The sequence below is a fragment of the Ochotona princeps genome, chromosome 1 (genome assembly GCF_030435755.1).
Source record: "Ochotona princeps isolate mOchPri1 chromosome 1, mOchPri1.hap1, whole genome shotgun sequence".
NCBI lineage: Eukaryota > Metazoa > Chordata > Mammalia > Lagomorpha > Ochotonidae > Ochotona > Ochotona princeps.
This window is the reverse complement of record NC_080832.1, coordinates 170,126,467-170,197,676: the sequence shown is the minus strand read 5'-3', so window position 1 is coordinate 170,197,676 and position 71,210 is coordinate 170,126,467. Positions and strand designations below refer to the sequence as shown.

General features: G+C 47.0%; 1 protein-coding gene, 1 long non-coding RNA gene and 1 pseudogene across 2 annotated transcripts in view; 1 reads left to right on the top strand and 2 right to left on the bottom strand.

Moving 5' to 3' along the window:
* Window positions 1-34,521: 34,521 nt before the first annotated feature.
* Window positions 34,522-44,655, top strand: LOC131481159 (uncharacterized). Its single transcript, XR_009246104.1, has 5 exons — window positions 34,522-34,724; window positions 36,992-37,091; window positions 37,182-37,240; window positions 39,473-39,533; window positions 44,465-44,655. It is a non-coding gene; the product is annotated as an uncharacterized LOC131481159 (long non-coding RNA).
* Window positions 44,656-51,177: 6,522 nt separating this feature from the next.
* Window positions 51,178-52,379, bottom strand: LOC101519100 (small ribosomal subunit protein uS2-like; annotated as a pseudogene).
* Window positions 52,380-59,369: 6,990 nt separating this feature from the next.
* ELOVL2 (ELOVL fatty acid elongase 2) overlaps window positions 59,370-71,210 on the bottom strand; it is a 19,448-nt gene continuing 7,607 nt past the window's right edge. The window contains exons 2-7 of the mRNA XM_058668795.1: window positions 70,741-70,928; window positions 65,568-65,645; window positions 64,464-64,635; window positions 61,245-61,369; window positions 60,778-60,912; window positions 59,370-59,519 (exon numbers count right to left, since the gene is read on the bottom strand). Coding sequence (XP_058524778.1) covers window positions 59,388-59,519; window positions 60,778-60,912; window positions 61,245-61,369; window positions 64,464-64,635; window positions 65,568-65,645; window positions 70,741-70,928 — 830 coding nt within the window. The 3' untranslated portion in view covers window positions 59,370-59,387. The remainder of the gene's footprint in view (window positions 59,520-60,777; window positions 60,913-61,244; window positions 61,370-64,463; window positions 64,636-65,567; window positions 65,646-70,740; window positions 70,929-71,210) is intronic.

Below are 71,210 nucleotides of genomic sequence, written 5' to 3'. Positions count from 1 at the left end.
CTCCAGGAGCACGGAGCTGTATCCCAAGCTATGCATTTTCCTGGATGCTTTTTCAAAGGATGCTACTCTAAAACTTGTAACTTATTTGTATTTATTTGAAGGAGAGCAAAAGAGACCTTCACTCACTGGTTTGTTTCTCCATGATGCCTGCAATACCCAAAGTTGGGCTGTCCGGAAGCCTGTTGCCTGGAAGTCAATTCAGGTCCCATGCATGGTGGCAAGGGCCTACATAGTTGAGCTGTGTGACTGTTTTCCTAGAGAGTGCATTGGCAGGATGCTGGATTGGAAATGGAGCACCAGGGCAGGCTACTGCTTTTAAAGTCGCATGGCTTCTGGCTTATGTTTCAGGTGTTGCCTGATCAGATGCAAACTTCCTGGGAACTTTCTACGAACTTTGAGAAGGAAGACACCATGGCTATGATTCCTAATAGCCGTGACAGAGAGACAGGTATTTTGGAAAATGGCAAAATTCTGGCTCTGAAAAGTGATGACAAAAATCAAACTTGGAAGAAGTCCCTGAAAACCTAGCACCATGTGAGATTGTTTGAGTATGAGTGTATCACTGGAGAAGGAAGAGTTGGTCAGAGTCTGGAATTACTATTCAGTTCAGAGTTGCTTGTCCCTCGGAAATGGCAAAGCAGAGCGGATGCTGGGGTGGCAGGGAGCAGGAGATGGGAGCATTGGTCAGTCTTGTCTTCCCTTGAGGCCAGTGCAGCAATAGACTAGACCAGATACATTTTTTAAAAGCTTATTTATTTTTAAATTCAATGGCAGATTTTATGCAGATAGAGAAATATCTTCCATCTGCTGGTCCATTCTCCAGATGGCCATGATGGCTGTAGCTGAGCCCTTCAGCAGCCAGGAGCTTCTTCTGGGTCTCTCATGTGGTTGCAGGCTCCCAAAGACTTGGGCCATCCTCTGCTGCTTTTCCAGGCCACAAGCAGGGAACTGGATGGGAAATGGAGCAGCCAGGACACGAACTGGCATCATTTGGGATGCTGGGCCTGCAAAATGGATGATTAGCCAATTGAGCCGTCGTGTTGGCCGCTATGTGACTTTTAAAACATATGTTTATTTCTTTTGGAAGACAGAATTATGGAAAGGGAGAGACAGAGATCTTCCATCTGCTGGTTTGCTTCGCCATTGGCCACAAGGGAATGATGGACCAGACTAAAGCCAGGACCTTCATGTGGGTCTCCCTTGTGGGTATCCAGGACTCAAGCATTGAGGCTATCTCCCACTGCTTTCCCCAGGCCATTAGCAGGGAACTGATTCAGCAGTGGAGCAGTCATGACAGGAACCAGCACCCACGTGGGATGCCAGTAGTGTAGGCTGAGGCTTACTCACTGTGCCACAAAGCTGGCCCTATTTTTTTCTTAATGTGTACAGAGCAGACGGAAGAATCCACCAACCTGGTGCAGGTCATGAGCCCGGAAGATGACCAGTGCCTAACAGTTCTCATCAGTGATCATTCCCAGCTTCCTGTGAGTATGGGGGCCCTGGGAGCCAGGCTGGGACCCGGGTCTACCGGGACTTTGGCAGGAGGAAGTTCTGCAAGCAGTATTTTTCTGTCCGAACTAGAAATGCTTTGAGCCTGCCTTTCTTTAGATAACTTCACCAGCTTTGTTGACACCCCTCCCCCTTTCCTTCAGTGCAGTTTCCCATGGCGTGACTGTCCTCTGCCTCGGTGTCCAGTTTGGGATCAGGATACTGATGTTTGGGAACTCATGTAGGGAAAGAAGGGATACGATGACAGGCTTTTCTTTTGAACACGTACGATCTCACATAAATGGGCATCTTCGAAGTCCTCCGGAATCTGTACACTTCAGCAGCAATGATCCGGTGGGAGACTCTCCCTTGGTCTTTGTGACACTCCATGATTGCCGTGGATGGCAGAAAATTCTTTCCTGAGAGTGGTTAGGAATGTTTTGAAGTATCCTACAGACATTTGGAGCCACTGGTTTCATTTTGTGTAAATGATTTGTTTGTTTGCAAGGCAGAGTTGCAGAGAGGTGGGAAGAAGATCTTTCAGCTGTTGGTTCACTCTCTGGATGGCTGTGATGGCTCTGGGCCAGGCCGAAGCCAGGAGCCCCGAATGCCACCTGTGAGCGGCAGGGACCCAGGCTCTCTGGCCATCTTTTGCTATTTCCCCAGGAGCATCAGTATGGAGCTGAATCAGAAATGGAGCAGCTAGGACTGAACTGGTGCTCATCTGGGGTTCTGGCATTGCAGGTGGTAGCTTAACATGCTATGCCACTGAGCTGCCTGAAGTAAATCCATTTATTAGTAAATGCAGAGTCTAGTGTTTAATAGGTGTGTGTTTTTAAAGAGATGTATTTGTTTTTCTTGGAAACTCAAATTTTATAGAGAGACAGGGAAAGATCTTCCACTGCTGGTTCATTCCCCAAGTGCCAGAGCTGGGCCAATCCAGAAGCTCCTTTTGTGTGTCCCATGTGAAAGCAGGGTCCCAAGGCTTTGGGCTGTCCGCTCCTGGTTTTCCCAGACCACAAGCAGGGAGCTGGAGGGGAAGTGAAATAACTGGGCTACAATCTGGTGCTCATGTGGGATCCTGGTATATGCAAAGTGAGGGCTTTAGCCACTAGGCCACCACGCCAGGCCCATAAGTGTGGTTTGCTGATAAGCTAGACAGCAGCTGCAAAAGAGTTTAAAACACAGAGGTTTCAAAGGTATCATCAGAATTTTGTTTTTTTGACAGCAAACCGAAACAGCTAAACATTTACCTGAAAAGCTGAAGCCAGATGTGATAAAGAAAGGTGAGACTGTTTCTTTTATGTATAAATTTATCATATATTAAAAATACATACCATAAATATACATGATATATAGACATAGATATATCATAGATAAGACTTGAGTCTCTTTGGTTGTAAGTACTACTTAAAGGTTTAGCATTATTTTTCATTTTGGTCACTAGAAGTCACGTTGGCGCATGCGTATTCTTCAGACTTACCGGAATCACCTGTGAAAATTGAGAGTCCTGAGCTGAGTGGCCAGGCCAGGTGAGTGACTCTCCCAGCTCCTGTCCTACGCTGCGCACTGGGAGTGTGGGAGTGCAGGTTCTCGGCCGAAGCTGTCTCCCACTGCTACCTTTGGCGACCCCCTGCTCAGGAGACAGTGCTGTGCGGAATTAAAAGAATTATTTTGTTGTTGTTGCTTTTAAATTTTAAGATTATTTCTTTGCAAGGCAGAGTGACAGGAGAGAGGGGTGAGGAGAGAGGGGTGAGGAGAGAGATCTTCCCGCCCCCCCCACCATCTTTTTTTTAAAGGTTTGTTTTTATTGGAAGGCAGACTTACAGGGAGAAAGAGACACAGAGGAAGATGTTCCACTCACTGGCTCACTCTCCAAGTGGCTGCAACAGCTGGAGCTGAGCCCATTTGAAGCCAGGAGCTTCTGCTGACTCTCCCACATGGGTACAGGGTCCCAAGGCTTTGGGCCATCCTCTACTGCTTTCTCAGGCCACAAGCAGGGAGCCTAATAGGAAGGGAGGCTGCTTCCGGGATAAGAACTGACACCCACATAGGATTTAGCCACTGAACCATAACTCTGGGCCTAAGACAGAGATTTCTCATGCACTGGTTTACTGCGTGAACAGACACAAGTGTTAGGTCTGGGCCAGGCTGGCAGGAGGAGCTGGGAAAACCATCCAGGTCTCCCACAGGAGCTCAAGCACTTGGGCCATCTTCCGCTGCTTTCCCAGGCGCGTTAGCAGGGAGCTGGATCAGATTAAAAGTAGGGCAATTAGGACTTGAAGCAGTACTACAGTGTGGGATTCTGGCATCACAAATCATGGCTTAGCCCTCTGCCACAGCGTCCCTGGAGAACACCTGGGGGCAGTGTGGGCTGTTACCCTGCTCCTTGGGTCCCTTCCCCATGCCTCCAGGGTTATCTCAGGCAGTGTACTTTCTGTTTTTTTGGGTTTTTTTTTGTCAGCAAAACACTGGATTTAAGACCAAAGGACACAGATCAATATACAAACATCAGTTTCCTTTCTGAATGCTACTAACAATTAGAATAATTTACAACCAATACCATTTGCAGTCAAGTTAATGACAGATTAATTTCAGAGCTCCATAAGATCACACGCATACATTGGGATCTCTGATGTTGCTGAGGGCCCTTAAGTATAAACAGAGATAGATGGAAGACTCAGGAGGAAGATTCCAGGACCTCCGAAATTGACCAATGGGTTCAATATAACCCCTGATTCAAATCATTGAAGGTGGGCTCAATGCAATAGCGTAGTGGTTAAAGTCCTCACCTTGCACGTTCCGGGATCCCATATGGGCGCCGGTTCTAATCCCGGCAGCCCAGCTTCCCATGCAGCTCCCTGCTTGTGGCCTGGGAAAGCAGTGGAGGACAGCCCAGATAAGTATATTGCAACTTTACTGATATCATTAGTTACTGAGGAAATCTAGGTTAAAACTGTAATGAGAGGCACTACACACCCACTAGACTGGCTAAAATTAGATTGTACCAAGCTCTGATAAAAATGTAGAGCAGTTTAGATACTTCTAGCAGTTTCTTAAAATGTTAGATTTGTAGCAACCCTTTGACTCCTTGAGCAGTTCTCATCCTAGGTGTTTTCCCAAGAGAAATATCAGTGTGTCCATACAAAGGCATGAATGTTTATGGCAACTTTATTTGTAATAGGTCCGAACTGGAACAAACCTAAATGTCCACCAATAGATGACATACTGACGCACTCTGACATATCCACACATTGGAATGCCACATAGCAATGGAAAGGAATGGGCCCACCATTGAGGCATAGCTGGGCATGGTGCCACCTGTGATGACGCCAGCATCCAACATGGCACATGTTAGTCCTGGCTGCTCCACTACCGATCCAGATCCCTGCTGGTGGCCTTGGGAGAGTAGGTACAAGATGGCCCATGTGTTTGGGTCCCTGCTTCATATGGGAGACCCTGATGAAGCTCCTGACTTCTGCCTGTGGTCGGGTCTAGTCTGCCTGTTGCAGCTAGCTGGGCTGTGAAGTAGTGGATGAACTTCAGTTCATATTCTCTCTCTTTCTCTCTCTCTCTCTCTCCCTCTCTCTCTCTCCCCCTCTCCCTCCCTCTCCCTCCCTCTCCCTCCCTCTTCCTCCCTCTCCCTCTCTTTCTTTCTCCCTCTTCCCTTCTCTGCCCAGCTTTCCTTGTCTCCCCCCATTCCCCGTCCCCCTCTCCCCCTCTCTCTCTACTTCCTCTCTCTTCTGTCTTCACTCTCTCTCTCTAATTCTACCTTTCAAATAAATAAATTTTTTGAGGCAAAAAGTAATGAATTTGGATATATGTAACTTTAATTCATCTCAGAGTAGTTATGCTTAGTAAAAGAAGCTGGGCCACAACAATACATATAATGATTCTATTGTATGAAACGCTAGAAAAGGCAGACATAAATTAGGTCAGTGTCTGCCTAGAAATGGTGGTGTATTTGCCACAGCTGCCTGGTTTCCCATTGCTCCACCCACCCTTCTCTTCCCTCTGAACCTGACAGACAAGGGACTCACAGGATGTGTGGTTTCTATTCTCTGTTCTTACCTGCCAGAGAATCTGCAGCCATAGACTGCATGATAGCAAGTTTGCAGAATGGGGCACTACCGGGCACCAGGTTTGTGACTGGGCAAAGGACACAGGAGGGAAACAGAAGTTGGGGGCAGTGAGAGAGGGGAAGGTAGAGGGTGCTGGTTGTACCTGTCCCATTCACCAGGCACGTTTTACTTCAGGCGCGATTCTGCTTTCAACAGTGACAGAAAACAAACAAGGAGAAGGATGCTGGTAATGTAGTAACTTTTATCCTTTTAAGGCAATGTGCCCTACACTTCAGTTGCTTGCCCATCACTGTCAGTGTGCTGTGGCTCTCTTTGTTATCTATGCCTTTTTCTTAATGAAAATTATCTTAAATTTATTCAAGCATTTTAAAAATAAATATTTTATTTCATTTTTAACTGGAAATGAACGTTACTCATTACAAGTAGCAGTAAGCCTCCAAATAAAGTGAAAATAATCCCTGCATGCTATTACTTGATTTATTCATTGCATGAAATGGGCTTAATGATTGGCAAACTATTAAAGGGTCAGTCTACCATACTCAGGTCTGTCCAGTTAGATGGACAGGTGGGTCAGCCCCATTGATAGTCTTAGAAGGAATTATCATTTCATGTTCTCATTTGATAGCAGATAGGTCGTGGAAAATGGAAAAAGTCCTTTATTCAGTCTTATGTGACTAGAGCAAGTTCTTACGCCGTCAAGAATTCGCTCACCTTGGATGACAGCTGATGGGCAGGCATAGTGGTCCCTTCTTTCTCATGAGAAACAGAAGCCTGAATCCAGAGATACTACGAAACCCCTAAATGCTGTTTTCTCCTGATCATGATAGCCACATTCAAGTGGAACTTACACAGTAGACATGATGAGAGGCGAACAGTAATAGCTGGCAGTAACATCAAGCGATGAAAGTTTTGTGAATGTGGTATCTTTCTCTCGGAATACCTTACTATTCTGATGTTGTTCTCATGATGGGACACGACACAGTGTGACGTCTCTGTCATTCTGCTTTTCAAATACATCTTTCAGAAAAGAAAAAAAAATCATGCAGTAAGACTTTCCCAGTTTCTTTATTCCTCTATCAAAAAATGCTGAGTTGTTTGCAGAAGCATGCGTATTTAGAACAACAGTTCATAAATGTGGCTACACACCAGGATCACAAGAGGGGGCTTGAAGAGAAATTCATTACTCAAACACTGCTGCAGAAAGGAAGTTGGGCAGCTTCAATCTGCTGTTCCAGCCCATCAAATGACCATGAAAAGCTGGGCTTAAAGTCAGGAGCCAAGAATTCAATCCCAGGCTGTGTCTTGGGGACAGAGACACACTACTTCAGTCCTCACCACTGCCTGCCAGGCTAGAGCTGGAATCTGATGGGGCATGTGGGCATGTCAACTGTTGTCTTAACCACTAGCTCAAATCTCTACTCTTCAATTATTTTTTTAAAAACTTATTTGATTTTATTTTAATTGGAAAGGCAGGTATACAAAAAGGAGAAACAGAGAGAAAGATCGGCTGTCCACTGGTTCACTCCCCAAGTAGGCACAACAGCTGGAGCTGAGCCTATCTGAAGATAGGAGCCAGGAGTCTCTGCCAGGTCTCCCATATGGGTACCGGGTCCCAAGGCTTTGGGTCATCCTCTGCTGCTTTCCCAGACAACAGGCAGGAGCTGGATGGGAAGTGGAGCAGCTGGGACATGAACCGGCACCTATATGTGATCATGGTAGATGCAGGGCAAGGATTGAGCCACTAGGCTATCACACTGGGCCTTTCTTTTCAATTCTTTAAGCAGATCCTTCTGCTCAGGAGACGCCTAGGGGTTAGTGTTGAGGCATAAAAATGTAGGCTGCTGCCTGCAGCACCAGCATCCCACATTGGACCCTGAATGCTCCACTTCCAGTCCTGCTGCCTGCTGGGCTGTGTGGGAAAGCAACAGAGAACACTCAAGTGCTTAGACTCAGTTCCCAGCTTCTGCCTGGTCCAGCTCTGACTATTGCAGCCACTGGAAAGTGAACTAGCCCATGGAAGATTCCTGTCTCTCCCTCTGTCTCTCTATAACTCTGCCATTCAAATAAATAAATAAATAAAATTATAGTATTTTAAAGTTGGCAACTCTTGCATCTTAGTTGCAGATACCTAATTAGAATTTGGTCATCCTTGAGACCTCATCTTGGTTGATAACTGACTCATGAGAAATTATTTTTCTTCTCGCCATTACTTCCGAATCACTTTTGTATAAGAGCCCAGTCTTCAATAGTCACTTCTCTTCTGTGTAACTTTGTAGTAATAGATTGCTCATACATAAATGGTGCCGACACCCCTTCGATGGGTTCATTGATCACTTCATTTGTGTTTGTAATAGGTTAATTACAGGAAACATCTCTTTTCTGAGAGCAATGAGGATTCCAGTAGCAGTGCCAGTGAGCAGTCTTGGATTGGTGACCAAAAGAAGAAAATGCTAATACCATATCGTAGTAGAAGGAAGACAAAAGTCCGAAAACGTGGCAGCGGTAAGTTTGGCGCTTGGCTTCTGAGGCATCTCTGAAATCAACCAGCAGGGATTAACTTCTCAGTGTGCTAAATGAAAGGATGCCCGAGAACTGTGCGACCAGCGCACCCTCCTTCCCCGTCTCTGTGTCTCACGGACACTGAGCAGAGGTGGAATGAACAGTTCTCAGACAGAGAGCTGAGAATGGACCAAGCACTGTTCACAATGAGTTACAGCTCTTTGCAGTAGGTTCAGGGCGGGACATGTGGCGAGGCTCCGAGGATGGGGGAATGGGGCTGAAGCAAAGTGGGATTTGAAGGGCAAAGAGGATGGGGCAGCAAGCCCGTGACACCAGGAGGACACAGTGCGGGCGTGCTGGTGGTGCTCGGAGACAAAGCCTGGGTGCTGAGGAAAGAGGTGAACAGTGAAGGGGTCTGTAGGTGGCAGGTGGGAGGTTGCCGTCATTCCTGGCATGGCCCAGCACATCTGGGAGCTGAGTTTCTGTCTCTTCAGGAAATATAGCCATGGTATAATCGGCTTCTTTTTCTTCCAGTTCTGCCACTTTTTTTTCTCAGCAGTGCTAGCGACAATGAGAAAGATCAGGTAAATAAATCCACTTTGTACCACTTTGTACTGCTTCTGCGTCCTATGGCTATGATGAACCCATTTCTTTCTAAGGCTTTCAGGAATATGAGAAAAACAAACCAGTGGTCTAATGGTTTGGAAATCACTCCAGCAGCAATGACAAGGACAACTTAGCATTTCCTATGAATTGATGATTTTCCATAAAGACTGCTGGTCAAAGTATGATTGACTTGGAGCAAAGATTAGGGGAAATGTTTCTGTCCTGCTACATAGGATAAGTCTTAATACGCTTCCATTGAACTCCAGAGGAAGAGCTGGCAGGGGTGGTGATGGGTGTACAGGGAAAGAGGGAGAAAGAGGCACTTCTACTTCATGTCCCACATGCCTGCAGCCAGGGCTGGGCCAGGCTGAGGCCAGAGCCTGGAACTCTATCCAGGACCTCTGTCTGGGTGGCAGGGAACCAAGCACTTGAGCCAGCATCCTCTGCCTGCTGTGCTGCCACAGCGGGAAGGGGAAGTGGAGGGCCTGGGGGGCTTGCCAGCTCTGTGATGCGGGGTGCAGGCCAAAGGGCAACTTCACCTGCTGACACCCGTTTGTTTCACTTGAAAGCAAAGCAGCAGAAAGAGAAGAGACAGAGAAAACGGTAAAAAAACAAAACCAATTTAGGCTCTGCAAACTTTGCAGCTTCTTTGGTAACACATCATCTCTGCCTTTGTAACCCCAAAGCAATCATAATGTGAAAATGTGCTCTGTGTTACAATAAAACTTTACTTACAAGAGTCAGCAGTGGGTTGGACCGAGAATGAGCAGGATGGTTTGTTAAACAGGGATTGCTGGGGCCAGTGGAGTGGCATATCAGGCTACGCCATTTGGCACTGGCATCTCAAATGGGCACTGATTCACATCCCAGCTGCTCCACTTCAAATCCAGCTCTCTGCTGTTGTGCCTGGGAAAACAACAGAGCAGGACCCAGGTCCTTGGTTCCCTGCACCCATGTGGGAGATACGGAAGATGCTCTTGACTCCCAGATTGAGACAGGTGCAGCTCCAGCCATGGCAGCCAGCTGGGGGATAAATCAGAAAACATAAGAGTTCTCTGTCTTCGCCTCTCTCACTCTGTAACTCTGAATTTCAAATAAATAAATTAAAAATAAATCATAGTTTTTAAAAGGTTGTGAATTTGCATTTCTATCAAGCTGTAAGGTGTTGCATCGTCATGCTTTGAGAACTGCTGGTTAACAGTGATCAACTGAAACTTAAACACCAATTTTTAAATGCTTAAGCATCCAATAACTCCACTTCTTCAGTGTCTTAGAGGATTTATTTTTTTTTATGATGTTTTGAATGTGTCTGGATTGGCTGAACTTCTCACACCACTACAGGACACGTCCAGGCAGAGGAAGGCCACGCGCCCAGAGATCGCTGAACCAGAGTTGCCGCGGAGTCCTGCCACCTTAATTCCTGAAGATTTCTCCCAGAAACCAGGTTTGTGACTTCCTGTTGACATATTTTCCAGTGGTAAATAAAGCAATTTTCTTTTGCTATCTATTGAGGAACGTGTGAAGATGTGATTATCTCCACAAAAACGATGTGGAGGTTTTGTGTTTTAATATACCTTCTGAAATTCTGGAACATCCCTCCCCCACCGTGTTAATGCGGTGTTGATACAGTGTAGATTCGTGTTTAACAATCTACTAATGCTTCCCTTCTCTTTCTCCCTTGCTCCCTTCCTTTCTTCATTCTCCAGATAACATCTTTTCAGTTTACATTGTGAGCAAAGGCTCAATGGTCCACTAAACAAGGAACTCAAGTGGAAACATGAGTTCAGTGGGAATTCAGGCAAGGGTTAGGAACAACAATCAAAAAAAGTTACCCGTTTCACTTATATATATAATAAAATCTTAAAATAGCCACAGATTATTCAAGTAGTAGTAACATGTCATCCTTGACCATTGATTTGATAGACATATAAAATGGAATTTGATGCGCCTTGCATGATGGCTTAGCTGGATAGATCCTCGCCTTGTAAGCCCCAGAATCCCATAATGGGCTGGTTCATGTCCCAGCTGTCCCTGCTTTCCTTCTAGCTCCCTGCCTGTGGTCTGGGAGAGCAGTAGAGGATGGCCAAAGGCCTTGGGACCCTGCACCCATGTGGGAGACCTGGAAGGAGCTCCTGGCTCCTGGCTTTAGATTGGCTCGGCTCCAACCATTGCAGCCACTTGGGAAGTAAGCCAGCAGGTGGAAGATCTTTCTCTGTGTCTCCTTCTCTCTATAGATTTAATCTGCCTTTACAAAGAAAAATAAATATATAAAAAAGTATTTGACAAGATTCAAAATAACTTTGTGATGTAAACCCTCACCAAGTTAGGTATTTATGGATTGTACTTCAACACAATGAAAACTAATAGCATCGGGTCCACAGCTAACAACATAGTCAGAGGTGAGAAGTTGAAAACTGTTCTTCTAAGATCAGGAGCAAGACAGTGTTGTCCTCTCCCCTTTGTAACAGTAGTAGAAGTCCCAGACAGAGCAAGCAGGCAGGGAAGGAAAGCTTCCAAATCAAAAAGAAAGAAGTGAAGTTTCCACTGTTTGGGTGAGATGATCAATATATGGGAAACAGACTCCCCTGACTCTGTGAGAACTAATCACATCAACTCAGTAAAGTTTCAGGGTGGAAAATCAAAATGTAAAAATCTGTGCTTCTACATGATTTAAAAATGAACCATTTGAAAAATCAAGGAAACCATCTCATTAAAATAAAAGCGAGGGTCCGGCACAATAGCCTAGCGGCTGAATTCTCGCCCTGCGTGCACTGAGATCTCATATGGGCACCGGTTTGTATACCAGCTGCTCCACTTCCCATCCAGCTCCCTGCTTGTGGCCTGGGAAAGCAGTTGAGGACGGCCCAAAGCCTTGGGACCTTGCACCCGTGTGGGAGACCCAGAGAAAGAGGTTCCGGGCTCCTGGCTTCAGATCAGCTCAGCTCTAGCCATCGTGACCACTTGTGGAGTGAACCAGCAAACTTTCTGGAAGATCTCTCTGTCTCACCATCTCTATAAATCTGCCTTTCCAATGAATATAAATATATCTTTTAAAAATCGATCCAAAAGAATTACAAGTAGCAATAAATCCAAAGAGAGGAGAGAGCTGTATACCAAAACCATGGGATAGTAATGAAATAAGTTGAATAAGGAGTTAGTGTTGTTACTGTTGTTAAGATGGCCACGCCTCCCACAAATTAAAAATAGAACAATATGACAGTCTCCCTTGTGAGATTCCATCCAAGGGAAATGGTATATCAGAAAGAAATCTGCATTCTCATTTGTCAAAATATCTGTCAGTTTTCACAGAGTTAAAAAAAATCAATCCTTCAATGTGTGCAGGACCTCAAATCCCCCAGTAACCAAAGCAGTCTTGACAGAGAAGGGCAAAGCTGCTTGGCTTCCGGCTGTATTTGAAAGCTATGGTGATGCAACAGAGGCGCATCAGACCCCTGGAACAGACTGACACCTCAGAAAGCAAAGTATAGCGGCCACCAGGGTGGTGTTGCAAGCTAAGCTTCCGCCTGTGGCACCCGCAGACCCTGTGGGTGCCGGTTCTAGTCCTGCCTGCTCCGTTTCTGATCCAGCTCCCTGCTAATGACCTGAGAAGGTGAGGAGGATGGCTCAAGTGCTTGAGTTTCTGTACCCACGCGGGAGATTGAGAAGAAGCTCCTGGCCCCCAACTTTAGACCAGCCCAGCTGTGGCTGTTGCGGTCATTTGGGAAGTAAACTAGTGGATGAATGATTTCAGTCTCTTCTGTGTAATTTTGACTTCAAGTAAAAGAGAGAAATCTTTAAAAAAAAAAAAACTGCACACAGTATGATCCAACTGATTGTTGAAAAGTGTTAAGAATATACAATGAGGGGTCCTGCACAATAGCCTAGCGACTGAGGTCCTTACCTTGGACGTGTCGGGATCCCATGTATGTGCCGGCTTTGGTTGCAGTGGTCCCACTTCCCATCTAGCTCCCTGCTTGTGGCCTGGGGGGACAGCCAAGGACGGCCCAAAGCCTTGGGACCCTGCTCTCATGTGGGAGACCCAGAGGAGCTCCTGGCTCCTGGCTGCAGACTAGCTCAGCTCTGGCCATTGCAGCCACTTGGGAACTGAATCATCGGACAGAGAATCTTCCTCTCTTTCTCTCCTCCTCTCTGTATATCTGACTTTCCAGTAAAAATGAATAAATCTTAAAAAGATATATACAATGGGGGAAAAAGTTTCTTTATGAGATGGTGCTGAGAGAACATGATATTCACATGTATGTTAAAAAATGAAATTGGGGACATGTTATGCTATATGTGGAAACAGACTCAAAAATGGACTAAAAATATAAATGTAAGATTAGGACCGGTAGGGCCTGGTACGGTGGCCTAGTGGCTAAAGTCCTCGCCTTAAATGCGCCGGTATCCCATATGGGTGCTGGTTCTAGTCCCAGCAGCTCCACTTCTCATCCAGCTCCCTGCTTGTGGCCTGGGAAAGCAGTTGAGGACAGCCCAAAGCCTTGAGACCTTGCACTGTGTGGGAGACCTAGAGTAAGTTCCTGGTTCCTGGCTTCAGATCAGCGCAGCACCGGCCATTGCGGTCACGTGTTGAGTGAATCAATGGATGGAAGATCTTCTCTGTGTCTCCTCCTACGTGTATATCTGACTTTGTAATAAAAATAAATAAACCTTAAAAAAAAGATTAGGACCCATAAAGATTCCAATAAAAAACATGGAAATAGGTCCTTGATATTTTCTGGTTTCTTTTTTTCCCACTGTTCTGGTACTTAGTATTCTTGGTAGTGTTTTAGTTGTTTTTTTTTAAGATTTTATTATTATTGAAAAGCTGGATATACAGAGAGGAGGAGATACAGAGAGGAAGATTCTCCATCCTATGTTTCACTCTCCAAGTGAGCCGCAACGGGCTGGTGCGCGCCAATCCGATGCCGGGAACCAGGAACCTCCTCCAGGTCTCCCACGCGGGTGCAGGGTCCCAAAGCCTTGGGCCGTCCTCAACTGCTTTCCCAGGCCACAAGCAGGGAGCTGGATGGGAAGTGGAGCTACCAGGACCAGAACCGGCGCCCATATGGGATCCCGGGGCCCCCAAGGCGAGGACCCTAGGCGCTAGGCCACGCCACCGGGCCCTCTTGATAGTGTTTTGTTTTGCTTTGTTTTGAATATCACACCAAAACCACAGGCAACAGAATAAAAATGAACAGGTACTGCAAGCTGAACAGTCTCCACATAGCAAAGGAAACCATCAACAAAATGAAAAGGCAGCCTATAGAACAGGAAACTATTTTCTTCTTTCTGAAGGTGAATTTATTTATTGGAAAGGCAGTATTAGAAAGGAGATTGAGGGCAAGACCTTCCATTTGCTGGTTTATTCCCTACATGGCCACAACAGCTGGGGCTGTCCCGTGCTGATGCGGGAGCCTGGGACTTCCTCCAGGTCTCCTGTATGGACACAGAGGCCAAGCACTCAAGCCATCTGCTGCTGCTTTCCCAGGCATGTTAGCAGGAAACTGTATGGGAAATGGAGCAGTAAGGACTTGAACTGGTGCCCATATGGGATGCTGGCACTGTAAGTGGTTGCTTAGCCCTCCCACAGTGGTGATCCTAGGGCAAATATTTTTACGTCATATATCTGAGGCATATGATAAGTGTATAAGGATAGTATATAAGATACAGTGTTAAAAATACACAACTCATACAACTCAACAGCAAAACAGACACAAAGCCCAAGTAACCTAATTTATACAAACTGGTCAAAGGATTTGAATAGACGGTTGACTAAGGAAAGCATATAGACGGCTTACAGGAATGTGGAAAGGCGCTCAACACCAGGGAATGAGATTAGAAGCACAATGAGCCGTAACTCCACGTCTGCTTGGTGATTAGTGCGGAAGGACGAGCAGAAGTGTTGGATGGGATGGTGTCTGTCGGTGGGATACACATCAGTGTAGCCAACAGAGGGCAAAGTTACAGGAGTTTCTCAAACAATTAAAAATGGGACAATATGACAGTCTCCCTTGTGAGATTCCATCCAAGGGAAATGGTATATCAGAAAGATGTCTACGTTCCTATGGGCATTGTCGCATTCTTAACAGGATGTGAAAAGCAGCTACATACCCCTCGCCGAGTGAGCAGCTGGAGAGGGAGGTGTTGGACAAATGCGCACAGATTCTAAGGTGAACAAGTGATAGGGATCTGAGACACAGCGTGGATGTTGACCTCGGCGTTAATATGACAACTCTCACACAGCACACGTGTGTCAAATCATGTCACACACACACACACAAGTCAGAGGAAATACGGAGGGGGTCCTTGGGGAGAAAAGAGAAGATTCATGGAGTGACCTTACCTGGATGGATAGCTACCAACATTGTTGAGTTAGTGCATCAAGGTGATTGGCTGTTTTGTCTACAGAACTACGAATCTAAGAAACAAACATCTTGAAAATGCAACATTGGGATTTTATTTAGCACTATGTCCAGTTTTAAGGAATCGGGTTTACTATGGAGAGCGGTAGTGTGATGTGTGACTGCCTCATTGTTGGCATGTTTGTTCACTGGAACCTCCTCTTCCTCACATGCAGAAAATGCAAGTCCCCGGCTGCTGAGTGGGTTCTCTTCCAGGGAGTGCTCAGAGGCTGAAGAAAATGCATCCAAGGTACCTTTACAAAAATGTCATGTGTTTGAAAAGTGGAGAGTGAGCGAGCTCACAGTGAGAGTGATTCACTCTCCCAAATCTCACAATGGCCAGGGCAAAGCCAGGAGCCTAGACCTCCATCCTGGCTTCCCAGGTGGGTAGCAGGAACGGAAGTACTTAACCCATCATCTGCCGCCTCCCAAAATGAGTATTACTGGAAACTGGATCAGAAGTGGAGTGGCAAGAACCCCAACCAGGCACTGTAATATAGCAAGTGGGCGTCTCAGGTGGCAGCCTCACCCAAGACCCCACAATCACACTTCTAAGATGCTACTTTGTGGTTGGCTATTCATCTGTTCTTTTTCCAGAATTAATGTATTCACATAACATGAGCTTGTTATGTTTAAGGGACTACTACATTTGTTACACACATATGTATACATACACACATGCATAACTACATATATATGTATATGTGTGTAATTATATAACATTTATATATCAGTTACAAAAGTATGTACATGTATTTCTCAGTCAACTGTGGTTTATTTGTCTTTAAGGTTGGGAAGCGAGAGTCGCTAGTGGACAATACAAGTGTCAAACATAAGCTGCAAAACCTGGAAGACAGAGGTGAGAGAATACACTGTTTCTCCCAGAATGAAGTGAAATTCATCCAGACTGGTACTCAGATCACAGCAGACACAAACGCTTTGCAGGGGCACTGCTGCCAGGCCTTGAGGTGAGCAGGGCGAGTTACCTTGCCAGCTCCAAAGGGTCCATGAAGTCAAAGGGAGAAACTGGGGCTCTGGCCCGCAGCCAGCCCCACAGGGGCCATGGAAGGGACAGCCTGGGACCTGGCTCCCATCCAGTCCTCTCCTGCCCAGCCACTCCTGGTGACCTGCTGCCAGAGGGGGTTCTCATCCCCACACCTGCAGGTCACTTGCAGTTTGTAAGAAATATCCTAGGCAGTTTTTCTCATTTTCTCATAGTTACAGTGGTAGGCAAGTTTCCAGGTGACATCATACAACCACATTTATATGACGACAACTAGCTATGATGTTAACATATTAATGTAATGAATGAAAGTAACACCTAGGCATTTCTTTGTGTGTGTGTGTCTGTATGTTTAAGATTTGTCTATTTGAAAGGCTTAGTTAGAGGGAGCCACCTTCCATCTGTTATCTTAAATGTCTAGAAGTTTTTTAAACTTTTAACTAATAAATAAAATTATATGTGTATATATATAATAACAAAAATTACACATATGTGTGAAATACTGTGTGATGTCTCATTCCCCGCAGATAGTTCGAGTTCTAATCTGGGGAGTATCTGGCCTGGTTTCCGCCGATGGCTGTGCTGACTCACACTCCCAACCATAAACCAGAGGTTTCCTTTTCTCCGCCTTCTCACCTGTCCTCGCTGCCTTTTCTCTGTTCGATGCTGGCCATGCTAACTGGATGCAGTGACATGCCGTGGTGTCTGCATTTCCCTGGTTATTAACAGTGTTGAGAGTATTGTCGGTATATCCGTTGGCATTTGAATGTCTTTCTTTGAAAAATGTCTTTTTAGATTTGTTTCCTTTTTAAAAAGATTAACTTACTTAGTTATTTGCTGTGTTGAAAGAGTTACAGGGAGATGGGGGAGAGTCAGAGAAAAAGCATCTTTTTATTTTCTGGGTCACTCGTCAAATGACCACACCGGCCAGGACCAGGCCATGCTGAAGCCAGGAACCTCATCCAGGACTCCCGCTTGGGAACAGGGGCCCAAGCATTGGAGCCACTCTTCTGCCTTCCCATGCACAGTAACAGGAAATATTTATCTTACTTTTCTCTTCTTTTGAAAAAAGACTTATTTATTTTTATTAGAAAGTCAGATTTACAGAGAGAAGGAAAGACAGAAGAATCTTTCATCTGGCGGTATACTCCCCAAGTGGCTGTAATGGCTGGAGCTGAGCTGATCTGCAGCCAGGAGCCAGGAGCCAGGAGCTTCTTCCAGGTCTCCCATGTGGGTGTAGGATTCCAAAGTTTGGGGCTGTCCTTGACTGCTTTCCCAGGCCACAAGCAGGGAGCTGGATGAGAAGTGGAGCAGCTGGGACATGAACTGGTGCCCATATAGGATCCTGATGCTTACAAGGAGAGGAGTTAGCCACTAGGCTGCCATGCCAACTAGGCTGCTGTGCCAAGCCCCCATTTTTTTTTAAGAGTGTAATGGTTCAGTAGCTTCCAACTGTTTTTTAATCCAATTTGCATTGATTTTTTTTTTCCGTGAAAGAGGCTCATTTAAATTTTTGCACACTAATATCTAGTTTTATGAGTTTCATTTGCCCACAGTCTCTTAGTAACCTTGCCAATAAAAAAGACTCTGGTGAGTTTTCTTTTTTTTTTAATTTTAAATTTCCTTTTTACTATTGTTTATACAGTTGAAAGGGATGCCCAAGTGGGCCTCTGATTAGGGTGGGAGGGTTCAGGTGTGGAGGAGGGTGAGTGGGACATATCTTTTAATGTTTTTTTTTTCTTCCTGTGTCAGCAGGGGAGGAGGGGGGAAGTACCATTCCTTGCTGTCAAACTCCATCAGCACCCAGGAATTGCAGATGGTCCTTTGATGATCCAGGGTCAGACGTGGCCTGTCTCGTGCACAAGCCAACACACATGCTAGTGAATGCATCTACCTGGTCAGTGCTACACAGCCCCATCTCTCATGCAAACTGACACGTGCTACAGCCTAACCCAGCCCAGCCAAGCCTGCCACAGGCCCAGTCTCCTGTACACCAGCAGGTGCCATGGCCTAGTTGGGGCAACCTCCAAAAACCTCACCAGGCCTGTATCCAATCCCAGTTCTTGTGTGTTGCTGGCTTGTGCTGCAGCCTAGCCTGGTCTGTCCTGCATCCCGTCTGGCTCTTGAGCACACCCATAGGTGCTACATGTTAGCTCAGCCCGATTCACCCCAGACCTAGCCCACACACATGCCAGTGGGTGCTACCACCTTGCCCAGATTGGTCTTCCAACAGCCCTGCCATTGTCCTCACCAGTGAGAGCTGCAGCCTAGCAGAGGAGTGCCCACAGTTTCCCTGCCAGATCCACTCCCAGACACAGATCTTGTACTCGTCAGCGGTTACTACAATCGAGCCTGTTATGCCTTGCACCCAGTCCGTACTTGTCAGTGGTGTGGAAGCCTAGTCCGGCCTGGCCTGGCCCACTTCCAACCCGCATAGGAACTGGGGGGTGTTATGCTTCAACCCGGCTGGGCCTGAGGCCCATCTTGGCTCTCGTTTGTGCCAGTATATGTCGTGGACTGGCCCAGTCTGGCCTGCCCCTAGCTCTGGCTTTCACACTAACTACTAGGAGCTACACCGTAGCAGAGGAGTTCTCCAATCCCCATCAGACCTATTTTGTATCCCCAGATCTTAATCTCACATGTGTGGGGGCTGCTGCGGCCCCACTTGATAGAGCTGGCTCCTGGTCCCGGCACTGAATGGTGGGTATTGTAGCCTAGCATGGCCCATCCCACAGCCATTCAGGTTCTTGCAAGTGCCAGTGGATGTTGGAGCATAGCCCAGTCTGCTCTGCCTCCAAACTTAGCCCACATGCATGCCAAAGCATGCTGCAGGCTTGCTCAGCCCAATCCAACCCCCAGCTCTGGCTCTTGTCACTCCCCAGTGGTAGCTACAGCCCAACAAAGGAGTCCCCAAAGTTCTCCTACCAGATCCTTTCTTAGCCCTGGATCTTGTGCATGCTGGCAGGTGCTTGAACCCATCCTGGCGTGGCCTACCTGCAGTCTCAGCTCTTGTTGGTGGGTGTTGCAGTCTAGCCCAGCTGGGTACAGCCCACATCCTACCCTGGCTCTTGTGCTAGCCAGCAGGTGCTGTGGCCTGACCCAGCTCAGCCTGCCCCCAGATCTGGCTCATGCAAATGCTATGTCATTTCCTGGCCTGTATCCCGCCCCACCCCCCAGCTCTTGTGCTCTCTAATTGGAGCTGAAGCCTACTAGGGGACTTCCCCCTCCCCAGGCCAGGATCCCACATGTGCTGTGAATGCTGCGGCCCTATTTGCCACGCTTTGCCTTCAGTCCCGGCCCTTGCATGTGCTGGCAGGTTCCTGCCCCTACCTGGCCTTCTCTCAGCCCCAGCTCCTGTGAGTGGCAGGTGGGTTACCTTGTCAGGTTAAGTCTGTGGTCCAGTCCGTCTCAACCTATCACCACCCCCCAGCTCTCAACAGAAACTAGCGAGTGCTAGTTTCCCACAGCGGTAAGCCCGGAAGTCCCCTACAGAATCTGGCCCCAGATTCAATTCTCTTGCTTTCTGGTGGGTGCTGCGGCCCAGCCTATCTTGGCCCACCCCCTACTCCAACAGTTGCAGGCAGATATTATAGCCAGACATGCTCCCCATCCCCAGCTTTTGTGTGTACCAGTGGGTGCCAGGTGATATTTAGCCTACCTTAGGTCTCCTCCATGGGCAGATGCCTTGACCCAGACATGCCCTTTGGTTTCTCCTGCTGAACTGCTCCATCTCAGCTCCCTTTCCTACCTGTGAGTGCAGTGGTCTGGTCTCTGGAAGATACCAAAGTCACTCCTCCCCTGTGAAACATGACCTCGGCTGCTGTTACTCCAGTACATCTCAGACCCCTGTCTCTGGACAGTTGGTAGCCTCCCCTTGCCTGCAGGCCAGGGTGGCATGTCCCAGCCCAGCATTCCCCACTTTACCCACCTATCTTAAAAAAATAGAATATGCAACTATTCTGGCACAGCAGGTATAGTTAACACAAATTTGGCATTACCCAGGCCCAGAATGCCCAATCTTGGCTGCTTTTCTTCTAGCAGTGTAACGCCTAGGTACAAGACAACCTACACAGTTGCCTGGAGTTGGGCCTATAGGATATCTCAAAGCTGTCCTTTCGTTCGTCGTTGCTGGTTTCATTGCAGTGTGGTTAGGGAAATACAGCTCAAGATCGCTTCTTTAGAATTCGCTGGGCGAGTACCCTGAGCTGTGTCCTGACTTGGTGCGTCCTGCTCCTCTGCGCTATTTTTAATTTGGCAGACGTAGAGGCTGGAGTGCCGACATGCGTTACAAAGTGATTCTCTTCATTTCTCCTAATGCTTTTTATTGGCCTGCTATTGATACACACCAGCTCGGCCCAGGCTGGTGTTCACCTGGGACTTCCCTCTTCCCCATTCTTTTCCTTTTAGCCTTTTTTCCTCCTTGTGGGATTGCTGAATGTCTCAGAATCCACTTCTGTCCAGATCCACAGGAAATCTAATTAGACCCTCTTCGTCTCGCAGCAGGCACACTTAACCCTAGTGGTTATCACTAACAGACTTGGATTTGGTTCTTTATTTTTCATTCTTTCAGTCCTTGCTTTCCTTCAAATTGATTCTCCATCATTCCCGCTCCCCTCTCCTGATTTGATTGTTGCGTGTCCCCTACTTTTTACTGTTGGTTCTAGAAATGTTAATGCTGTCCTTTAGAAAATATCTGAAAAACTTGGTCCCTACTACCTGTTGATGTTTTTATATAATAATTCATATGCTAACTCACATATGTAGTCTGAGATGGTTGGATCAGATTGATTGGGATGGTCATCTCCTCAAATATTTATTATTTCTTTGATCTTCTGTATGAACCATTTTGAAATATATTTCATTGTTGTCAAATAGAATTGTCCTACTGTGCTCTAAAATATTGGAAATTGTTTCTTCTGTGACATCATATTGAGTGTCATTAATCACTGGCAACAAACAAACCGAACCCATAGTGAGAGAGTGTTAAACATCAGGCAGCAGGCAGTGGAGATCCCGGCATTAGCTCTCTGCTGATTACCAATCCAGGGAGGCAACACTGATGGCTTAAATCCTTGGGTTCCTGCTTCCCATCTGGGACCCTAGGTTGTGTTCTAGGCCACGGCCCCAGCCTTTGTAGGGCATTGGAAGAATGAACTGGTGTATCAGAGATCCTTCCCTCCCTCCCTCCATCCCAAAACGTGATAATAAAGAAAATGAAAGACAAATGATGGCAAGTATGGTGACAAATGGAAATACTAGGACTACAGAGTTACACAGCCATTGTGGAGAATAGTGTGGAAATGTCTCAAGAAAACTCAAAATAGTGTGTATGATCTAGCTATCCCACCTCTGGCTATATATCCAAAAGAAATAAAATCCTATCAGAGATATCTGCGCTCTGAGGTTTATTGCAGCACTATTCACATTAGCCAAGGTATAAAATCAGTTTAGGTGCCCATCAAGGGAAAAGTGGGCCATGGAAATGGGGTGTGTAGACACCGTGGAATGTTGTTCATAGAAAGTACACTCAGCCATAAAGAATGACTCCCTTTTATGGTAGCCAAGTGGATGGAGATGGAGGACATTGTGTTGAGTGAAGCAGAAAGCTATTGCGTGTTTCCTGTCGTGTGGAAACTGAAGAAGTCGGTTAGAAAGAGGTCAGTGGTGGTTAGAGCTTGGGAGGGGTGAGGAGGAGAGGGGATGGAGGGAGGTTGGGAGGGGTGAGGAGGAGAGGGGATGGAGGGAGGTTGGGAGATGGCAAAGCACAGGGAACGTGTTCTGTAGTTTCACAACACAGTAGTGCCATTGTGTGAGAACTGGGAGAGAGGAACGCATCGGCTCCAAACACAAAGGATTAATAAAGAACTGAAAATGCTGAGTCCTGCGATTTGAAGTACATGCTGCACAAATATCTTCAAATATCACACTGTATGCCCATAAACGCATGTTATGTATCCATGGGAAGTTTACAAACCCTTGGGGAATGCGAAAAGAACCATGAGATAATAGGCATGTGATCTGTTGCTCCTTGCCAACCCCACCCCGTCCCTGTTCAGTGTCCCCTCCATCCTTCCTCCCCACATATGCATTTTCTTTCCTTTCTTCTGTTTTTTTTTTTTAAACTAACCTGTAATACTTGTAAATTTGTATGGGTAATACTTGTGTGCAGAGTAAATGGATCAAATCTGGCAGTTAGAATTTCCATTTTCTTCTGTTTTCCTTGTTTGGAAACATTCCTTTCTTCTAGTTCTTCACATTGTCTATGATGGGGGTTTTCTGAGCTGCCGTAGTCGTCTGCTGGGCTGTGGAACACAAGAACTACTTTGATCTAGCTGTGTTTTGGAATCCATTCTCCAAACTCCCTCTACCCATCCTTACTGTCTAGTAATCATTGTCTAGGGCCCGGTGCAATGGCTCAATTGGCTAATCCTTTCCCGTCAAGTGCCAGCATCCCATGTGGGCACTGATTTGTGTCCCGGTGGTCCTGCTTCCCATCCAGCCCCCTGCTGTGATCTGGGAAAGCAATGGAGGATGGGGCAAAGCCTTGGGACTCTGCACCCACATGGGAGACCCAGAGGAGTCTCCTGGCTTTGGATCTTAGCTCTGGCCCTTGCAGTCACTTGGGGAGTGAATGAGCAGGCTGAAGATAGTTCTGTCTCTCCTTTTCTCTATAAATTTGCCTTCTCTCGATGTTGAGAGACCAGGAGAATGGCTCTTTCCTGCCCTGCTTAGGACACTGACAACTTCATCTGCAGAGTTTTCCGATGAAAGCAGAATAGGGAACTGAACATCTGTAAGATGGTAGGCTGCAGGCTTAGACAGAATCCAGTTCCTTCTTTTTTAAAGACTTACTTATTTTCATTGGAAAGGCTGATTTACTGGTCTTTATCCATCCATTTGATGGTGGGCCACCTTGGTTGATGTCCTATCTTGTCTTTGGTGAACAGTGCTATAAACATGGTGGGGTGACTGTCTCTTTGTTTCAAGTTCATGCATTTTGGATTTGTATACAGCAGTGAGGTTGCTGGATCACATGACAGTTCTGCTTCTAGTTTTTAAAGAATTCTCTGTGTCGTTTCCCTGTTGTGGCTGTACTGATTTGCAGTCTGACCAACACTTTCTGGAAGTTTCCATTTCTCCACATCTTTCGCAGCAGCGTTTGCTCATCTCTTTTTGGTAGTAGCCTTTCTCACAGGAGTGAGGCGCTACCAGAGGGTGCTTGTGGTTTGCATTTTCCTAAAGGCTAATGATGTTGAGAGCGTTTTATCTATGTTTGCTGGCCATTTGTATTTTCTTTGAGAATGGTCTATTCATGTCTGCTGTTGTTCTGGGTTGAGTTATGGAACTGGATTATTTGTGTTTTTGTTTGCTTTTACTTTCCTTTTTTTTTTCCTGCTCAGTTTCTAGAGTTGGCTGTACATCCTGGATTCTTTTTTTTTTTTTTTAAGATTTGTTTATTTTTATTGGAAAGACAGATATACAGAGAGGAGGAGAGACAGAGAGGAAGATCTTCTGTCCGATGATTCAATCCCTAAGTGGCCGTAATGGCCAGAGCTGAGCTAGTCTGAAGTGTCTTCCAGGTCTCCCACACGGGTGCAGGGTCCCAAGGCTTTGGGCCGACCTTGACTGCTTTCCCAGGCCACAAACAGGGAGCTGGATGGGAAGCGGGGTTGCTGGGACATGAACCAGAGAGCCCACATGGAATCCCACCACGTGCAAGGCAAGGACTTTAGCCGCTAGGATACCGTGCAGGCCCTAGTTTTGCTCTTGTTGCCCATGCTTTAAAGGGGTCTTATCCAAGGAATCATTGTCTAGCCAAATATTTGTGTATTTCACCTACATTATTTTTCCTAATGCTTTCATAGTTCAGGGCTTAGATTTAGGACTTTGGTTTTAGTACATGAAGAGAGGCAGGACTCTCATTCTGCGTTCCTTGTGTTAGCACCATTTATTGGAAAGACCACCATTTCTGTAATGTATGTTCTTGGCACTTTGTCAGCAGTCAGTGGACTACATATATGTGAGTTTATTTCTGAGTTCCCTCTTTAGTTGATTTATGTGCTTGTATGTCAGTGCCATACTGATTTAATTACTGTAGCTTTGTAGTGCTGTTTGAAATAGGGTATTATGATACACCTGCTTGATTTGTGGAGGAGGAAAAAGAGGGGGATGCTTTGTATTTGGTTATTCTGGGATATTTCAATTTCATATGAATTCTAGAATTGTGTTTTTCTAATTCTGTATAGAATGTCCTTGGTATATTGATAGGGACTTGCTGGATCTAGATTTCTTTGAGTTGTATGGATACTCTAATGACATTGATTCTTCCAATACACATTTGTGTGTGTGTGTGTGTGTGTGTGTGTCTTGGTTATTTCTTCCATCATTGTTTTATAATTTCCATTGTAGAGATCTTTCACATTTTGGGGTGAAGTTACTCCTGGGACTGGCATTGTGGCATAGCTGATTAAGTCACTGCCTGTGACTCCAGGATTCTATGTGGGCACCAGTTCAAGTTGCAGCTGCTTTACTTCTGACCCAGCTCCCTGGGAATAGCCTGGGAAGGCAACAGAAGATGGCCCAAGTCCTTGGGACCCTGCACCCATGTGATGTAGAAGAAGTACTTGGCTTCAGCTTGGCCCAGCCTTGGCCTCTGTAGCCATGTGAGAAGTGAGCCTGTGGATGGAAGATGAATCTCTCTGTCTGTCTGTCTCTCTGTCTCTCTTTGTAACTCTACCTTTCAGGTAAATACATAAATTTTTTAAGATTTATTTATTTTTTATTGGAAAGTCAGATATACATAGAGGAGGAGAGACAGGAAGATCCTCCATCCATTGGTTCGCTCTCCAAGTGACTGCAACGGCCAGTGCTGCACCAATCCGAAGCCAGGAGCCTAGAACTTCCTCCAGGTCTCCCACACAGTGCAGGGTCCCAATGCATTGGGCAGTCCTCGACTGCTTTCCCATGCCATGAACAGGGAGCTAGATGGGAAGCGGAGCTGCCGGAATTAGAACCGGCGCCCATATGGGATCCTGGCGTGGTCAGGGTGAGGACTTTAGCCGCTAGGCCATGCCGCCAGACCCAATAAATAAATCTTTAAAAACATGTACTCCTAGGTATTTAAAGTTTTTAGTTATTGTGAATGGGATTGTTTCTTGATTTTTCCTAAAATCACTGTTGGTATATTAAAACACTATTGTTTTTGCATGTTGATTTTCTAACTTATGAATCAACTGAATGGATTGATCAACTAACTTGTCATGGAGTGTTTAGGCTCTTCTGTATGAAAGTCATGTCATCTATAAACACTGATTACTTCCTTTCCAATTTCAATGTCTTTTTCTGTTTTTCTTCCCTAGTTGCTTTAACTCTTGCAGCATTATTAGAGTGTGGAAAATGGACATCCTGTTTTTCTAAATTTGAAGGGAAATGTTTTTGAGTTTTGTCCCATTCAATGTAATTTTGGCTGTGTGTGTGTCATACAGCATCTTTGTTATAGTTTTGAAGGTTGTTTCTTTACCTAATTTTTTTGGTGAGTTTTTATCACAAAGAGACACTGAATTGCAAGAGCTTTTCTGCTCTGTTGAGGTCTCACGGCTTTTGTTGATTTGATTGATGTGATTATTAACTGATGTGTAAATATTGAGCCACACTGGGATAAATTCCACTCGGTTATGACATATGATCTTTTTTTTTTTTAAAGATTTATTTTATTTTATTACAAAGCCAGATATACAGAGAGGAGGAGAGACAGAGAGGAAGATCTTCCATCTGATGATTCACTCCCCAAGTGAGCCGCAATGGCCGGTGCTGCGCCGATCCGATGCCGGGAACCAGGAACCTCTTCTGGGTCTCCCACGAGGGTGCAGGGTCCCAAAGCTTTGGGCCGTCCTCGACTGCTTTCCCAGGCCACAAGCAGGGAGCTGGATGGGAACTGGGGCTGCCAGGATTAGAACCAGCACCCATATGGGATCCCGGGGCTTTCAAGGCGAGGACTTTAGCTGCTAGGCCACGCCGCCAGGCCCACGATGTATGATCTTAATACGGTGTTGGGTCTGGTGTCACTGTTGGCTTGAGCAGGCTCATCAAGGATACTGGTGTGCAGTCTCCTGTCGGTGTTGGGGCTTGGTTTGAGTTTGGCATCAGAGTAACTTGGCCCTCGTGAAAGGAGTTTGAGAGTTCTGAATTTCTCAGCATTTTGGAATAGTTGGAGAAGTGTTAGAGATAGTGCTGTTTTAACTAGTTCGCAGAATTCTGTTATGAAACCTTCAGGCCCTGGAACTCTGAAATTTCTCACTGTCACTTGTGATGGGTCTTTCTGGATACTCTACATACTGGTTTGTCTTGCGTAGGTTGTGTTTATCCAGGAATTCTTCCATTCCCTCCAGGTTTTCCAACTGATGAGCATGCTGTTCACAGCCGTTTCTTAGGGTCCTTTGTGGATATGTGTGGTATCCGTGGTAACGGTGCCTTTCTCAACTCCAGTTGCTTTTCTCCCACAGCTTGTCTTTGCTTTTCTCACCCCTGCATCATTAGTTTAAGCTCTTTCCAGTTATTTGGTGCATTTACCGTGATAAACTTCCTGCTTCCAAGGAATTTTTGTTTACTTCTCAATTTATTGGATGGCCCACTGGTCGCGCAGGTGCATGCTGTCCCATTTCTCAGTTTTCCGTGTTTCTTGATGTTGATTTCTAGTGTTATTTCTCTGTCACCTGAGAAGATACATGGTATGATTTCAGTTTCTCAGAATGTGCTGAGACTCTGTGGCCTGTCCCGGCCTAGAGAACATTCGTCCCCCTACGTGTGCTGAAGGAAAACGGTGTCTTCCACCTGCCAGATGAAAAGCTCTCTGAGTGGCTAGAAGGTCAGTTTGCTTTAAACCTTGTATCAATGCCTAGGGATCTGTGCAGGGCATTGAGTCTTTTTTTATTTTTCATTTTATTTGCTTTTTAAAATGATTTGGTCTACCTGTATGTTTCAACTGGGAAACTGAACCCATTACATTCAAGGTTAAAGCTGATAGACAAAAACAAATCCCTGCTGTTTTGGTGGCTGCTTTAAGTGTTCTTTTCTGCTTCTCCTGTCCTTCACCCTCGCGCTCTGGGAGCTTTCTGTGTGCGAAGCCTGGGCTCTCTCCCACTTTTGTTCAGTGCATCTGTTCTGTTAGGGAATTTGGTACCAGCCTGTGTTTTCATGGTGGCTCTATTTTTATTTTTAAAGATTTATTTTTTATTGGAAAGGCAGATTTACAGGGAGGATGAGAGACAGAGAGAACAATCTTCCACCCTCTGGTCATTCCCAAAGTAGCTGCAATGGGTACAGCTGAGCCAATCTGAAGCCAGGAGCCAGGGGCTTTTCTGGGTCTTCCATGTGAGTGCAGGGTCCCAAGGGGTTGGGCCATCTTCCACTGCTTTCCCAGGCCACTAAACAGGGAGCTGGATGGGAAGTGGAGCTACCAGGATTAGAACCAGCGCCCCTGTGGGATCATGGTGTATGCAAAGTGAGCATTTAGCCTCTGAGCCTTTCAGCGTAGACCTCCCTGTAGAGTTTGGTAGTAGGACTGGTTCCAGGGTTGATGAGGCCTCTTGGTTTGTCTTTGGAAAATATTTGTGTTTTTTTTTTCTCTTTCACTTCTGAGACAAATTAGAGCCCCTTTCTCAAAGATCTCATTTCTTGGGCTGTACATTTTATGTGAGAAAAGTAGGTAAGCTCATGGTCTCTTTCAGAAAAGTATTAGCAATGACTGTGTCTCCCCTGGGTGTGTTTTGGGGATGGCTGTGCAGGTGCAATGGAACACTGCAGAGCCAAGCCAGCTCCTGCCTTGGCTCTGTCTCGGGGAATAAGGAAGCTACACTTTTCCCCAAAGGATAAACTTAGGGAATTTTCTTCAGAAAAACAAAACCGCAGCCTTTGAGGCATTTCAAGTGTTTTACAGATTCCTAACATTGCCCTCAGTCCAAATTCATCGTGTGCTTAAGTGTTTAATGTTTTCATGCTGTACTCTGAGGACTGCAAGAAAATAGGGTAATTTTAGAATTTAAAATATGTGTAGATTTATTTATTTTTTTATGTGAGAGACAGGTTTACAGAGAGAGAAGGAGGAGCAGAGAAAAATCTTCCATCTGCTGTTCGTTTCCTAAATGGCTGCAATTTCCAGAGTTGAAGCGATCTGCAGCCAAGAGCCAGGAGCTTCTTTTGGGTCTCCCCCGTGGGTTAGGGTCCCAAGAACTTGGGCCATCCTCCTCTGCTTCCCTAGGCCTCAGGCAGGACACTGGACCAGAAGTGGAGCACCTGGGGCTTGAACCAGTGCCCATATGAAATGCTGGCACTACAAACATAGGGCTAGCTTGCTAAGCCACTGTGCTGGGCTCCTGCATCTGTGTGGTTGGAGAGGCCTCTAGAACCGTGCAGGAGGCAGGCGGCTAGCTCCTCGTTCAGCAGGGCTCTGAGTGCCTGGTCCAGAGCCTGTAGGTAGAGGCCTTCACTGACTGTATGCTGAGTAAGGAATAAGAAAAGCAGGGAACCCTAGCAATGGATGAAGACCTTTGGGCTGATTCAAAACGCAGGCCAGCATCTAGACAGAATCACACAGAAATGCCGTCGGTCGACTTGTAAAGGTTTAGATGTGCTCGTTCCAAAGATATTTCAGGCTGGGCTGGTCAGTGACAGATACCATCTCTAGTTGCTCATGGGGTCAGTACTTCACAGACAAGAGTAGCGCGAAGGAAGGAATGAACGATGCTGGGGAACGTGCTGCAAATCCTGCTGGGAAGATGTGGCTTACAGCCCACCCCTCAGGGACGTTCGTTCGTCCTACCACTCTGCGCCACAAGGTGGCACCCCAGAGCAAGGCTCTGCAAGCGCCTTGCTGTGGTGGGAGTTGGCTCGCTCTGTTCCAGCCTTGGAAAAGTCTATTTTTGTTTTAAATCAGAAGTATGAGTTCAGCAGTAAACTGTGGACACCAAATTGCGTTCACCAAAACATGGACCCAAAGTATGTTCAGGAGCTCCTCGCGTTTCAAAAGTTTAAATTTCCACAGGAAATTTTGCATTATGTGACAGTTTCATAGGCTCTGGGAATCCCCCCACCCTTCTCCCTCCCCCCTGGTGGATTCCTCCACCTTGGTGCAGTATTAAAGTTCAAATTCAATCAAGATTCTTTCCTTGCAAACATATACCAAGCATGGGGTCCAGCTACTTATTGTCCAAATGGGTTGAACAGTTTCTTGGGTAGACCATTTCTGGCCCGAAGTTAGAGCTGGTATAATATCACCCCAGTCAATTAAGAGTCCCAATATAACATCAACAGGAATTTGCAATATTATGGAATTGACATGGTTTTGAGTAACCAGTATGTTAAAAAAAGCAAAAAACAAAAAAACAAGTCCTAACCACAACCTATGATTAGTTCATTGACATCTCAATTTTAGTTTATATTCAGGACAGGCTGCTATATACCTTAAAATGGCTATAAGGTACCATTCAGCTGTCTCATGTCTATTTCATTTTAGTATTTAGCCATTTGTTGTGTTGAAGTATAATTTTGCTGAACTTGGCAGATTTTAAGATAATCTAGACTGGCTTGTAACTCTAACAAGATATTTGTCGATATTTAAGGTGCAGAACACATTTTTTTTGTTTTGTTTTTTGGGGGGGTATGCAGGAAAGTCCTCAACACCATGGTGAGGAGTGACTAATCTTCGTGTCCCACCCAGCGAGGCATGAGCCAATCCGTGCCAGCTCTTTTCTGTCAGATTTCAAACTCTACTTTTTGTTGTTTGTCTATTTATTTTAGGTTTTTTTTAGTTTGTATGATTGTTTGTTTGCTGTGAGGGGTTTTTGAAGCAATCCTGATGGTCATTGAGAGGGAGGGCGGGGGTCCAGAGGTGGAGCCAGGCTCAGACCAGAGAAAGCTCTCCTCCCTGGTCCCGAAGGACGTTTATTGTTCTTCTGTTTCTGCGGACCGCTCAGGGCTTCTGGTTGTCTTTCCGATGACGTTGGTTTCTGCGCGGTAGTGTTTGGACTTCTTCCATCCCCTGCGGAAGCTCCGGTTGGGGGTGGGTGACCTCAGAGTACTCAGCCTCCGAGGGCATCCAATTCCCTGTGGCCTCCTTGGCAGTTGGGATATAGTCCTTGTTGCTCGTATTAATAGTTTGTGGTGAAGGTCTGGGAGTCTTCATGGTTGGAATCCAAGCTTCCTCCTTACCACCAGACAGGTGTATTCTTAGGAAAGCGAGGGTACCCCTGACTCTGCCGACACACGGTGCTGGCCAACTTGGAGATGGCTTTAGTTTAGCCAGTGTGTTCAATGTTACCTATGTAGTCTTTAAAGACATTTAAAAATTTATTGGAAAGGCAAAATAATGCACAGAGAGACTAATTGATGGGCTGATTCACGTCCCAGATGGCTACAGCAGCTAGGAACAGGAGAGACTGACTGCAGAGGCCAGGGACAAGGAGCCCAGGTGTCCACCTGCAGCCGGGAGCCCCCAGGGCCATGCTGCGGTGCCAGTGTTGGCCAGCACGTGGCGCCCTCCAGAGCACCTGCCCTGCAACCCTGCGGCTTTGAGAATCCCTGTTCGGGCTTTGGTGGGAACACGGCCTGGTGAGTCCGTACTTGGCAAGGCAGCACATCCCTACACGTGTCTTCCCTCCTCAAAGGAAGCCCGGTCCCCAAGGGTCCTCCTCCAAGCAGTAGTGGACTTCAGCTTGGTGCATGGGGCAGACGATCCATACTCAGCAATGAACAGGGGCCAGGTTTTCCTTCCTGCTGTCAAGGATAGATACTAACTGGGATTTTCAAAAATAGGACACGATGCGTTTCGGACCAAAGGAATGTGTGTGTGCGGGGGATAGTCCCTGACGTGCTGTGTTTCTCTTTAGATGTATCATCTGAGAGTTCAGTAAAGTCAAAACAGTCCAGATTAGAAGGCGACGCACCAGGATCCCCCCGCGTGGCAGCTGACACCCCGCATCCAGTGGGAGGTCCTGGTGAGAACGGGATAAACCTGCAGGCGGGAACCAACCCAGATGGGTTGCAAGGGAGTTCCAGTTAAAAGATCAGAGTAGCTACAGAGGCCTGAAGACTAAGCAGTTTTCCCCTTCCAAAGATAAATTGTTGCATAAATTACAGATAAGAGCAAGCACCATCCGCTCCTAGCATTTTGATAGCTGTAATTTCTCGGGAACTAAGCGTTCTAACGAGGGTGGGAAAATTTTTGTTTTTTTCCTGCTAAGGGCCATTTGGCTATTTATAACATCCCTCGTGGGCCACATAGAATTACCAACTTAAAAATTAACCTGTAATAGATTGGCTTTGAAATCCCACCTACAGTTGCCTTGGCAGGACCACACCAAAGGATTTTGCAGGCCAGTGTTAAGCAGTGGCCGCGGGCTGTGCCTCTCCCGACCCCATTGTTCGGGTCTCTGCCTTCCCTCATGGTTAGCAACCACATTTTTTTTTCTTTCAAAACGACTGTATGAGGCAGTCTTGAGAAAGCTGATAAAAAAATGTGTGTTACAGAAAAGCTCTGTGTAGCTTTCAAAATTGTTTTGTACCCAAATAATGATATCTTCAGATTTCAATTTTTTTTTGGAGCTTTTTCAAAGTCATCTCACAGCAACTGGGAAGAATGATCTGGCGCGTCTGTGTGTGTCGGCTGGGCTTGGGATAAAGGTCCCCATGTATTTGGAAGCCAAGGGCTCCTAAAGATGAGGTTGCAGTTTCCAGACACGAGAAGGCGGTGCTTCTGGTCTGGGTTGAGTCCCGGGGTTGCTGGGGGCACATATGCATCAGGCAGTACCAGCTTCACACAATTTTTTAAAAGATTTCTATTTGTTTTTATTGCAAAGTCAAATATACAGAGAGGAGGAGAGACAGAGAGGAAGATCTTCTCTCTGTTGATTCACTCCCAAAGTGGCCGCAATGGCTGGAGCTGAGCCAATCCAGAGCCAGGAGCCCGGAGCCTCCTCCAGGTCTCCCATTTGGGTGCAGGGTCCCAAGGCTTTGGGCCATCTTCTACTGCTTTCCCAGGCCACAAGCAGGGAGCTGGATGGGAAGAAGGGGGTTGCCGGGATTAGAACCAGCGCCCATATGGGATCCTGGCATGTGCAAGGCAAAGACTTTAGCCACTAGGCTACCGCACCAGGCCCACATACGTTTTTAGACAACTTATTTTTATTTGAACAGTGAATTTTCAGAGCGAAGGTGAGAGAGAAAAAGAGAAGTTTCATTTGTTGGTTCATTCTTCAAATGACTGCAAGGGCCAGAGCTGAACCGGAACTGAAGCCAGGAGCTTCTTCCAGGTCTCCCACATGGGTGCAGGGTCCCAAGGCTTTAGGCCATCCTGCTCTGCTTTCCTAGGCCACAAGCAGGGAGCTGGAAGAGAATTGGAGCAGCTGGGACAAGAGCAACATCCAGACAGCATGCCGGCACTGCGTACAGTGCGTTAGTTTGCTCTGTCACCATGCTGGCCCCACATAATTTTTTTTTTAATGAGAAACGAATGAGTCCATGTGTGCACATCTGTTCTGATCACTGCAGACCCACTGAAGCCCCGTGAGGCCAACAACCTGAGGCCAGGTGGCCCGCTTGTCCCCATAGACACAGCCCTGACCATCTTCTGGGTCTTCCTTGAAAATATCCTAGCTGGCATTCAGGATATTAGAGCAATCGCTGTGACTGCTAAGCTCTAGATGTTTAGGGAAAGCAGTCTGAAGGGCCTGCGGGAACTCTAACCACGATGCCACAACCAAGACCAGCCCTGCTGCAGTCACAGCGGGGCGGCCTGGGGGGCATCTTTGAGCCTTGGCTGAGTTCTCTGGGTAGCAGATGGGCTGGATACACCTGCTTTGAGCAATTTGTTTTCTTCAATGTTTCTTTCTGTTCAGAAGGCTTCTCTGCTCCATCCCCAGAAGGGGCGCCAGAGGGCGCAAATGGTTCTGCCATCATCACAGCCTTTGAAAACTTCTCCAGGCGCCTGAGAAGAAAATACGAGGTAACGCCTTCCTTGAATTTCATGGCTACTTTGGCTACTTTGTCAAACACCAAAGCACGTGATGCGAAGTGAAGGAGGCCAGACCCAGGTCTTGTGTGGCTGGCCCGCTGACAGGTGGAATTGAAAGTACCTTGAGGGCAGGAACCGGACAAAGGGTCTGGACGACACGGGCAGATGTTGGTCACACTTTGGAAAGTTAGGTTATAAGAAGGACAAGTTCTGGGGATCTACTGGGCAGTGCCAGCACGTTCAGGTGCAATGACGTGCACTCGAAATCTGCTGAGAGTAGAATTTAAATGTTCTTACGACGCACATAGAAGTAACTGGAGTGATGGGTGTGAATCGGCCTGGTGCGCAGCGACCATTTTACAGTGTATTCCAAAAGGGTGAGGAACGTGACATGAAGATGTGTTTATTTTCACGCCAACATTTGGTGACATCCGTAGTTTTTCCTGCATAATCCCCGAGCTATTTGAAGTATAGAATTTCAGAATTTTTGCATTCCGAAACTCAGGTTTGAGTTCTGTTTTCCATTAACTTTTTAAAGTACTCTTTTATGTAGACTATGAAGCTAGCGCATGTATGCTTTGAGTAAATATATTCGTCAACTATTCCTCCACAAATCGAGGAGGAAAAGGTGGGGACAGATTCGTCATTGTGAGAGGTATGTGTGAGGTCAGACTGGTCCTTGGGCCCCTCTCCTCCTCGGCGATGCTCCAGGGACCCTCAGCCATGGTTGCTGACCTCAGTGCCTTTATGATGCAGGTTTTACATTTTAGGAAATTCTCCCTGCCCGGACTCTCCTGGGCCTGAGTGAGTCGTTACGGATCGGATTCAGGGCTAGACTTTAGTGGCAGCATTCTCAGACAGCGGGGCAGCCAGCAAGCCATGATGGGAGGAGGGAGAGTGAACAGGTGGTGGTCTGGCGGGGTGGCCCCTAGAGAGGTCGGAGACGTCTGGGAGACTGTGCGTTCAGGTGTCCGGCAGCCTGATCGGAGGATGAACATGGAAACCACTGCAAACAACACATCAGCCATCCTGCTCCTTGCAGATCCCTAATGACTTAGCTACGAGCACCTGTGAGAAAAGTGTCTTAGACTAACTGATATTCAACTCCCTTGATAAACTACGCGTCTAATTTTCCACAGTCCTAATGGAAACCAATTTGAAATGGAAATGTATTCACAGTGTGTGTACTGATAGCATGAATATACATTTTCCCATTGCAGCCATTGTTTATTTGTGCCTAACCTGAGATGATTATTGAAAAGTGTGTACCAAGGTGCCTTATCGTAGTTTCTAAGCAGTCATGTCTGCATGAATATTATTATGTGAGCGTATTTCAGAAAGTTCATGGGGAATGAAATGAAGAGCAAGTTTATTGGGGGTTGGGGCAGAAGCTTGTTTTTACATCCCATGCATGCCTTTTGGTAAGCTGTAAAGGTTTCTTGAACTTTCTGAAGGCCCCTGATCGGCTGGCAGTCTGTTTTAGATGTCTAGCGTGAGCTCCGCCCTAGGCCAGTTGAACCCAAAAGTGATCCTTTTGCTGTGGTTTAGCTCAGGCACAGAGAGAGTCTGCTTCATTCAGACAAGGCGAAGCAAGCACCGGAATGCCTCAGGACGCTTTTAAACCAGATACACCTGTGCAGGTAAGGGTGCCTTTCAAAGCAAATTCATAGCAGGATGATCATTCCAGTGTTTGTGCCCTGGCCACTGCTAAAGCCGGGAGCAACTGAAGCCCTGGGCACGTGGGAGGCTCCATTCTTCATTTAGGTAAGGGATTAACAGAGCTGCCCTACTTAAGCAAATAGCATTTTAAAAAACCTACAACCCAGTTGTGGAGAGGAGCAGGCCCAGCTATCTGTGTAAGCAAGCAAACAAACAGTGCTAGATAAAATGAGATGTGGCATACCCATCCAGTGGGATCAGCTTCAGCCCTCCAAAGCAATACATTCCGAGATATGTCATGTCCTGGGTAAGTCTTGCAAACACTCTACTAAGGAAATGTCCAGAAAAGATTCTGTCCAGAAATGATTGAGTGTGATGCCACAGCTCTGAGCTGCAAGGAGCCGTCACGTTCAGAGACAGAAAGCCTATACAGGGTTAGAAGAGTCTGGCTGGAAGAGGGAGTGTTATTTATTGAGACTTTCTCTTTGGACTGATGGACCAGTGCTGGAAACAATGATATTGCCTACAGAACTCCAAGTACACTTTGTACACTGGTATTAATGGAAAGGATAGATTTTATTTTTACCATAATAGGAAAATCCGTACACTCCTGCACACCCTTATGAACATGTAGCAAGAAACGCAAGGGTGCCAAGATTTCAGGGTGCTGGGAAAGGTGGGTGTTGGGTTGCTCCATGATAGAGCGCTTGTAAGGGAAGAAATCGTTGAGTGAGAGTTTGGAAACAGAGTTGAGGGTGGGGGAAGGTGGGCGTGGGTGCTGTCCCCTGGTGGAGAGGATGGCCCCTGAATGCAGGAGGGCAGGAAAGAGAGGGCCAATCGATTTGCTTCGTTCATGTGAGAAGTTGTTAGAGTAGAATGTTATTATTTGAGTGGAAACGTCTACTTTTTTCAAATCCATGTTTGGAAGCCTTCTGGGTCATTTGATTGTGGAAACAGGCCCAAGCTGTGGGTTGTGGAATTGTCATTTGTGGTTCGAGCACTCCCTGAACCTTGTGAAGTCTCACGCAGTGAGACGAGGGGGCCAGTGAGAGCTTCGGCCAGTCTTGTCCTGCTGGTGGATACTGGAAGGCTAGAGGAGGACCGGCCTCATTCAGTCACAGCAGAGCGGATACAAGAGAAGGGAGATGACGATACGTTTTTCACAACTGTCCAGAAAAGAATATGAAATACTCTTTGTAGTGAAGACTGATTTATTTGAAACGTAGAATCAACAGGGAAATTCTGCATCTGTGGCTTACTCCCTGAATGGCTGCAACATCTGGGGTTGTGCCTGCCTGAAGATGGCAGTCGGGAGCTCCGTGCAGGTCGCCCGCGTGGCTGGCAGGGCTCCAGGTGCTTCAGCCACCTTCTGCTGTGTCCTTAGCTACAACAGCATGGAGCTGGTTCGGAAGCAGTGCACTTGGGATTCACAGTGGGGCCATGTGGGACACTGGCATGGCAAGTATTGACATGCCACAATGCTGGCGCCTGAAATATATATTTGTCAAAGGTTTATGTTTACTGGGAAGGCATATTTACAGAGAAAAGGAGCGACAGAGAAGAGAGACAGGCAGTGCTGGTTCGCTCCCCAAGTGGCTGCAACAGCCAGAGTTGAGCAGATTTGAAGCCAGGATCCAGGGGCTTCTTCCAGGTCTCCCACGCAGGTACAGGGTCCCAAGGCTTTGGGCCATCCTCGACTGCTTTCCCAGGCCACAATCGGGGAGCTGGATGGGAAGTAGAGCAGTGGTGACATGAACCAGTGCTCATACGGGATCCTGACCCCTGAAGGGGGAGCATTAGTCGACTGAGCATTGCACTGGGTCCTGAAATATTTTTTTTAAAACTTCATTCATTTTTGTCGGAAAGGTAGATCAGATTTACAGACAGAAGGAGAGAAAGATCTCCCATCTGCTGGTTCACTCCCCAATAGGATGCAAAAGTTAGAGCTGAGCTGATCCAAAGCCAGGAGCCAGGAGCCTCCTCCGGGTCTCCCACATGGGCACAAGGTCCCAAGGCTTTGAGCCATCTCCACCATCCTTCCAGGAACAGACAGGGAGCTGGGTGGAAAATGGAGCAGCTGAGACATGAACTGGTTCCCATATGGGATCTTAGCACTTGCAAGGTGAGAATTTAACCATTGAGCCATTGCATCAGGCCCCCAAATACCTTACACTACAACGATTGAGAGTATTTTTTACTACATATAGTATGGTAACCATTAAAAAAATGCTATTTTTATGTTTATCAGACTCAACAAACTGGAACAGTTTCACAATTTTGTTGTTCAAGAGTTAAGCAGTATTGAAAAGGATATGCAGGCTCTGAATGAACTTGAGGAGAATGTTCTGGTAAGTTCTTTGGGTTTGGAATGCTTTGTGTGTTTGAAGAGGAGTTTCCCAGGCAGCATGCTCACTCTAAGACCTTGTGTCTGATTTCAGGGATTCTGGGGGAAGCAGTCTGCTGATTTGAAATCCTTCTGCGATCTTCAGGTGCTGAGGTACACACACACAAGCATTGCTTCTAGAAGATTCTTAATTGCTGTGCAAGCTGATGTTGTAAGGTAGCCTGGGTGGTCTGGGTGGATGGTGTTGATCAAACCCACACAAACAGACGACTGTTTGCTGCACTCTCCTTACCAGCTGCTTCCAAGGGATTCGAATGTGGCTAATATTCATTGAAAAGCTAACATTTTGAAGAACTTAACATGTAGGTGTGTTTTTTCTTTATCATTTTCTTTTTTGGTCCCTTGAGCTTCATTCATATCTACCTATTACATCCTTAGGAAGAGAATTCAGAATTTCCCCTCCTGTGTGTTTTTGTCTTGCTTCTTATGGTCTGTGGTCCCTGCTGAGGTGGTTGATTCAATGAATCCAAGCTGGGGAGAGGGTCAGGTTATTCTGTACTTTTTCTGGTTCTTTCTGTCTCATGTCAAAGCTGGGGTTTGATCACTCCACCCTCATTTAATCTTCCTGTGAGGTTCGCAACCCTTTTCCCAGCTCTTAGGAACCCCACGAGGCCTTTGGAGCATGGCTGGGTGAGAACCTGGGCTTTCCCTCTCTGTCCCACACTACAGGTGCAATGGAGCACTCAGTTGTGTCCGTGTGGGCAGGTGGCACCAAGGGAGCTGGGCGGCTTTCCGTGTGCCTTGTCCAGATGTTTTCTGTGGAAGCAATATTGTAAGATGAATTCTGAGGATAGTATTTAGATTTCAGAGAAAATAGTTGATCTCGGATACGGACTAAACCATGTTTTTGACAGGCCCTGTATTTCATGTGTAGGCTGGATTGGTGTGTTCCACAGATGCACACACTTGCTCTTCAAAGGGGGAACTGGCTGCCCTGCTCCTCTCTGCACTTGGCACACGTTCTGGGGCTGCGGTTTCTGTGTGTCTGGAATGTGGTACCCTTTCCTGGAACCTACAGAGGGCAGGGGATTCAAATTGACAAATTCTGCCATAAGGGACAAACCTCATGTTCTCTTCCCACTCAAGTGATCAGGGAAAATCCCTGTAAGAAATAATGGCTATTTCTTTTTGGGGGGAGGTGGAAGGGGCAGGAAGATTAGGTTATTTACCTGAAAGTCTGAGTGCAGGGGGAAAGAAGGGGATCTTTCTGGAACAACCAGTATCTTGCTGAAGCTCCATCCAAATGGCTCACAGGGACAGCAGGGAGCTGCACGAGAAGCAGAGTCCATGGGATCAGAACTGGCACTCCTACAGAACTGATGTAGGAGGCCAGCTTGGCAGGTGCTGGCTCAATGTCCTGTCCTGCTCTGCCAGCCCCATGGCCGGAGCTGTGCCGTTGCCTGCTGCTGTGTGTGTCTGTCTCCCTTTGGTAACAGGTCCCTGTGGGGATTTAGAATACCTCAGAGCACCTGTCTCTCTTCTTTTGTAAGATGAGTTTCACTTGAAAGGCAGGGTTAGAAGAGACAGAGAGTGCTCAATCTATCTACTAACTACTGGCTTATTCCCCAAATGGCTGCAGTAACCAGGACGGGCCAAGCCAACAGCAGGAGCCTGGATTTTCATCCAGGTCTCCCAAACACGTGGCCAGGCCCAGGACATCTTCCTCTGCTTTCCCAGGCTTTTTAGCAGGGAGATGGATCCAAGGTAGAGTGGGTGAGACTTGAACCAGCTACTCATAAGGGCTCCAATGGGACGCCAGCTCTGCCGGCAATGGCTTACCTGGCTGAGCCACAGCCACCTCTTCTAAGCATGCATCCCTTGGGGCCTTGCGTTACTCTTCTCCCCTCCAAGCACTGCGGTAAACTGGGCTTGACTTGCCTGCGGGGCCTGCTGGTGATCCCAATTCTCACGGAACGCTCGCTGGCCCATGAGAGGTGAATTAGCTGGTTACTGCGCAGGTGGCCAGTGTCTGCATCTTTTGTCGTGTTCCCGTGTGACTGGGGATTTCGGGGCCTTTGCAGATTCTGTCTTGGAGTTGATGAGTATCTCCTGGGAGTTAGGGATCCCATGCTTGGAGTGGGGCTCCTGGAACAGCTCCGCGGTGTGGCGACAGAGGCAGTGCGCCTAGCAGAGTCACGTGGAAATACTCTCATCTTTTACGCTGGTGTCCTGGGTTGCTCCCTCCCTGTCCATGATCGAGTCGTGTCATGATCAGTACAGTGACTGCTACTGTGAGACACACACACACACACACACACACGTATGGCCTTGCTTGTAAACTGCCTGATGTGATTTCATAATAAAAGGTGGCCTTGTTTCTTCCAGACTTACCCCCATGCACCCTTCATAAGCAAAGTGGGAGCCCAGAGGGATCGATGCCTCTCAGGTATGTGCAAAGCTATGTTCTGATTGTCATGTGATTGTTGGTGATGAGAAGTGTCAGCTTTTTAAAAGTTACTCTGGGAGCAAGTGTTGTGGAGGAGCGGGTTAAAATTCTGGCTGGGGTGCTGGCACCCTGTAAGGGCAGCAGTTCAAGTCCTGGTTGCTCCACTTCCTGCTAGATCTTTGCTAAACCGTGTGAAAGATGGCCCGAGTCCTTGGGTCCCTGCACCCACGTAGATGACCTGGAAGAATCTCCAGGCTTTGACCTGGCTATAGCCTAGCTTCTGTGACCATTGGGGAGGGAATCTACCGATCACAGGTTCTCTGTCTCACCTCCTCTCTCTGTAGCTGTCTTTCAAATAAATAAAAAATAAATCTTAAAAAGTTAAAGACTCCTATTCTGTTTCTGTAGAGGAGCTTTTTTCCATTGCTGTCTCCTGTATCGCAGAAATTGATGTGCCAATCAATACTTAGAATTAGGCGTTTGCTTTTCAAGTATGATACAAACCCTACAGAGACAGCAACACCCTGTTCAGCAAGAAATCCCTTGAAGGAAGAAAGAAAAAAAATATATATATATAAGTCAACAGGACAGCCGCAGGTGTCCCAAGTCCTCTGTGGGATCTGAGCAAGGCGCTTGGCAGGGAGCAGTGGTGTGGGGAGGGCCATCAGAGCGCACCGAGGACATATCGCCAAGGTGCAAGGGTCAGAAGGAACTAGGCTGGTGAGTAGGGTTGGATAGGGAAGAGCTTGGAGAGCTCTTCAATCATAGTGATACAGGGTGACAATTATTTGAAATAGAGTTGAAGGTATTGGAGATTCTCCATGGGGGTCCAGCTTCCCTGACCAAGTTGAGAAGTTTGAATTTTATTGGAAGGCAAAATACAGATGGGTTCTGGGTGAAGACACTGGGAGTGAGGGTGCTGTATATAAAATAGAAATGTGACCACAAGAAAAGGCTTCCAGCTGCTATGTTAAGGATTGATTGGGGAGTGAGGCATAGGAGAGCCCAACTGGAAGGCTCTTGAAGACCAAAGTGGTGATCCTCACAGAAGAGTAGCAATGGATATTATGACAAATAAAGAAATCCGCAGATTAATTTTGGAGGTGGAATTAAAAAATTACCCATAGATGGAAAAAATAGGCAAAGGAAGGAGGGATCAGGGTATCTCCCGGCATTCTGTCTTCAGCAGTTGGTTACTATTGCCAGATAAGAAATAATGAAGACTTGGGGCCGACAAGTGTGACTGAGGGTTGTTTATTTTAACTTTTGGATGCGTGTGCACACCTGAATTTGGTCAGAGCCTGGAAAAAAGGCACAGATTTCCAGGAAAATTTAGCAAAAGGGTGGATGGGAAACCTTGAGACTAGACAAAGCAAGCCATCATTAAACAACAACCACACAAACATGATGTGGTCTGCCTCACCTCACAGAAGGCTTCTATGTGCACAAGAAGTGTCATGAGAAAAAAGTTATAGATCAGAGTCACAAACTAATTTTACCTCAGCAGCTAAATAACTACAAACAAGAAGACTTCAGAAAGTTCCTGGAAACTGGGATTCAAAGATAAGAATATCTTGGTATAGAAGACATTGTCATCTAGGCATACAGAGTCTTCAGAAAGTTTATAGCAAATCCACATTAGCAAAAACAGTAGCCATTGGTGTTTTCAAATACTTATTTTACCTAAGCGGGAGAGACAGACAGACTGTGAGCTATTGAACCTGCTGGTTCAATCCCCAAATGCCCTCCACAGCTGGGGTTGGACCAGGCTGAAGCCAGCATCCTGGAACTCCCTCCAGGTCTCCCCACATGGGTGACGGCTGCTCGGCAGCTGAACCTGCTGCTTGTCACCTGCACACAAGCAGGAAGCTGAATCAGAAGTGGAGTACCCAGTGCTTGAACCCGACACCCTGATCCGGGATGCCTGGGCCAAACACCCCTTCATAGATTGCACTGACATCAATTTTCCCATGAACTTTTTGAGATACCCCTGTGAATCTGTAAGGATCAGAAAATACATTTTCTGAAAATTCATTGACTTGTGATGAAAACCCAACCAACAAGAAAAAAAACTTGAAATCAGAGGTAGAGAGGTCACTAAGTTTCTGCAGATACGCACTGACGGCACTTAGAGCTGAAGCAGGAAATGGTGAAAATCATGAAGAATTTCTGTTCTTGCCATTTGGGCATCATGCTCAATTTAGTAATTTCTTATCCTTCTTACTGCCCCTGTGAGGCTTGCAGTGTGAAATTTAAGCGAACTTGATCAGTTTTTCTGTAAGAGTTTTCTACAGCCAAGTTCTGCTCCACGCATTGCCACCTGCAGTGCCTGAAACTCCTAACCCAGTCTTGGCTGCTCTGCTTGATTCAGCTGCAGCTGCAATGCACCTGGGAAAGCAGCAGAGGGCGTCCCAGTGACTGGGATCCCTACCACTCTGGTGGGAGACTGGGCTGTTGTCCAGACCCCTGGCTCTGGCCTGGTCCAGCCCTGGCTGCTTTCGCCATTTGGGGAGTAGACCAGTGACTGGAAGATCTGTCTGTATGTCCCTCTGTCTGCCACATTGGCTTTCAAATAAATTGACATATAAATCTGTGAAAAACAGAAAGGTCTTGGTAGGCCACATTTAGCAGAATGGTTTAGGCACAGTAAAGATTGAGTCTGTTGGCTCAAGATTGGCTGGAAGGGTGTATTGTAGAAGCCAGCAGGCCAGGAGGGACGGACGTCTGTGATGGACTCGTGGTGACGTGGTGGGGTCTGTAGATCGATGCTGTGGTGGGTTAAACTTGTACATGGGTAAGGAAACCATGTGCCTTGGAGAGGCCTGGAAAGGTGATCAGAAAGTCTGTGAGTGATGAGGTGTGGGAGCACACAACACGAGAGGCTGAGCTGGCGGCCTGAGAAGGCAAGGCAGTGCACAGAGGAGGGGGCCCGTGTTGGTGTCCGTGTCCCGAGGAAGGCGGAAGGGAACTGGGACCCGGTGAACTGAGGGGCCTGGAGTTGACAGCCCCATGAGAGATGGCAGGGAGGTTTCATGGGAGATGGAGCCATGGCCATTCTTCAGTCATGGGGGCCGGGGAGAGTGCCTGCCCCTCGGCCTGGCCAGAAAGGATAGCAGAGGAAAGCACTTGGAGGTGCCAGGGGGTGAGGCTTGTGCTCAGCTCCCTCTTAGCTAAGAGGCAGAGGCGGAGCAGTACTTGCTCCTAGAAGAAGCTAGGGATGCTGATCGTGCTGTGGGAATGTGGACGCCTCAGGAGGGCGTGCGAGAGCTGGGGGGTGGGATGGAGGAGAGGAACCTAGTGGCTGCGGGTGACAAGCGGCTGATAGTGGCTGTCTGGGTGGTGGCCGAGGTCAGGAGGGGGTTGACACTGTGTGGGCCTGCTTCTGGGTGGGACCACTCCCTGAGCTTTCTCACGGGGTCCCTGGGGGTTATCAGAATAAGCCCCTAAGGGAGTGTAGGACAATCCCCAACTATTCTGTTGTTGGACACAGTCGCCTCCCACTCCGGTGGATTCTTTGAATGCTATTTTGTTGATTCCCATGGCATTTAATAATGGGCCTTTTTACACAGATACCAGCATTGCGATGTCTAGTTCAAAATTCTGAACTAGATCTCCTAAGGAGACTGCATCCAGACATTTTTACACGAGTGAAACTCCATTTACCTTGAAAATGTTGTAATTATGGTTTTTTTTTTTAAAAAAAAAGCTTCATCAGAGAGCAAATGAAGCAAATGAAATTCTTTTCAAAACGTTATCTGCTTCAGGATCCAATGTTGTGCTGTATGATTTTGATCCAGCAGTTCCACCTCTAGGGAATTAGCTTAAAGATGAATGTGTGATATAAAGGAAATATGATGGTTTGTATTACAGATACAGCAAGGGGGGGCTGGGAAAGCACCGCCGTGTCCAGACAGTGTTTGGTTGATTAGATCACACGGGCGTGTGGCACACCATGTGCCCAGCGAAGGGAACGGGTTAGATCGTATTGACTGACTTGGGAAGGTGCCTAACAGGGAGTTGAAACGAAAAGTTTAGTGTGAAGCATCATCTGTAACAGTCCCGCTGTGTGGAGTCTCCCCTCCATCCCTGGACCTCTCCTTCCGTTTCTCCCTCTCTCTCTCTTCGCTTTTCCCCTTCTTTCCCTCTCTCCCTCTCACACTTAGTTTTATTTTTCTGAAAGAATGTCAGAGATGGGGTAGCCAGATAATGGCCACAAGAGCCGTGTCTGCACCGGCCTGAAACTGGGAGCCAGGAGCAACACCCAGACCCCCTGCATGGATGGCAGGGGCCAAGTATTTCAGCCTTCAGTCGTTGCCTTCCCAGGCATAGTAAGAGGAAGCAGCATCAGAAGTGCGGCAGCTGAGACTTGAACCAGAGCTCCGATATGGGAAAGGCAGATAACACAGAGAAGGACAGAAAGATCTTCAGTCTGTTGGTTTACTCCCCAATGGCCAGAGCTAAGTCATTCTGAAGCCAGGAGCCAGGAGCTTCCTCTGGGTCCCCCACACAGGTGCAGGATCTCAAGGCTTTGAGCCCCCAGATGGCTGGACCCATCCACTAGGAGCCCAGAGCTTCATCCAGGTTTCCCACAAAAGTGAGTGGCAGAGTCCAAGTACTTAACCATCCTCCAGCAGGGAGCTGGATTGGAAGCGGAGTATCCATATGGGATGCCAACATTGTCGGCTGCTTAACCTACTACATCACGATGCTGACTTCCTGGGCAGAACTTTCTCTGCAGGTAGTCCTCATCTAGGACCCCGACCTCAGCTCTCAGCAGCCGTTCAAGGTGCAGTGTCACTGAGTAGCTGACTGAGTGATATGGCCAACAGTGGGGGAGGACATTAGTACAGGCTTGCTCCGTCCTGAGGGCCTGAGGGCTGGACAGTTCAGTCTCCACTAACAAGTGTTCTTGCCCTTTGCTTTCCCCCCAGGCTCTGGAAGAGGAAGAGAACCGCCGAGTCACTGTTGGCTCCACCCACGTGCAGCTTGCTTGAGTCCTTGATGTGGCTGCCTTTTCTTCCACCCCCACCAGGATCCTGGGAACTGCTGAGTCGGACTAGAATATCATGTTGATAGTTGGCATTTGTTCGAGTATCCATTTGTTCACAAAGAGTTAAACTCTTTTTTTTTTTTTACATTAAAATGTAGCCAGAATGTTCAGCAACTGGAAGTGATAGGGATTTTTTTTTTTTTTTTTTTGGTCTTATCTTAAAAGTAAAACAGGTAGTTTTTTGAGAAATGTCCTCAAGTTTTGTGGACACGAAAATTGCAGCGGCCATCTATATCCGTGTGCTTTCATGTGTCCTTTTGGAGGAGAAACTGAAAATGATGAAAATAGCTCCGATGAAAATGGTGGTATGTCTTGAAAATAAAGTTACAAGGACGTCACATCTGATTTGCAAACATTTCGGTTTCTTCATTTGGAGAAAGCCCTCATGGGGGGCAGAACAGAAATACTCTGTGATAATACAGTGCCGTCATGAAGTTTGAGTACATGGAGTTGCAGATAAGGCTGAGTGAATTCAGAACAATGAACCCTGCCTAAGTCAAGGCCATCTACAGAGTAACTTTATTCATGATTGCGTGAGTAGAGTTAGACTATAGCTTGAATAGTCCAGTTATAACTGGGCTATTGTAGCTTCTCTAAGGTTAACAGTTACAACCCACTTGTCTTGTCTACTTACCTATTTTTAAGGATTTATTTATTATTTATATCAAAGGCAGATCTTCCATTTGCTGGTTCATCCCCCACGTGGCCACATTGGCTGGAGTCGGACCAGTTGAAAGCCAGGAGCCAGGAGCTGCTTCTGGGTCTCCCATGAGGTTGCAGGACCCAAGGTTGAGCCAACTTCCACTGATTTAGAGAGCTGGATTAGAAGTGGAGCATCTGGGGTTTGAATAGGCACCCATATGGAATGCTGGCACCACAGGCAGAGGCTTGGCTGCTATGCCCCGGCCCCTGTTAACCTGTTTTTAGATAAGCTGTTTTAGTACATTGCTACAAACCTTAGAATGTAGGAGCACTTATTTTAAGTAAGTTCAAAATATGAGTAATTTCGGCATGACTGGTTCAAAGCTCACAGTTTCTAGTGCCCTGAGTTCTGTTTGGAATGTGTGCTGTTGTGTTGGTGGGCTTCCTTGAAGGGACAACCACAAGGAACACATAACCTTTAGGAGCTAATCAGCATATGAGGAAGCTTCAAAAAGTTTGCAGGAAGAAAAATGAAATGAAAACCTTCTTGTGGTACCAAGAAAGTTGAAATCCGTGCCTACCTTTTCATAATACAAAGTTTTCCACGAACTTTGTAACAAGCCCTCATAGGCATGGCTTTCAAAACTTTGCCCCCAAATAATTTAAAACATAATTGTTCTCAATTTGATAGGCAGAGACACACACAGACTGACATCAGTTGAGTGCTGGTTCCATCCCCAGCTGCCTGCAACGGTCCAGCATGAGGCTTAGACCAGAAGCTGGGGACGCCAGGTGTCTCACACAGGTGGCACAGGCCCAGCTGCTCGAGACAGCATCTGCTGACCCAGTGCCAAGTTCACCCCGGAGTCAACCTGGGCTCCTGGCGCAGCAATGGCTGCTGGCCAGGGATGCGGACACCTCTGTGCCTTCGCGGACCCTGGCAGCACATGAATGCATTCTTGGTCTCAGGAAGAAACCAGAACAGTGGAACCTCTGAGCTCCTTAAGGTCACAAAGATGAGAGGAGCTTGAGAATTCAGCTGTAGGCCAAGGGCAGAGAGGTAGGAACAGGATGTGGGGTCTTGGTCCTGTCACAGCCAGGGGTGTGGGATGGTCAGTTTTATGTATCTATGTGACTGGACAATGGTACCCCAGTTGTCTTTGTGCAGCAACAGTGATGAACATTGTAGACCCTGAACAGAGTCGATGACTCTGCCACATGGGTGGGCACCACCAGAGGGCACCCAGGTAGCTGCAGGCTGTCATGGGGGCCATCGACGTAAGCATCAGAAGCGTCCAGTGCACAGAGGAAGGCCAAGCTTCACCTCACTGCACCTGCCAGACACGATGTACTTGAATAGTGAAGTCCCAGTGTTGACCCATGTATCTGCATTCACAAATGGCTCAGTGAAGGTAAGGCTAACAGGTTCACAACTCAACTCATCTTACTGTTCGATTGTTCCTCAGGGTGCAGTTTAAGATGCAACCATGAACTAGGAAGCAGTAGCTTTTCTTTTCTTTTTTCCCCCATGACTGGATGTCATGTTGTGCTGAAGGTCAAGGAATACGTATGTGGCTGTAGCTTTTCTTGTGCAAGTGACTGTTTACTTGCATGTGTGGGAGAAGAAGTCTTGTCTAAACATGTGATTGCAATTTGGGAAAAAGTCTGCCACCATTAAAACACAGTTTCTTTATCGAAAGGAATGAAGAGATCATTTAGGGGGACATTTATTCTGGATTAAGTAGATATTTTAAGTTGCAAATAGGTATTAGGCCTTAGCATAGAGACAGAAAATTTACGTTTATGTCTCATTTGAAAGGCAGAGTTGCAGAGAGAGATTGATGGAGAGTGGTCTTCTGTCTGCTGGTTTACTCCCTAAATGGCCACAGTGGCCAGAGCTGGGCCGGTCCAAAGCTCTGTCTCCCATGTAAGTGCAGGGATCCAAGCGCCTGGGCGAGCCTCTGCTGTTCTCCCAAGTACACGATCAGGGAGCTGGATCGGAAGTGGAGCCGTTAGGAACTGGAACCAGTGCCCGTATGTGATGCTGGCACTGCAGACAGAGGCTTCATTTGACACACCTATAGTGTCAGCCCCTATTTTTATTTTTAAACACAAAGTTTGGATGGGTTGTTACAGTCTCTGTTTTCCAACACTGGAGTGGGCAGTCACTTGGCACAGCATTGAGATCTAAGACATCAGGCTTAGGACCCTGGGTCGCTGCCAGCAGGAGGGGAGCCCAGGATTGGGTCCCCAATTTCCTGGCTTCTGCTTGGCACAGGCCAGCTGATGGGAGCGTTTGAGTGCGGGTAAGATTATGGGCCATCTCTTTAAGCAAAGCATAAAATTATAAAACAAGGGTCCAGAACCATGGCATAGTAGCCACCACCTGCAGCACCAGCATCCCATATGGGCGCTGGTTCATATCCTGGCTGCTCCACTGCCCATCCAGCTTCGTGTTTGTGGCCTGGGAAAGTGGTTTAGCACAGGCCAAAGCCTTGGGACCCTGCACCCGCGTGGGAGACCCAGAAGAAGTTCCTGGCTTCAGATCAGCTCATCTCTGGTTGTTGCAGCCACTTGGGGAGTGAATCAGCAGACACAGAAGGTCTTTCGGTCTGTCTTTCCAATAGAAATAAATCTTAAAGAAACCCTTTTTCATTTAAATATAAAGTGAACAAATTCTATGTGTCTTACAGTGTAGATTTAAGAACATAATTGGTCTTTTTAGAAATATCTACTTGGAGAAGCACACTTAGGAGAGAGAAGAGGGCGAGAGAGCACTGGCAGGTTCAAGAGCTCTTCCCTCCTCTGCTTCACTCCCCCCAAAAACCACAGTGACTAGAGCCAAGTTGATCTGAAGCCAGGAGCCAGGAGCTTCCTCTGGGTCGCCCCTGTGGGTGGAGGGGCCCAAGCACTTGAACCATCCTCCTGTTTCCCAGGCCCTTAAGCGGGAAGCCGGTTTGGAAGTGGAGCAATCAGGCACAAACTAGAGCCCCATATGGGATGCTGGTAGTAAGGCGGAGGATTAACGCACTCTGTGAGCTGGGCTTGTGTTTCTCAGCATAGCCATTCTGACTGGAGTGAGATGATATCTAATTGTGATTATAATGTGTATTTTCTTTTTTTTTTAAGATTTATTTATTTTATTACAAAGTCAGATAGATATACAGAGAGGAGAAGAGACAGAGAGGAAGATCTTCCATCCGATGTTTCACTCCCCAAGTGAGCCGCAATGGCCGGTGCGCGCCGATCTGAAGCTGGGAACCTGGAACCTCTTCTGGGTTTCCCACGCGGGTGCAGGGTCCCAAAGCTTTGGGCCATCCTCGACTGCCTTCCCAGGCCACAAGCAGGGAGCTGGATGGGAAGTGGAGCTGCCGGGATTAGAACCGGCGCCTATATGGGATCCCGGGCGTTCAAGGCGAGGACTTCAGCCGCTAGGCCACGCCGCCAGGCCCATAATGTGTATTTTCCAGATTGATTATGCTAGTGAATGTTTTCTGGTGTATTTGTTAGGTATTCTGTGGACAGATGTGAGTTCAGATGACTTGCCTATGTCCTTTGGTTGGTGGTGACTTTCTGAGCTCCTTATATATTTTTGGATAGTAATCCTTTGTGAGATGAATAGTTTCTACATGTTTGTTTTTTCCTTTTCTGCTGTCTTTTCACTCGGTTGTTTCCTTTGTGAGTGGTTCTTAGTGTGATATAATTCCACTTATCAAGTGTTGGTTTTATGCCCGTGACTTTGGAATCCTGTCTCCCTCTGCTACAGAAAATCCTGTTGCCTGTAGCAATGTCTTAAAGTTTTTCCATGATATTTTCTTCCAGTCATTTTGTAATTTCAGTTCTTACATTCAGATCTTTGAGTCAAATAGGTGCAAACGGATGGCCAGTTTTCCCATTAAAATGATCCATTTCTTTAAATTACTTGAGAAGTGCAGAAACAGGTGTCTGTGAATACTCCTCCCTGCCAACCCGTTCCACTCCCCTGATGCCTACAGGGGAGGATGCCTACAGAGCTGGGCTTGGCCAGGCTCAAGCTGGGAGCTGGGAACTCAATCCAGGCCTCCCACATGAGTGCAGCAATTCAAACACTTGGCCCATCACCTATTGACCCCTGCGTGTGCATCAGCAGGAATCTGGCGTTGGGAATAGCGCAGGTGCTTGAACCCAGGGCAGCCTATGTGGTTGCCTAATTGCTGTGCCAAGTGTCTGCCCAGGCTCTGCCCCAGCACCAGTTGGGAAGAGGCTGTTATTTTTTCAGTTGAATGGTAACTATGTCAAGAATCCACCAGTTAGCCATAGATGCATTCATCCATTTCTGGGATCTTTATCCTGTTGCATTCATATTTGTTTCTATGCTAGTACTGTGCTATTGGGGGTCACAGCAGCTCTATAGTATGTTTTGAAATCATTTATTATGCCTCTAGCTTTGATATTTTTATTCAAGTGTGTTGGCTATTCAGGGCCTTTTATCTTTCCATATGGATTTTATGATTGTTTCCCAATTCTGTGACAAATATAATTGGTATTTCAATAGAGACTGAATCAAATATGTAAACCACTTTGTAAATCATGGATTTTTTAAAATATGTATTTATTTTTATTGGAAAGGCAGATGTACAGAGAGAAGTAGATATATAGAGAAAAATCTTCCATCCACTGATTCACTTCCCAAGTGGCTGCAATGGCTGGAGCTAAACCAGTCTGAAGCCAGGAGCTTCTTCCGGGACTCCCACATGGGTGCAGGGTCCCAAGGCTTTGGCCCATCCTTGACTGCTTTCCCAGGCCACAAGCAGGGAGCTGGATGGGAGTGGGGCAGCCAGGACTTGAACTGGCACCCATATGAGATCCCAGTGCACAAAGGCAAGGGATTTATTCACTAGGCTACTGTGCCGGGCCCAATCATAGACATTTTATTGTTTTATGGTACAGTTTAATAGGCACTGGGGTTCCTCCCCCCTCCAAGTTCTCTCCTCTCCCTTCTGCTCTTTCCTCCAGTCTTACAATGGGTGTCTTTCATGAATTTTCACAAGTTCACCATGCTACCACTGAGGCGTCTCCCAACAATTATCAATCATTTCCTTGTGAGTCTATCCTTGTAGTGCATGCCTGGGACATACTTCTCTCTGTCTTTACCTATGAACATATAAATTTCTGCTACTCTTCCGTAATGCATCCTGTTTAGTACAGTCCACCCCAAGGAGAGAAAACAATAGTCAATGTTCACTGCCACGAAGTTAACAAACGTACAGCAAAGGTATCAATGTGATGCTAGTACGGTCAAAAAGAGTGTCCGTCCTTTTCGTGTGTCCCGAGGCACCAGTGAAGGCACAATGAGGACTAGATCTCGTTACTTACGGGCAGTAGCAATAAGAGCGATAAAAGGGACATTGACAATCTCAGGTGATTGCAAGCAATCAGTCCCATGGGTGACTGATTAAAGGGTTACAGTGCAGGGTCTTACTTTGAAGGGCACAAATAATTAGGAGGTGTACAATAAGGTAGACTTCACAGCTAAAATCCTTACATTTGGCATCGTGTTATCTTATATTAGAGCAGACATATGCTATCTGGCCTTTTGGGATTGACTCATTTCGCCTAACCTAATGGTCTCCAGTTTGGCCCATTTGGCCACAAAAACTGTATTTCATTTTTTTTAATAGCTGAGTTGTATTTCATAGTGTAGTTGGACCAGTTTCATTATTCAGTCCTCTGTTAATGGGCATTTAGGTTGCTTCCATGTTTTTTGTAATTATCAGTCATGGATATTTTAATTTTCTTTTATCCATAAACACGGAATATCTTTCCATCTTTTTTGTGAGTAATCTTTTCATTTATTTTTGTCATTTTCATTGTACACCTCTTTCACATCCTTGGTTAAATTTAGACCAAGGTGCTTGCATTTTTTTTTTTCTAAAGAAAAACTTCATGTCTGCTTCAAAGAGTACAGATCACTTAAGACCACTCGGTGGTTTTTCGTACCCATTCAGTGGCCTGAGCCGTGGGGCTTGCAGACCTGTCTCCAGTGGCAGGCTGGGCGCCAGTCTTCAGTGGGGTACTGCTGGATGGGCACTGAAGGCACTTGCACACCCTCAGACCAGTCTGCAACCTCGGGCTGGGAAGCCGTGAACTCAGGAGCCGGCGGTCCATTCGCCTTTGAACTCCTCCTTGGTCACAGCCTTTTCAGCTGCAGCCTGCTCTTCTTATTCAATCTCTTCAGGATCGCGGTAGAAGTAGAGCTCAGGCATGACCTCCCACGGGTGTTCACGGGAGATGGTGCCACGCATGCGCAGAACCTCCCGGGCCAGCATCCACCACATCAAACCCACGGAGTGGGCTCCCTTGTTGCACGGGATGGCAATGTCCATGTAGCACAGAGGAGAGTCCGTGTTGCCCAGAGCGATGGTGGGCAGGTTCATGCACGACGCCTCCGTGAGCGGCTGGCTGGTGGTCAGCCCTGGATCTGTCACCACCAGGAGCCGCGGCTCCCGGAAGGCAGCCTGGATCTGGTTAGTGAAGGTGCCAGGAGCGAAGCGGCCAGTGATGGGAGTAGCTCTAGCGGCCGCAGCAAACTTCAGCACAGCCCTCTGGACAGTGTTCCGGGAGGACGCTGATGTCCCCAGGGTTCTCGGTGGCCACGATGGCCCGCGCTGCCACCCGGAGCTTCTCCCAGGTCCCCTTGAGATGGATGACGTAGGTACCATCGCTTTTCCTTTTGTAGATGTACTGCTCCATCTGGAAGTCGAGGTTGGTGCCTCCCAGGTGGGTTCCTGAGGCCAGGAACTTGAGGAATCCTCCTGCTCCATCTGCAGTGAGACAGTCCAGGCCTACTGAGGTCTTGGGCACACCTTCAGGTGGGCGGCACCAGCAGTGCCCACCCAATGGGGAACATCTTACCTGTAAGTTCCCCGCCCAACAAGGAGGGGTCAGAGAATGCTTATAATCCCAAGACCCTTCCTCAGACCATGGGCTCTTTCTCGGCTCTCTCCCTCCTCTTTGGAGCCGCCTCCCACCTCCTGGCTTTCTCTCCGGAGCTGCTTCCCCTTCCCTCTCCCTTCCCTGCTCACCTGGTCCCTTCACAAATAAACTTTTTTGTCTGCAACAGATTCCTGGCGTTTTATTTGTATACTAAGCTGAGGAAAGAACCCACCGGGCATTTCTGGTAACATGCAGGACGTCAAGGGCCGGACATTCTGGCAGCTAAAAGTTCCTTGCCAGGAGCAGGAAAAGCCCAAGGTGCTTTTTGGTAGCAATTGTGAATGGGACTGGTATATAAAAGTGCTACTGATTTTCACATGTGATTTCGCATTCTGACTTCCTGCATGTATCCCGTTTATGGTGGAATCTTTAGGTACACATCATTAGGTCATTTGCAGAGGGGGAATTGGGCTCTCTCCTTTTCTGTTTGTACGCCTTTTATTTATTTCCATTGTTCTATTGCTCTGACCTAAACTGCTAGTACTATATTGAGCAAGAGCAGTGAAAGTGGACATTTTTGTCTAGCTCTTCATCCTAGAGATGAACAGCTAGCTAGCTTTTCCTGTTCAATGACATGAGTTGTGGTTTATGTCGTAGATAGTGTGGAGTGTTGAGATGTGTTCCTTCTATACCTAATTGATTCAGGCTTTCAGAAAGTCACGAATATAGAACTTTATTCAAATGCTACTTGCATCTGTTGAAATGATCATGTGACTTGTATCCTTCCTTCTGTGGCTGTGATGAACTACGTGATAAATTATGCATGATACAGAACCATCCGTCTCTCTGGAGCAAATCCCACCTAAAAATGGCAAGTGGTCTATTTGATGTGTTGTTAGTGTTAGTTTTTACGTACTAGTATTTTATTGAGAATATTTGCATCTGTGTTCAGGGATATTAACCCATACTTTTATTGTTATATCCCTCTCTGGTTTTGAATCAACGCAAAACGGCCATTATGGAATGAGTCCAGAAGAGTTCTCCTCCTTCAGTGTTTTGGAATAGTTTCAAAAGCTTTGGTTTTAAGTTCTTACAAGTTGGGTAGAATTCAGCAGTGAGTCTGTTGAGTCTAGAATTTTCTTAGTTGGGAGGCCTTTTATTACCAACTTCCTCTATTCTTTATTGGTTGGTTTTGGGTTTTCCATGCCTTCACTGTTCATTTTGGTACACAGCATCTCCAGAAATGTATCCGCTTCATCTAGGCTTTCCAATTTGTTGAGGCTTATTGTGCACAGCAGTATCTAACGAGGTTTTGATTTCTCCAGGAGCAGGTGTAGTAGAGCCTTTTCCATCTGATTTGTGTTTTCTCCTTGTTCTTGGTTAGTCTAGCGAAAGGTTTGTCAATTTTGTTAACTGTTTTGAAAAACCCAAATCATGCCATTGGTCTTCTGCACTGTTGTTTGCGTCTCTTTCACTTATCTCTTTATTCTACCTTTGAGTTTGGTTGGGTTGTGCTTGTCTAGATCTTTGAGATGCATGGATATACCTGAATTTAGTTTGTTCAGTGTGTTGCTAGTTGCTGTGGACTTCCTTATGGGTAATGCTTTTGCTTTATCCTAAAAGTTTTATAGAAAAACTGCTTGAAGAAAACTGTTTTATTTCCTCAACGACTTGCTCAATTAGAAACTGGTTAAACTGGTCACTCTTTCTGTGTTTCCCTAATTCCCAATTAATTTTTGTTATTTCTAGAGGTCTATACAATTTTGATTTTTAAAAAGTTTTAAGGCTGGTATTGTAGCCTTTTGTATGTCTTCAAGAATGTCCATGTGCCAATGGGGGGGGGGAAGTCTATTACTGTAGAATGAAAACCTGTAACTGTTAGCTACATGTGATCTGAAGAATGGTTTATCTTTTTGCTGACTTTGCTCTGAGTGGTTTATACATTGAGGAAAGCAGAGTATTGAAATCCTCTTCTAGCACTGAACTGACATTTACCATTTCAATTTCATGTTTGTTTTATAAAATCAAGTGTTCTGATAGTAGATACATATAAATTTATACTTGCCCTGTTGTTGATGCGATCCCTTGATCATTATCTCAAGGTTTTCTGTGTCATTCTTTTTCCCCTTAAATTCCCTTTTATCTGTGTAAGTATAGCTACTCCTGTGCACTCTGGGTTGGTTTCCATGGAATATCTTTTTTCCATACTTTCCGTCTTGTATGTGTCTTTACTGGCGAGGTGAGTTCTTTATGGGTTGCATACTGTTTGGTCTGTTTTTCTTTTCTTTTTTTTTTTTTTAAAGATTTATTCATTTTATTACAGCCAGATATACACAGAGGAGGAGAGACAGAGAGGAAGATCTTCCGTCCGATGATCCACTCCCCAAGTGAGCCGCAACGGGCCGATGCGCGCCGATCCGATGCCGGGAACCTGGAACCTCTTCTGGGTCTCCCACGCGGGTGCAGTGTCCCAAGGCATTGGGCCGTCCTCAACTGCTTTCCCAGGCCACAAGCAGGGAGCTGGATGGGAAGTGGAGCTGCCGGGACTAGAACCGGCGCCCATATGGGATCCCGGGGCTTCCAAGGCGAGGACTTCAGCCGCCAGGCCACGCCGCTGGGCCCTGGTCTGTTTTTCCCCCTACATATTCAGCCAGTTCATATTCTTTAACTGGGGGAATTGAATTTAGTTCATTTGCATTCAAGGTTATCCTCAGTAATTAATGACATACCAGTCATTTAAAAATTTGTTTGTTATGAATATCTTTTCTTTCACTAGTGGGTTTTATACTTTCCTGTTTTCCTGATGGTGCTCATCTTTCTTCTAGATCATTGCCAAGAGCAGCGTAGCACACGAATAGAATCCCCTGTGGCCATGGGTTGTCTGCCGTGGAGGTGGACTCACAGCCGGCCACAGGTCATGCTGGCTGGCATAGGAGTCCAGTCGATCAGGACCACACAGCCCCGCTTGGCAGCAGGATGGGTGTAGAGGCTGCATTGGTAGGCACTGCTTTCGGGACACAGGACCATTCGAATTTTTGCAGTGTTGGGTGTTAGCAGCCCAGCACTGAGTGTCAAGGTGCAATCCTCTGCTGACTTCTGTGCCATTTCCCAGTGGTGATATTCCTTGCTGGCTGCCCAAGGTTGTCTGGGGAAGGATGAAGGCCATACATTCGCTGCTCAGGCTGACAAAGTTGAACCTCAACCTTGGGGCCACTGTGCCCTGTGCTGTCCTGGGGATGTCCACCACACTTCCTACAAAGGGCAGTGGTGATGCAAGCTGGAGCACAGTCTACCTCACCAGGATTCAGGACTGATACAGAGGTCTATTGGGTTCGTGTGTGGGTACTGGCCTCTGGGCTTTAGCTGGTGCTGGGGCTCACCACAGCACAACTGGCACTGAACTTAAAAGCCCTGAACTCACCTTCCTGTTCCCGTTCCACTGCTTGGAGTCCAACCCCTACTGTCTGCATCAGCCTGGTGGATGGTGGTTTTTGGGCTTAATATTCTGAAACTGAGTCACCCCTGGATCTTATGGTCACCAAGCCTTATGCAGCATTAGGGGTGAATGCTAGGCCCACACAGCCTGGTATGATTTAGGCCAATACAAGCCCACCTCATTGAGATGTTGGTCTCTACCTGTAATCAACTCAGGTCTGGGCAGCTGCATGAGAGCACCAGCCTGGGGACAGAGGCCTTTGGGTGTTTTCTGGGGCAGAGTTTCACTGTAGTAGGTACTGCACTGAGCTTCCAAGCCAAGCCCTGAATTCACTTTCCATCCCTACCTCTCTGCTGCCTGCGTGGGGATTAGGGTAGAAAAGACAAGTCGCCTTGTGCCACTTGGCTGAGGAGAGTCCAATGGCCCCTTCTTGGGGTGGGAGGAGCTGCAGGGCCCGGACTGGGTTTCTAGCCTGTTCTGAACATGAACCCCCTCTCTAACAAGTAAGGGCTATCTTTGTGCCCTGGGGGAGGCAATGCCGGCGTGGCCGTCATGTGCCTTCTTGTGCGATCACTGTCCTAACCCAGGCTCTGCTTCCAGCTGGCTTTGTGACGGTGGCCTGGGACATAAAGACCTGTTCCTCTTGTCTGAATGCATGGCCCTTGGAGCGTCCTGCTCTGCCCTCAGCAGGCTCTGGAAGACCCCCCGCCTGGAGCTACCACTCAAGACCCGTCAAGCCCTTCCTTCCCTCTTCCTTCCCCGCTCTTTCCTTGACACATCTGCTCCAAGTGACTTCCTAATCAGGTGCTCCAGGGAGCTCTCCTGTGGATCTCTATCTTGTTATCCTCGACAAAATATTCGAAACTTTCCTCCCTACTTTGATAGAATGCCCGGGCGCCATCCTGCCCTCTGCCCTTGAGTCTCCCCCAGTTGGAGGCTGTCTCAGCCCCCTCCAGCTCCACTCCCCAGCTGTGGGGGCTGCCACTCTGCCTGGGAGAATCCTGGGTCTCAGACACTGCCCAGTGTTACCTCTGCCCGATTCCTTCTCAGGCCAAGCTGCTCCATGCTCTGTTCTGCTCGCTGGGCTTGCATTTTTCTTCTGGATCAGCATCTTCTGAAAAAGTCTGACTTGGGTTTATGCGTACTATGTAATGGTCACTGCTCCTTGAAACGAAGAATCAGACATCGAAAACCGCTAAGACACTGGTTTATTGTTGATGAAAATCCCTGACAGGTCATTTAGAGTATCATGTAGCTTACCTGAACTAAATAAGGAAAATGGAGACGTGTTTTGCTTTTTTTGTGTAAAAATCAATTTATTATACAATTATACAGAATGTTTTTTATCTACAAAGGAAAAAAATGGCTTCTTCTGTCTCCCTGTCATGATATTATGTTCTTAAGTGCTTTCAAAGGAAAAACCAAAGAACAATACATCCATATTTCCCAAAGAAGGAAGCCCCAGGAACATTCAGATGACATTAGGGCATCTTAGAGCTGGCTTGGTCTTGGCTCAAGAGTGCTGTGCTACCCACCCCAGCTCCGGTGGCAGCTCTCGGCTCACGGCGACCTTCTCAGCTGGCTCGCTAGCTTCCGTGTGTGATTTAGATCTAGGGCTGAAAACTGCTGTTTAATTCCATTCTGTAAATATGACCTTCTGTTGGCTTAGAAATTGGGGACATTATTAATAGATATGCTGTACACTGTTAGTGTTTGCACTCAGGAAATTTGAGAAAATAGTTTCAAATTTTTTTTCAGAAACAGATTATAAGGATCTCAATTTTTAATTAAAGTTCTGACACATAACAACAGGTTGAAATGATTATACTTGCTGTCACTTGTGGCTAGGACATCCTGTCTCAGTGTACTTTTTATCAGCGCTTGGCTAATTTAAGGGTCTTATTAAGCTTTACTAGAATTAAAGATCAAATCGGAAACAGCATTGTGCAATTCCTCCTGACATCTCTGGTATTAGCTTGACTTTGACCTGGGAAATTGCATGCCATCCCAGGGTCTCTGCCAGGCGGGTAGCCAGACATGGACGAAGCCCAAAGAAGCACCGAGTGATGGGTAAGGCTGTGGGGCCTCCCTGGAAACCAGTGACGCCTGCCTTCTGAGTCTCCCGTTGGCCTGGAGCTCAGGCATGCTGGGGAGAGATCAGAGCCCTGAACTCCTTCCAATGTCTTTCTCTCTAGTCAGATTTGTGTTTTGTCAGAGAGGAGTGGTCGCAGTCACACCTGAAGGGAGCCTTTGTTTTAAAACCAATTCCTGGGCAAGACTAAGACATCAGCACAGTGCAGAGGTGGTGGACTGGTGACTGAGCACCGCAGGCCGAGGCAGGTTCAGCCCAGGGTCAGCGGGCGTCAGGCAGGGAGGTGTGTGTCCCCTAGGTCCGGGTCAGCCAGCACCCAAGGGCAGCTCACAGTACGCCATGCATTCGCCCCAGACTGAACTCCGCATTACTCACCTTCCAAAATAGGCCAAAATCCTGAGCGTTTACATGACATAGAAGTTTAAAAAAATAAGGTTGGCTTGTTAGTTTTTCTTTTTAACAGGTAAAAGAATTTAAAAATTTAAAGAGAGAGAGAGGACTTTCTATGTATAATACATTAGGGCGGTGGTGAATGCCCTCCTGGTGCTTAGGAACCAATGCCAGTGCCAGGACCCGTGTGTTAGCAAGGGCAAGCTGGGCTTTGTCAGGGTATAGTCACTCTCCCTCAAGGCTTCAGAACAGTTTCCTTCCTGGGTGCAGCTCCCCTCTCGGGAGATGGGTGCTGTCCATGCTTGCGCTGGCTGCTCGTGGTGCACAGGTGTGACGGGAAGGGTGGGCTGCTGCCCTCAGCGCTGGCCGGGAAGCTTTCTGAAGGCCCCACCTGCAGAGACTGAGTCTGTCTGTGGGATGACCTTCACAGGGGCTCACAGGAAGCAACCCACGCATTCCCTTTCTGTGTAAACCCCGACTTGCAAATCTACTCGAGTGGCGTGCACACGCCGAGGGAAGGGGCCGCATGGGCCCCGGTCCTTGGAGAGCAGAGGTCAGCGGAGCATGTGGCAGGGGGTAGGTTGCAGTGTTTTTCTGAGCCTTGGCTAACGGACCTGGGAGGCAGAGTGGACGGAAATGAAGGGAACCAGATGAACCCTGAGGACAGTGCCTCCTCAAAGCCCCTGAGTTACAAGGATTTGGCAGAAACTCTTTAAAATCACAAATCTTAGGTTGAAGGAATCTGACAGGCAAGACTCTGGCTTAAGACACATGTTTTGCTAGATCTGTTTCTGCCTTCTGCTGATGATCCCATTTTAAAATTTTCTGGGGTTAATTCCTAAAGGAACAAATGGGCCAATTAGTTTATGCGCTGGCAATTATTGCTTAATGTAGATTAGAACATACCCTGTATATAGACTTAACATTTTGTTTTTAACATGTTAACCTGAACAGAACTCTTTATTTGAAGATGTGCAGTTGAAAAACAATGCCCTGCCTCTCCTGGCTTTGTGCGAGTGGGAGGCGGCTGAGCAGGTGCTGGTGGGGTGGGCGCGGGGGCTGCACCAGTGCTGAGGTTACGGGGTCAGCAGCAGCTCCTTGCTGACCAAAGCAGTCAGTTAACAGACTAACCCAACAGCAATAGAGTAATACATTCTGCATGAGAATGATTTATAAACGCCAAGAAATTAGTTTATGCTAAAACACAGAGAACTTATAATTTCAGTCTTTGCTTTAGAACAGGCAGCATCTGTTAGACTACTGTGCTGGGCAGGCTTTTCCCACTACTCTAGTTTTTTTTTTGTTTGTTTGTTTTGCTTTGTTTTTTTTTTACTGTGCTTTCTTGTCCATCACTCCGTTAGCTGCACTGAAGCAGGCTCTGGAAAAACCATTCTTGACTTCTTTTCCTGCAGGTGCAGGTGGGTGCTGGGTAGCTTTCTTGCTTGGCATTTTTCGGTAGGTCTATTAGATGTGCATATTTCGAAGAGAAAGAGGGAGAAAACAGGTTCTTTAGTTAGCAATAAGTTAAATAGTGCATACATTCACAGGACACAGAATTCACGTTTGTATTGTAGTTTAGAGCCCTGGTTAAAGATGAATTTCAAGGGAAAGCTGTGTTTTAGGGGACTGGCATTCAAGTTACTCTGCAGTGGCTGCTTCCCCGGGGACGCAGGGAAAAGTGCTGTTCTTTTTAAAAAGCGACTTCCACGGACTCTGGTTTTTCACTTTGTTTTGGCATAGCCTTCCTGTTCTGATCAAACACCTGATTTTTTTTTTTTTTTAGACACATAAGAGCACCAGAAAGGGCCAAGACAGACATCACACAGGCAGGTGGAGGATGAAGAACTTGGTCTGAGCCACCAGCACCAAGGGCCAGGTGCCCATCCCCTCCCTGCTAGGCGCAAGGCTTCTCTGCAGGCCTGACGCTGGCCCTACTCTGAGGGACACTTGGGTGCCTTCAGAGGTTATTTCTTCAGAAAGTCTCAAAGGAAACTGGGATCCCTTAGGAAAGATAAAGGCTCGTGGGGAGCAGAGCTGAACTCAGCCTTCTGTGGCGGCGAACAAGCGGCCAGCCCTGTGGCTGGGCTGAGCAGGAAGCAGGGCAGGCCGCAGTCACTCAGGCTGCTCTAAGTATCAATGCCACAAAGGAAAGCCATTTACATCTGCCACTAAGGCCAGAGCTCCGGAACGCTGCTCGCTCACCCACCCACTGTGGGGACACAGCGGCTTGGGAACTGCGAAGCTCTTGTCCATTTACGCTGTTTGTTAAAAATGAAATGGAAGTCACTGTGACTTTGCACACTGCTTCTGTTCCAACAGTGAGTCTGATGTCACCACAGCAGCTGACACGGGGAGCAGCAGCCTGTCAACAGTAAATTCAACAAGCCCATCTTCTCCTTTGTTCACAGGAACCTCTGCTGGTCCTGGCTGCTGCATGCCCGACCTCCTGAGCATGACGCAAACCGGGAGCAGTGTGTGTGACGCACTGGCGGCTTGGACAAAGTTCACGTGCATGCACTGAAAACTCTCACACAATGCCTACACGGTGGACGGGGTAATCCTTTGAGGAGCAGGATGAGGGCACAAGGGTTAGGGATGTACGTTTGATTGATTTGAATGCCTCTAGTTATTTCAGTTTACCGATAAGCAATCTCAACTACGTAACGGCCAAGCGCAGAGCCAATTCCATTTAACCGCCAGCGAGGCACAGCTCACGTACCTGAACATAGAAATTTAAGAACAGGATGACCAGCGTCATCATGTAGGAAGACTGGAAGATGAGACAGCCGAAGGGGAAGCCGCAGGGCCTCACGACAGCGCTCATGGTGTGTGTGATGGTGAGGATGAACTGCACCTGCAGGCACAGAGGGCGCCGGGGGCTGAGCAGGGCTCAGGAACGGTGCGCAAGCAGCCCACCCTCCAGGAACTTCGTATGAATTATACTGAGAAACGCAGAAGATTGTCCACCAATTTCCATTTGGAAAAGTAGCATTTGGACTAATTTTGCTTTAAAAATTAATGTGTAAGTTAAGACCAGGAAGTTCCCATTATCAGCTACTGCATATACAAAGGACATGTCAAGACACCTGTGTTGAGGCAAACGAGCCTCTGGTGTCCGAGGTGGGCACTGCCTCCCCCCGGGACCTGAGGGCCTTACAGGGACTGAGGGGCCCTGGGGTGACTTACCAGTTGGGCCTGTGTGAGGTATTTCTTCCACCACAGATACTTGTGCATAGAGGGAAACACAGACAGCCCGTAATAGGAGTACATGAGAATGTGGATAAAGCTGTTCAGCGTCGGGCCAAAGAAACCTAGGAAAGCACAGCGGAAGGACTACTACCCTTCCAGAAGGCAGGGCTGCTCACTCTCGCCAAGCGAGATTCCTCCCGTGCAGAAATAAGAATCACAACTACAAACATTTCACAAAGCTCACCCTGGCACATCCCCCTGTGCTTACACCAGGAATCAGAGAGGAGTTGGACACTGGGATCGTGTGCCGGTCAGGGCGGCAAGCGAACAGGTTTGAAAGGTTTTACTTCATTTTTATTTCCCTTTAAAAGCTTTACGCTCTTGGTGCCGCTACTGTCAGCTAATCTCAACAAAGACCATGGCGATCTTCAGCAAGCTGCCTGGGGCTTCACCTGCACCCCGAGCCACTCCACGCACCCAGTGTGGCTGTGAGCGGCTGGGCGGGTGGGCTGCAACGCAGGCAGCAGCTGCCCACTCCGCACGCATGCTGCGGGGAAGCGTCCGAGGGGACCCAGCAGCAGCAGGAGCCCTTGTGGCAGTCTGGGTGGGAGAGGCTGGCAGCTGGCCCACCTCGCAGCCCTGCCGGTACCTGCAGAGGGGTGGGTGTCTCTGGAGCACTACGGGTGACAAGGAGAAGCTCAGAGGTGGACCATCCCACCCAGATTACAGTCAGAAGTGAGGACTCGTGGGAGCAATGAACCTGACAGTGCTGCGGCCCCGGCTCTCACAGGGCTGAGCCCTCGCCTCCCTGCCCCGAGTGTGCTGTGAGCTCTTCATCCTGCGTCCTCAGACGATACGATGCCCACAGTGTATTTTTGTCTGACACTGATGGAATTCGCTAAAAAAAAAAAAAAAAACCAAAAAACCCACAGAGTTCAAAAGCACTTGTGCATATGCTGAGAAATTATTTCCATTTTGTTTTGTTTTCTAAAACTGCATTAGGATCCTAGATAGATAAATGCAAATCAAGAAATAAGAAGAGCTGCACTACCATGCACATAGTAGTACATTTCGATAAATCCTAAAACACTGGCTGAAATTAGCCACACAGTAAACTACTTGCAGGTATGGGAAGGTACTTCAGAAAGCCCGTGGAAAATGGAATTAACAAGGTCTTCTGGTATAAACAATTTGGAAACCCATTCACTTTTTTTCTTTAAAACAAGTTTAGTTTTACACAGAGAAGGAGAGACAGAGATCTTCTGTCCACTGGTTCACTCCCCAAGCGGCTGCAACAGCTACTTGAGCCTGAGCCAATCTGAAGCCAGGAGCCAAGAGCCTCTTCTGGGTCTCCCATGCAGGTGCAGGGTCCCAAGGCTTTGGGCCGTCTTCGACTGCTTTCCCAGACACAAGCAGGGAGCTGGATGGGAAGTGGAGTAGCTGGGACACATAGCAGCACCCCAATGGGATCCCAGCGCTTGCTAGGTCAGGATTTAGCCATTGACCTATCATGCTGGGCCCCATATTTTCCATAATAAATTTTCATGGACTTTTCGGAAGAATTTTTACATATATGGATTTCATTTCTTTTGTCACCAAAATATAACTTCCTTTTCCCAAAAAAACTTTTTGAACGCCTTCTCTCCTAGTTTTAGAGTACCAGCTACTGTTTGGGATTCAGGTTTTCACATCCATCCACTAAACAGTGTTCGTATTTATGCTCTCTATGTCATTCTCAAGTAGTCGAACTGTCTTTACATAGAGATGCTGTGAGTGGATTTTAATTAGAGTCATTTGACAATCATTAAACTCCTGACCTCCACTTCTCCTTGGACATGGGTAATGGCCTTCCTCAGAAACACCACTGGAGCTACAGCTGTCATCCCTGCGCCCTTCCCCCCTCACGCTGTCCTTGTCTGTCTCCACAGCCAGCGACGCACACGCAGGGCACGGGGCTCTGATGTGGGACTGTTCTCCCAGTGACGTTGGGCAGCACGCACAGCCTCTGGGGAAACCCTGACGCTCTCTCCTGGCTGGGCGACTTAGGGGTGTATGAGGCACCTTTTGGGCTTTTTAAAAAAGATTTATTTATTTATTTATTTACTTGGAAAGGCAGATTTATAGAGAGAAGGAGAGATAGAGAGAGATCTTCCGCCCACTGGTTCATTCCTCAAGTGGCCATAATGGCCAGAGCTGAGCAAACTGGAAGCCAGGAGCCAGGAGCCAGGAGCTATGAGCTTCTTCTGGGTGTCCCACGAGGCTGCAGGAAACCAAGGGCCATCCACTACTGCTTTCCCAGGCCACAAGGGAAGTGGAGCAGCCAGGATATGAACTGGCACCCACATGGGATCCCGGAGCATGCCATGGCAAGGACTTTAGCCACTAGGCTACTCTTCCACATTGGGCCTACGAGGCACTTTTGAATCACAGCACTCCTACTTGGGGCTAACTGGGAAGTGACCCCATTCTGATGAGTAGCATCAATACCCCACATCTTGCTGGTGCTTTTCCACCACTTCCATGTGATCCTGAGTCCCAGATAAACTCATGCTGGCTGTAAGGTTGACCAGCGTTGCTTTCTCGGACACTGCCTTCACGTTCTTGGGATCTCCTGTGCCTTCCAGCCCAGTGCTTCCCCGAGTGCAGGGCAGAGCGGACTCCCTAGGGAATTCTCAGGACAGGGTGATGACGCTCAGCTTCAGCATTTTGTAAAAGTTTGTGCTCGCTTCGGCAGCACATATACTAAAATTGGAATGATACAGTGTTTTGTAACAGTCAAACAGGACTTTGAAATACACCCGAATAGCCGTGTCATACATACTAAGACAAATACTGTTAAAACACTAATTCCACAAAACACATAATACAAATGACATCAGTGAGTTGTGAAAAATACACAAGAAGTACTTAGGAAGTTTTCTGGGAGGTAAAAATGAAAAGGGAAAGCTTATCCTGGTTCAAGAACTGAAGTGTGGTATTTTCAGATGCACTTTCTATGTTTTCCACACACATCCCCCCAAAAAAATCAGGTCTTCATTCCATTTTCCATGATTTTTTGAAGTAGCCTCAATATTTCTTAGTAAAAACAGTAACAGGATCTACAAGCACCCCAGGGCCCTCCTGCACCCCTGTGGCTTGGGGCCCCTGCTCTCCCTGCGGAAGCCCCGCGGTCTCCTGGGCTGCAGTCCTCAGAACTGGAAGAAGAACCCAACTCACTTTGTCCACACGGTATCCAATTTAGAACACACCACCAGATGTTAAACATGGACGCGTGATGGTAAACATGGAGGAAAGTGATCTGATTCGTCTTTTTCCGCAAAACAAAGAAAATGGTGTCCAGGAACTCTACTAATTTGGAGAAGTAGTACCACCACAACACCTTGGCCACCTGTAAAAGACGGGGAAAACGGTTAGGAATAAACTGCTTTGCACCGGCCCTTCCTCCAGGGCTCCACGCAGTGCTGTGACGTGCCCACTTCCTGCTCAGGCCACTGCAAGCCCCGCGTTCCTGGCCTCCGGCTCCTCACTCTAAGCCATCCAACCTTCCCGACTTCCTCCTCGGCACCTGCAGACTCCAGGGTTGCTCTGGAACAAGGTCTTTCGGGACCCCACCCCCCACAGGGCTCCCTGCGAGCAGCCCTGGTCACCCCTCCTCCTCGCAGGCTGGCCATTTTCTAGTCATTCTTCAGTAATCCTCCTCTTTACTGCCGCTTCTCTATGGAGCCATAGCTGGCTCTCCCTCCACGAGCTGGACTGCTTCCTGCGTCTACGATCAAACTGTAATGCTGTGTAGTCAGAGGGAGGAATTGAGCGGGTCACGAGTCACCAGGAGGCAGAGACCCCCGTCTCTGCTCAGTGCACGCCACGGCAGTCCCTGTGACAGCCAGTCAACACAGCTGTGAGTTCAAGTTACTTGAAGGAATTCCTTGGATGGCACCAACACATGAGGGTACTTTGCACTCCATTGTTAGAACTTTCCATCCGGTTTTCCTTCATATTAATGGAGATTTCTATAATGGGCTTTTAAATATAAGCACATTTCTGCATATCCTTTCTCAGGGACAGCTCAGCAGGCTGCTTTGTTCAGCGTGGCCTGGAGAGAGTCCTCAAAGGGGCAGCGAGCCTCTGTCCAGCCTGTGGAGGCGTCCCGAGGGAGACAGGCCGTGCTCTTCCAGACCGCCCCTTGCAGATGGCGCATTTCTGCAGGGACCGGAAGCCTCTCTCGGCTGTTCTTAGCCCTGGCCGGCCTTACGTCGGGAAGGAAAAACCCGCTCTCTCTTCTGAGAAATGGTTATGGATGATTTGCTTCAAACAGCTCACCCGGACATCAGCTGCCCCAGCGCTGGCTAGATCTTGACATTGTAAGTTGTAGCCTCCTTCCCAGCTGGAGAGAATGAGCTGCCAAGGAAACAGACAAAGAGAAAATTAAAAACCAAACCAAGAACTTTCCATCCACATCTCCGCCCTGACTGGTAGGTACGTAGTTGCCAACTGTAGGAATGTCTCAGAATCTGTCTAACCCAATCCTGCCCTCACAGGCACGTCATCAAGGGCTTTAATTCTTGCTGTAGATCACTGGTTATATTCCTTAGTGTGTTTTATGTCATCATTTTTTGGCATCTGCTAAATGACATACAATCCAGCTATCATTTCATTTAACTAGATTTTATGTAGGGAATTATCTCGAATCAAAGAAATGTAAACAATGGTACAGAAACTACATTAGAAATTTAGTATTTCATATTGGTTTAATTGTTTTTGAAAACTTGTATTATAAAATATAGCTGGAAACATTTTCTTTTTTTTTTTAACATGTTTTAGTCTTTTATTACCATCATCAAAATCATTTTATGATACAGTTCCATAGACCATGCGATTTCCCTCTCCCCTCTCAAAGTTCCCTCCCCACCTCACCGAGTTCCCCTATATTATTACTATAGTGTAGTTCTTCCTAAATAATCATATGTCCATCATTGTGGGCATGGACAATGGCAGAGAGTCCAGCATCCTATTGTCAAGATTCAGTTAACAGCTTCATTGGGAGTCCATCTTTATCTGGAAGTAGAGATGCATACTACAGTGTATTCTCACATCTGGATATGATAGTCTCCATTACAGTTGCTATACATCCCTTAAATGAAAAGCCACAATACAAAATCAACAGGAAGAAAACAGAAATTTACAATGCTATGAAGTTAAATAACATACTACTGAATGACTAATGTGTCACTGAAGAAATGAAAAAGAAAATCAAGAACCTTCTTGAAGAAAATGATGCTACTGTATGGTCTATGAGTCATTGAAGAATTTAATGAGGAAGAAAGTCTTTTGAACAGATGAGAATAATCTAAAAAAACATCAAAATCCACAAGATATAGTTTCTGCTGATCTCTGTTGGTGAAGTGTGTCTCATGTAGGCAACAAATAGATGGGTTTTGTTTTTATAATTCAGTCTACTTATCAATGACATTTGACTGATGAGTCTAAGCCATTTACACTTAGGGTTAATATGTACAGGTGGTAATTTGGTTCTGTCATTTTAGCAATGGGTTGCTAATTGATTTAGTTTTCTGTTGTCATTTTGCTGGGATGTTCTTCACATTTGCCTTTGGTTTTGGTGGGTGCTATTCCTCTTCTCTGTCAAGAAAACATCTGTACGTATTCTTTGTAGGGCAGGTTTGAAAGAGGCAATTTTTTTTAACTTTTCTTTACTGAGGAAGAATTTCATTTAAATTTAAAAGACAAAGGAATGCTTTGCTCAGTACTTAATCCTGGGCTAATAATTTTCTTTTAGAATCTGGAATATGTCGCTCCATTCTCTTCTGGCCTGTAGAGTTGCCTGTGAGAGGTCTTGTGTGAATTTAATTGGCATTCCTTTATATGTCAATTGATTATTTTCATGTGCACATTTAAGGATCTTTTCCTTATGTTTGAAGAGAGCTTGAATAGCATTTGTCGTGGTGATGATCACTTTTGGTCAAGCCTGTTGGGAGTTCTGTGCCCCTCCTGGAGATGTTGTTTCCCAATTCTTTCTCTAGATTAGGGAAATTTTCCTTTATTATTTCATTAAATACATTTGTAAACCCAACTTCTCTTTCTGCACCTTCTGGGACTCTCATAACTAATATTTGGCCTTTTAATAGTGTCTTTCAATTCCTGGATACTTTTTTTTGCCTGATCCAGCTCTGCTTCCAGCTTTTTGTTTGTTTCCTCCTGATGACAGGAAATATCTTCTAATTTTTTAGATTCTTTCTTCTGCTTGCTTCATTCTATTTTGGAGACTCTCCACTGTACTTTTAACTTGCTCCACTGTATTCTTCATTTCTGATATATCAGCTTTCATTTGATTCATTTCCAGTGCGACATAGTCCTTAAAATCCTTGAACGCCTGCTTCATGTGCTTCTCCTTGTTGATAAGAAGATTCAAAGCAAGTGTTTTGAATTCCATATCCCCCATTTCCTCGATATCTTCCTCAGTGAACTCTGAGGTTGGCAAAGGGTTTTGCTCCTTTGCAGGGGAGTCTTCAGCAATATTCATTGTGCCTCTGTCTCTTCTTTTGCTCTTGGACATTGTACTTCTGGTTAGCAGATTCTTCTCCTTGGGGCAGGTTTCTAAGCCCTGTCACTCACAGGTCTACAATTCGATTTTACTTACTGTGGTTGGCACATGGCTCTTTGTTTGCAGTCACTTGTGCTACTCCCTCCAGTGAGTTCCAGGTCTGGGTTTTTATGCTAGATTTCCACCATAGTCTCAGTGGTCCCAGCTCCTGGCTCACCACTCTCCACCCCCTGTGACACCGTGCTGAGGCTGCACCATTGTCTGTACCTTTCTCTCACTTCTGGTTTGAGCAGGTCCCAGGATTAGGGAGACACCAGGTGTCCTATATAGCTAGGTTGTTGGTGGTACTGATCGTGCAGGAACCTGTTGGCCATTAGGTCTGAGGGTTACTCAGGCCTGTTTTCACCTGTCTGATGCCATAGTCCATATCATTTTCCCTGTAGGACCCGTGCAATGCACTGAGCTAAAAGTGAGTTCTCACCAAGCTTAGTGCATGTACAGCTCACTGTTGTCCTCTGCAGTCTTAAATTCTTCGCCATACTGAAAGAAATGGCGCCTGATGTGCCACTACTAGAGTTCTTGGTCTGCTGGCCTTCAGGGCTGAGGGCTACCCAGACCTGTCTTCAGTGGAACCTGTAGGATGCCATGTTGCTGCAATTCACTGAGCCAGAAATGAGTTCACTTCCAGTTCGGTGCATGCACTGTGCTGTCGTATCATAGCCTTTGGCTCCCTATACAAAATGGTGCCCGATTCGGCTCTAGAGGGTAGACTAGGCTGTGAAATATACCCTGCTCCTACACTGCCAGTCTGAGACCTGCTGCTCTGTCTCTGCTTCTGGTCAAATCAAACAGACCAGCAGGACAGGTAATTCTTTGTGTTCACCTTCTGAGCTCCCAGTGAACGCCCCTTCCCACCTTGCTGCTGGTGGAGTTCTTGCTACAGGTGCAGTTCAGATCAACACTGTTTGAATGCTGCTGGGGTATCAGTCACTGCAACACCGCATCGTTGTGTCCGCTGCTTTCCTGTGTCTGTCAGTCTCCAGGTGCCCCTTACTGTTGTTCTGTCCTCTCCTATTTCCTGGAATGTGCCCTCTCTGCTTCACTGGCTAATGTTTCTCCATCTGTTTAGTCATGTCCTTACCCTACTGTGCCGTCTTGATTCTACCAGGAAACCTATTTTCTTCAGTATATTTACTTGGTAGTTCATTGGTGATGGCCTAGCTTCCATCTCCATTACTCTTACAAGCAAGCTTCCCAACAATCTGTGCTTCTCTCTGTTCGTCTCTGCAGTTCCTTCCCAAGGCCTGGCACGTAGTTAAGTGCTCAGTAAACATTGATGAGTGAGTGATTCGCCCAAGAATACATGATGCAGGAACACGGAAGTTATGGTAGGATGATGGTCAGGATTTACTGCTTACGTTATTTTCACATTTGGAGAAATGCTCTTTTTTGTTGACTGCTGTTTAAAAAGTTCTCTCTGACTGTAATGTACACATGGCAGTGTAGGCCCAAGGCCTCCTGCTCTCTGCTGCCTCAGAGCGCGTGAGGAAGGTCTGGCCGTCAAGCAGCTGAACAGTCAGTGGTGTACTACCAACAGCCACCCTTACAACCTGACATATGTCTCTTTCGTTCTAACCAATACAACTGTCAATTACTACGGCAGAGTAACACGGCAGATTAATCCAGTCAAGGAAGACACACTGCTTTCCCAGATGGGATCCACTCACCGAGAGCACGCAGCACTGTCCTTTGAGAGTTCAGAAAAGGATCGAGCACCTTCGTGACAGGATTTTGGAGCTGTCACGATGCCTTTCCCAACCCCCAAATTCCCTGAATGTCTGAAATGTCATCATCACACATCAATTCCAGCCACGGAGGGGACTGGTTATCAACCATTACTAAGCACACACAAACTCCAGGTGAGAGGGTGCAAACGCTGGAGAAATGGGAGTTAAGTCTACTTTGATGCAAGACACTTTTGAAACCCTTGGGCAATTTTTTAGACTGTACTTTCTACATGAAGTTGTAAAAGATATTTTAAGGTACGATCTTTTAAGGTATGGATTTAATTTCTATTAAAATTTGAGCACAGCAGGAAGACAGCTCTACTGTGCCATGATTGTTAACCTCTGCAAATGATTTTATCCTTTGCGTCTCCCTGGAGGGTTTCCTCCCCAGAGAGCGTGTGTTTAAGGTGTTGCTGCTGCTTTGTGGAGGCGGGCCGCCTTCACTGGCCCTGCAGGAGCACTGGTGGCCAGCCCTGGGCCGCGGGAGTGGGCCCTGAGCAACCGCGGTGCCGCTGACAGGCCTCAAGGCGTGCGGGGCCGTACTCAGGAACGTGCACGCGTGTGCTTCAGTTAACAGGACGGGCACTCAGTCACTGCCTGTTCTCAGCCAAATGACTGACATTTCCCAAGCCTCAGAACCCTCACCTGTAAAAGGAGCACAGTATAACACAATCTTTAAATCTCAAATGTGTTTCTTGGTTTTTTTAAAATTTTATTTTAAATTTAGAATTTTATGATACAGTTCTGTAGAGCCTGGGTTTCTCCCCGCCCCCACCAATTCCCACCCCCTGGCTGACTTTCCCCATATCGTTACAACGGTATAGTCTTTCATAAGGAGTTATAATTCCATCCGTCAGTTATTTAAGTATGGCCCGACACTGCTGTACAGACAATGTCCGGCAGTCTGGTATCCTCAACTGTGTTTCTAAATCATACTTGAGCTAAGGACTTAAAGACAACGGCCTAACACGGGATGAACAAAATCCTAATTAGAAACAAGGCACTGTAAGGACTTCCGGAAAGAATATCAAACGCTGCGCCAGATCTTGAGGGTCCTGACGAACAGTATTGATGGCAGCCGCTGGGGAGCTCCCCCACGACATGACTGCTTCCGGAACCACTGTCCCCGCACTGCACAGGAACTCACCTCGGCCAGCATGTACGTGGAGAGGAGTGTGATTCCGAGGTTATACAAGGTGAGGATGCCCCGGAGGGAAAAAGCAGGTCTGTTCCTCATGTATTTGTTGCCCAGCCATATGGAAAGCAGATACACGACAGTGAGGAAACAGGTAGGAAGGTAAGAGTCCAACATGAACCATCCTCTGACTCGAGAATCTGCAAAGGAACAAACAGTGAGACTTGTGCAGAGCTACCGTCCTGCTCGTTCCTGGGACTGTCACACACCTTTGCACAGGGGCCACACTCCAAGAGCCCTGCTGGATGCCAAGGACAGCACCAGAGCCCCGCACACACATGGGCACATCACGACCTCGTCACCCTGAGCCCACGGGCACCATGGCTTCCGCAGCTGGAGGCGTCACGGCAAAGCAGCATAGGTTTTCTCTTTCCTTTGCCACAATCTCGTGAACTGGTTTGTTCTTGCCACAGGTCCTACAA